Source organism: Lactuca saligna, chromosome 6 (genome assembly GCF_052625555.1).
Source record: "Lactuca saligna cultivar CGN05327 chromosome 6, ASM5262555v1, whole genome shotgun sequence".
Lineage (NCBI taxonomy): Eukaryota > Viridiplantae > Streptophyta > Magnoliopsida > Asterales > Asteraceae > Lactuca > Lactuca saligna.
The window spans coordinates 138,029,275-138,092,500 of record NC_136422.1 but is presented as its reverse complement, the minus strand read 5'-3'; the positions used below and the strand labels follow the sequence as shown (position 1 = coordinate 138,092,500).

The 63,226-nt window shown below is 35.8% G+C and overlaps 5 protein-coding genes across 5 annotated transcripts; 2 read left to right on the top strand and 3 right to left on the bottom strand.

Moving 5' to 3' along the window:
* Positions 1 to 11,119: 11,119 nt before the first annotated feature.
* Positions 11,120 to 14,231, top strand: LOC145002940 (uncharacterized). The gene is made up of 6 exons (XM_078962117.1): positions 11,120 to 11,126; positions 11,197 to 11,304; positions 11,355 to 11,498; positions 11,893 to 12,283; positions 12,365 to 12,728; positions 13,578 to 14,231. The coding sequence occupies exons 1-6, from the start codon at positions 11,120 to 11,122 to the stop codon at positions 14,229 to 14,231; spliced, it is 1,668 nt and encodes a 555-aa protein (XP_078818243.1).
* A 1,218-nt stretch (positions 14,232 to 15,449) lies between these two features.
* Positions 15,450 to 18,147, top strand: LOC145001640 (GDSL esterase/lipase At1g71250-like). The gene is made up of 5 exons (XM_078960997.1): positions 15,450 to 15,894; positions 16,313 to 16,440; positions 16,556 to 16,795; positions 17,338 to 17,593; positions 17,670 to 18,147. Exons 1-5 carry the CDS (start codon positions 15,498 to 15,500, stop codon positions 17,906 to 17,908), a joined length of 1,260 nt encoding a protein of 419 aa, XP_078817123.1. The 5' UTR covers positions 15,450 to 15,497; the 3' UTR covers positions 17,909 to 18,147.
* Positions 18,016 to 20,021, bottom strand: LOC145001642 (uncharacterized). Its single transcript, XM_078960998.1, has 7 exons — positions 19,890 to 20,021; positions 19,583 to 19,772; positions 19,126 to 19,208; positions 18,950 to 19,036; positions 18,730 to 18,878; positions 18,501 to 18,632; positions 18,016 to 18,418 (listed from the first exon to the last, which is right to left on the bottom strand). Exons 2-7 carry the CDS (start codon positions 19,746 to 19,748, stop codon positions 18,229 to 18,231), a joined length of 807 nt encoding a protein of 268 aa, XP_078817124.1. The 5' UTR covers positions 19,749 to 19,772; positions 19,890 to 20,021; the 3' UTR covers positions 18,016 to 18,228.
* Positions 20,022 to 26,040: 6,019 nt separating this feature from the next.
* On the bottom strand, positions 26,041 to 29,243 carry LOC145003389 (SUN domain-containing protein 5-like). Its single transcript, XM_078962517.1, has 4 exons — positions 28,968 to 29,243; positions 27,308 to 28,479; positions 26,992 to 27,077; positions 26,041 to 26,391 (listed from the first exon to the last, which is right to left on the bottom strand). Exons 1-4 carry the CDS (start codon positions 29,149 to 29,151, stop codon positions 26,157 to 26,159), a joined length of 1,677 nt encoding a protein of 558 aa, XP_078818643.1. The 5' UTR covers positions 29,152 to 29,243; the 3' UTR covers positions 26,041 to 26,156.
* A 2,010-nt stretch (positions 29,244 to 31,253) lies between these two features.
* On the bottom strand, positions 31,254 to 35,849 carry FTSHI1 (FtsH extracellular protease family). Its single transcript, XM_078959407.1, has 12 exons — positions 34,470 to 35,849; positions 34,324 to 34,377; positions 34,171 to 34,236; positions 33,981 to 34,076; positions 33,725 to 33,906; positions 33,427 to 33,622; positions 33,208 to 33,322; positions 32,471 to 32,745; positions 32,247 to 32,330; positions 32,068 to 32,180; positions 31,735 to 31,984; positions 31,254 to 31,657 (listed from the first exon to the last, which is right to left on the bottom strand). Exons 1-12 carry the CDS (start codon positions 35,685 to 35,687, stop codon positions 31,481 to 31,483), a joined length of 2,826 nt encoding a protein of 941 aa, XP_078815533.1. The 5' UTR covers positions 35,688 to 35,849; the 3' UTR covers positions 31,254 to 31,480.
* Positions 35,850 to 63,226: the final 27,377 nt, after the last annotated feature.

Genomic DNA, 63,226 nt, shown 5'->3' with positions numbered 1-63,226 from the left:
TTTTTTTGATGCCTTCATGGCTCAGACAGGATTTATGTGTTAAGTGTTATTGGCTACGGCCTGACGTAGTATGCAGTATATGAGTTTATGATCATGTGTGTTATGCTAGTTGATATGTGTTTATGCTATGCTATGTTATGCCCAGTTAGTTTCCGGACTTCGGTCCGATGCAGGGGACAAGGTCCCAGTCAGTTCCGGACTTCGGTTCGATGCAGTTGGTTCCGGACTTCGGTCTGATGCAGGGGACAAGGTCCCAGTCAGTTTCGGACTTCGGTCCGATGCAGTTTTTGGGCTTCGACCCGATGCAGTGGGCAAGGCCCAGTACGTGCTTATATGCTATTGTATGGTATGTGGTAGTTTAGGGGAGCTCACTAAGCTTCGTGCTTACAGTTTTAGTTTTGGTTTCAGGTACTTCCGCAAGTAAAGGGAACAGCTCGGGATGATGGCATCACACACACCACAGCTTCAGTCTTTATCCTGAGAGTTTGTTTTGATGCATAGTTTGATTTGATACAGTTGTTTCACAACATTTTATTATGAGTTGAGATATTTGACATATGGTTTTTATGATATGACGATCAGTATACGATTTTTATTACTATTTAAACAAAAAAAATTTGGGTCGTATTTTGGGATGTTACAATATATATATATATATATATATATATATATATATATATATATATATATATATATATATATATATATAGAGAGAGAGAGAGAGAGAGAGGGGGGAGAGTTCAATTGATAAAAAAAGGTTGAGAATGGGGAATCATTCTTAGTCAATCATTTATTTTTGTTGCAAAAGCTTCCAACGTACCGGCGGAAATATATATATATATATATATATATATATATATATATATATATATATATATATAGAGAGAGAGAGAGAGAGAGAGAGGAGAGGAGAGTTCAATTGAGAAAAAAAAAGTTGAGAATGGGGTAATCATTCTCAGTCAATCATTTTCCCGTAAAAGCCTCCAACGTACCGGCAGAAATGAGAAAGGAATGCATATGTGTTTTCCAACAATACATGTTTCCTTAAAGTATGCTATTTATTACCTTAATATGTACAAAAACATAGCTTTTTTTATTTTTTTTATTTTTTAAGGAATTATTTTTATCAAAAAATAATTTTAAATATATCAAAATTCATAATTTTTTATTCTCTATAAATTGACATCTATATTGATATCGCTTTAAGATAAAATAAAAATTTTATTTTTTTTATAGTTTCAGCTTTCGTTATTCATAAGTGAATAAAAACGAATCAATTTTTTTACTATAGTACATCGTTATTCACTTATGAATAAAAAGTATGATTAATTTTTTTTTTACAGTTTAGTAACATTCATATATGAATGGGTAAATTACACCATTCGTCCCTCGTGCATGTACCAAAAAGCACGTTTAGTCTATATTTTCAAAACTTAACTCGGACCGTCCCTAGATTTGTTTTTTCTTGCATGTTTAGTCCCTATTGACATAAAATGATTATTTTGCCCTTAATAATTTGTTTTTTAATTTAACTGAATTTATTTATCATTTTATATTAATAACAAAAAAGAAAACAAAAAAATATGATGTCCAAATCCATCCACCCCTCCTTTCCCTTTCCCAGTATTTATCCCTTTTTTTCACCCATTCATCTTCCTTTCAAACTCATCTTCCTCTCTAATGATTGACACCCCTGAAGCTATTCTGACGAGATCATGAAACCATACACCCTCAATGCACGGTGTAGAAAAAAAAACAACAACAGAGAGAGAAAGAAGCTAATGGTGGTTCAAATATGTGTTTCAGATGGGAGTTTCATATCCGACGGAGCTGGTGGTGTTTAGGGTGATTTCCGGTAAAAAAAATCCTCCCTCTTTCTCCTCTAAACCCACTGATTAGAGAGAGAAATAAGTTTAGGGAAACAAAATCGATGAGAGGAAGAGGAATAGGAGATCAAGGAGATAGGTTTTCTAGAACTGAAATAAAATCCTCCATGTGTCGCCTCCAATCCACCACCGTCCTCCCCCGCAAGCCACTGACGTTGTAAGTAATGGATTTGAACTTCGTGGATCTGCACTCCATCGATATGCACTCCAGAGATCGTCTCTTCGAACTCTTTTAGGTGTTGGCGCAGGAGACGTTTGATTTAGAGATGAAGAAGGAGATAGAAGGGGTTAACGAAGTTTGGTCAAAGGTGGAGGGGGATGACGACGTCTGGTCAGAGAAGAACATTGTCTTCCCTATTTTGATTTTGCCCTAATTTTAGCCTGTTTGCATAATAATTGGTTTGTTAATATTTTTTGGGTTTTCTGGTAGTGATGATTGAGCGATGACAGGTGGTTTTCAAAGGGGGTGGGGTGAGCTGAGAGCAGATTTATGGTGGTGGTTGTCTATGTTTCCGGTGGTGGTTGTGCAGGTTTTCGATGGTGTTGCAGGCGTCTGATGAGCGTAGTGGTTTAGTGTTCTTCAAAATAGGTGGACCCACAACTTTAATTAAATTTTTTTTAATAATTAAAAATAATCAAAAATATTAAAAACAAATGAAAAAGAAATTACAAAGGGCATTTTGATCATTTCAAGTCTCACAGGGGATGAAACATGTAGATTTAAACTAACGAAGGATGAAGCATGCACCTTTCTACGATATAAGGGACAGTCCGAGTTAATTTTTAAAAATAGGAACTAAACGTACTTTTCGGCACATGCACGAGGGACGAATGGTGTAATTTACCCTATATGAATATAGCATATAATAAACATAGTATATTCATATTTTAATATTAGACGATGCATTCACTTGTGAATATTACATAGTATATTCACTTGTGAATGTTTGATGATATATGCACTTATGAATATTAGATGATATTTTCATATATGAATATTATATAGTATTACATGGTATATCACATGAGAATATTACATACTATATTCACTTGTGAATATTAGATCTTATATTCACTTATGAATAATAGTTGGTATATTCATATGTGAATATTGCACAGTATATTCATATATGAATATTACAAGGTGTTTTCAGAAATATATATAATTTTTATATGTTATTCACATATGAATAACATACAGACTTGCATATTTGTTTTGTGTTTTAATAATCACATGTTGATTCATGTGAGAAAACATATTCATATGTGAATATAACGTGGTAATTTAGTTTATGCATTTCATCAAATAATTGGAGTGCATACAAGTTAACTTTTTTAAAAATGTGATAAATATGATACTTTGACTATTTAAATCTTACAAATAGTAGATTGGTAGAGAAATATATGAAAATTTTCAAACACAAAATGATTTGATCTTTTCTAACCTTAATTTCGATGTTTTATTTGATGATCGATGTTGAATGAATGATACAAATTGAATTTTTTGTTGATTATCGATGATGTTGTTCTAATGATGCTGGGAGTATAATTAATCGTAGATGTTGAAGATATATTCGTATTCAGGCAGAATTGAAGGTTGAATTGCAAGAGCAAAAAACGAATTTTTGTTGTCAACACGTGTTATTGACGAATATCGATGATTGATTAACATAGGATCACGTTGATCGATGATTTAATTGAACAAATCTGGATGATTGTTAAAGGTTGGAAGAGAAATTTGGATGATAAACGATCAATTAGAATAAATTTCAACTGTTATCTAATTCTCTACACTTACGTATTTATGATTGAAGACTATTATATCATATTTACAAGTTCGTCACTGTGTCTTTTATGTTTAGAGACTAATTAAATGAGTGGCTAAAACAAAAAACCCTAAAAATCATAAAAATACATAAAAAAAATACTTAGAGATCACAAATCTTTCTTTTTTTAATTTATATTCTTTAAAACCACACCTTTTTATATAAATTTGCTAAAAAAAATTTGAAAAGAAAACCAAATAATAAAAAAGATAAATAAAAAAAAAATGATTTTTAAAATTTTTTTTCAGTGAATTTATAAAAAAAAAGCTACGGTTTTTAAGAATATAAAGTAAAAAAAATATGCTCTCTAAATATTTTTTTATGCGTTTTTATGATTTTTACGGTTTTTTAAGGATTTTTTGTTTTCCATATAACTCTTCCATATATATATATATATATATATATATATATATATATATATATATATATATATATATATATATATATATATATATATATAGATTTCATTTATTTATTTAAAAATTATGTTTACTTTTACAATATTGTTACATGTCTAGGAATAGCAAAACATTAAAAAATAAATATATAAATAAAACCAAGGTCTGAATGTTCGCTTATTTTCCACAACGCATCGTTACTATTTTTCTATTATTTTGTTTTCTCCTTTAAAGTTGTTCTCTAAAGGATGAAGCATTTGGTCATTGCAACTCGATGCAACCCTTAGTCTAATCTTTTTCTACTTGACTCAATAGGCCATAGTTCTTAATTTTATATTCCTTAGTATCCATAAATTTGTCTAGTTAATATCATTTGTGTTAAAAGTATTATAATATTAGCAAACTTATCATGTGTGTAATTAATAGTATTGCAGGGTATATTATGTTAAGTTATTATTTTTATAGGGGTTGTATCTATGTTATTGTATATGCAGATGGTTTAAACACGCAGGTTATAAGTCCGAATCGGATCCATGGGCCATCCGTGGGCTGTATCTTGCCCCATGTATTTAACGTTCATCGGAAGGTTATTAGGTCATAACTCAAGATATTTCTCTGTGTGATATTCTCGCTTGTTTGTTCTCTTGTTCTTCAGAAAAGGGTTTTCATATTTGGGTTTTTGTAAAACACGATTGTGTGTAGTTTTGATTCCTTGTATCATATGAGAGTTTGTGTGTGATTGTAGTGAGGACTTTCATTTGTATTTGTATGATGAAAACCAACTTTTCATAGTGAATGAAATGTTGATGTTGGGAATGAGTTGTGTTCTTAAGTTCGTATTATGAGTTTATACTTTCGTTATGTAACGACCCAATTTTCACGCCCAAAATTTTCATTTAAAATAAGTGGTTTGTAAAATATTTATAGTAAAACATCATCCGATCATATCATTTCATAAAACATCTTTCGTATCTGAAAACCCAAAACATGAAAATAATAATAATGTCAGAGTACAATCCCAGAACATCTTATAATGCGGAAATCCAATGTGTGTGTGTATGATGTGTCGCTACCGCGCCAGCTCCTTCCCTTTCGTTGAAGAGGTACCTGAAACCAAAACTGAAAACTGTAAGCACGAACCCCATCGTACCACATACCATACAATCATATCACATACATACTGCCAGACATTTATGGGGTGCCCGACCTACCCGGTACGGTCATTCTGGGGTGCTGACCTACCCGTGCGGCCATTCTAGGGTGCTGACTACCCTTCGGTCCTAATAACCGAACCTCGGAGACTATTTCACCCCTACTACTACTATCGCATATAACATAACATAAACATATTATCAGACATATCCGGGGTGCCTAAGCTACCCTTCGGTCCTAACAACCGAACTCGGGGACTGGTCCCCTCCTACTACCTCTATCTCATATAACATAACAAGCCAGCATGCAAACATATCATCTCATACTGTCAGACGTACCTGGGGTGTCTGACTACCCTTCGGTCCTAACAACCGAACTCTACTACTATCACATACAACATATCATGCTAGCATATAACGTATCAGGTAGTATCAAACATAGATGATATCACAAAGACAATCATCTATCATACGTCTCCTACTAGTGGGCCGACATTGTGGCCTTAGACCCACCGCTACTGGAAGGTAACTCACCTCGAAAAGTAGCTGTTGAAAGTCTGCTTGCTAAGCGCCTGACTGCTGAATCGGTAACCCTCTGGCTATAAATCATAAACATAGATTAGCCACTCATAAACACCCTTAGGTCAGATGACTGACCCACCCCTAGTCCAAGGTCAACTCCTTGGTCAAAGTCAACTTCCAGTTGACTAGACTCGTCGAGTCATGGCACCGACTCACCGAGTCCTTCTCCTACTAACCCGGCCCTACTCTACAAGTCCCTCAACCCACTCTGTAACAGCCCGGAATTTCCAGGTATTTATTTTGGGTTATTTTTGGAAATTGTGAGTGGACTCGGTGAGTTGGAGCTCAAACTCGCCAAGTAGGATCGCAGTATTGGGCACGGATTCGTGTCCGGACTCGGCGAGTCCACGTTGTGTGGTGAAACCCTAATTTTCGGGGTTTAAGACCTATTTAAAGGGCCTTATGGCCGTCATTTGTGCTCACCCAACCCTTAGAGAGAAACCCTTGAGTGCTTGAACGTTTTGAGAGAGAAAGGAAGCATTTCTTGACCTTGTGTGTGTTATTTAGCAAAGAAGGAGGAGGTTCTAGACAAGAGGAAGCAAAGGAGGTTGCTATAGTGTGGATTTGAAGCTTAGATCATCGATCTAGAGGTATGATTTCGGATCATCTTTTGTTTTGTGAAGTATAATGGGATTTAGGGTTTCTTATGGACATTATTGGGTTGATTTGATGCCAAATAGTTCCCTTCTTGTGTTGAGGCTCTGGATCTGGATCCATAGAGGTCCAGAGAGCCTCACTCATCAAGCTTTATGTATAGCAATGGAGTTTATGACCTTGAGTTGTAGTATTTGAGACAAAAGCATCATATATGGTCATATAGATATTGTATGTGCATCAAGACAGTGACTTTACGTGCTAAATAAGCTTGGAAGGACTGGATCTATGGGTTAATAGAATGGATCTGACCTTATGAGCAAGTTTGACTCATTGCATGGCACGGACTCGCCGAGTCCGAAGAACAGACTCTGCGAGTAGTATGAATATTGCCCCGACCACACAGCGAGTGGTCTTGCCGAGTTGGGGAGGGTTGACTCAGTGAGTCAGGGGGAGTCAGAGTGGACAGGTGGACTGAATCAAGCTGGACTCGCCGAGTTGTTCTTGAGACTCGGCGAGTTGAGTCGTGGTGGCCCCACAACTCATGCCAGGTGGAACTCGTCGAGTTAGGAGAATACTCGACGTGTCAAGGGAGGATTCCAGGGAAATCAGTGTATACGCTCAGACTCGCCGAGTCGCTATAGTGCACTCGCCGAGTCCGGTCAAAGTTGACCGTTGACCGTTGACCAGCGTTGACCTAAGTTGACTTGTTAAAGAGTAGTCAACCTTAGTTGGGAAAGTGTTAATTAGATATGTATTGTGCTATAGGAGGACTATAGCTCGGGAGATCGAGCACTAGTGATTTCAGGATTTACGACTTACCGAGACACGCGAGGTGAGTCTTCTCACTATACTTTTCCTTGAGTAGGTAACCAGAGTTATGTGATTAAGTATTTGTATGCTATGTATGTTATGTGTTGTACTGCATTATTTCTATGTGATTTATGATGTGCATGTTTACAGAGTTAGAACCTGAGGGTTCACAGAGTTTGGGTGCACGGACCCACAGAGTTATAGCCTCGAGTGGCTAATATGTGTTATATGTGGTATTTTGGGGAACTCACTAAGCTTTGTGCTTACATTGTTTGATGTTAATTGTTTCAGGTACTAGTGACGATCGCGGGAAGGCGACGGCTTGATCAGTACACACGCATGGGAGTTATGATTTTGAGATCTTGGGATTTTGTATTTACTTGAATTGGATAATTAAATATGGTTGTTTTCTGAATATTAAATAAATTATGTTTTATAAAAATTTGAAAAATTTGTTTTGAAATTTACGGTGTTACACACTCACTAAGTCACCCTTAACTCACTACTTGGGACGATAGAACCGGATCACGACCGACTCGCCGATTCCAAGAACAACTCGTCGAGTCCATATGAGCAGATCTCCTACACGCTTCCAAATCCTCACCAAAGCATCCTTTATGAGGATTTGGGTTTCTGGGACTATTGCTACAAGTTAAATTGTTAATTCCGCGTGCAGATACGAAGGGTTGGACCTTCAACACCTAAACCCCTCTTACTTAGTAATAGTTCATCTGACTCGCCGAGATTGAAGAACGACTCGTCGAGTACCAGGCAATCTTCATAGGACTCGCCGAGTTGTTCATCCAACTCGCTGAGTCTAAGGCCATCTTCAAAGAACTAATCGAGTTCCATTTTGGGACTCACCGAGTCCCTTGACCCATTTCCCATATAGACCAAATCTGAGACATGCAACGCTTCAAAACCATAGATCTATGTTCCTAGGGCATGCTTATCACATAAAGTTGCAAACTTTACGTGCATGCATGGCCCTACAAGCTCCAAAAGGCAAATCCAAGCTCTTTATGAGGTCATACACTCAATGGGGACCTCAATCACTTCAACCACATAAACTTTATGCTTCTAATACATCCATAAGGTCTAGATCTGAAGTCCTTTCGGATCATTAAGAACAAACACATGGAGTTTGGTGTTTTAAGGCTTGAAAACCACCAATTATGGACAAAAACGGTATCCAATGAACTAGTGATCAACGTAGGGACTTTTCTACCTGAATGGAAGCCTCTTGCAGGGTAGATGTCGGATCTACTTCTCCTCCTTGCACTCTTCCACCTCCTTCTTCTTCTCTTAAGCTTCAACTTCCTTCACAAGGACAAAATCACTAATAAGGACACAAAGGGGCTAGGGTTTCATTTTACAGCTCTTCTGGAAGTGTTAGGGGCAAGGAGGCCGAGTTAGAGTGCTTAAATAGGGTGCTTTTTGCCCAAACAGAGCCTACTTGCCGAGTCCGGGAACCGACTCGTCGAGTTCGCGGCTCAGACCCCACGTCTCATCCCGCTCCTACTCGGCGAGTTGGTCCTTCAACTCGCCGAGTCCAAGGAAAATTGCATGAAATAAAAATTATTAATTACAAGGAATACGTATCGGGAACCAGGTGCTACATGTTACATGGTATTAGAGCCACCGTGTGGCTTCAGTTGTTTTTTTTATCAATGATCTATTGAAGGTTTCGTACAGGTCAGTTCTTGATTCATTCTTTATCGATTTGTTAGATCGTTTTTTGTTTGTTTTTTAAACTGATCTCGTTAGATCTTCTGCAATTTGATTATTTAGATCTATTTTTTCTTAAGAAACTAGTTACTGCGAGTTTTTTTTTTGATCTTGCAGTTTTGGTGGAAAATCTTTCGATCCTGAAGGATTTGTGGTTTGCTCTTGGTGTAAGCATTCCATCGTCTGGTCTGCTCACTTAATCCCATTTTAGGGTCAAAGTAACTCTGTCAGGGAATGGCTCAGGTTTGAAATAACTCTATTAGGGAACAACCATAAGGGAGGTGAGCGGTCATTTCAGGTTTACGAAAAACTTCTTTGGACCTCTATCAGAGTTTCTTGTTCCCTTCTCCACTATTTCTTAGTTTAGTTGTGGGAGATCCTGGTGCTTTGTGTACACCAGTTACATATTTGTGTGCCTTGCTTGTTGCATGAAGTCTCTGGTTCAATATTGGTTCTTGTTGATTGATTTCTTGACTCTATATTTGTTGTCTTGGACCCCAACAAATGTGGTGACAATCTGGACGTCAATATAGTGTTGGATTGTTTTGTTTTGCTTGTTTGATATTGTGGTTTATTGTTTATTCCTGTTTCTATGGCTGATTCTATGGCTCTAAAAAGCGCGCTATGACACACCTCAAGGCGTGTCATGGCGTGAGGCATGATGTAGCCGTTACGAAAACGTCCAATGCGGGTTTGTTAAGTGTGGCGTCCAAATAACGTGTCAAGGCGTGCCTTATCGTGTTATGGTGCGAGTTATATATATATATATATATATATATATATATATATATATATATATATATATATATATATATATATATATATATATATATATTGTTCTTTTTTTGTCAAACCTAAAATAATTGTGTTTTTGTTAACCTTTTTAGATTAAATATTAATATAACACTTCTAAAAACTTCATATATTTGATAAAATTCAATAATTATATAATTTATCTTTTTTAATGTACATAAAATAGTCACGCCTTTAAAAATGTCATGGCTCGCCAAGGATTGCAATGGCTTAACTTTGACCTTGCCGTCAAGCCACGCCTTACGTTATTTAGAACATTGGCTAATTCTAATGATCCTCCAGAAGGAAGTGGAAAGGATGATGCAATTAATTTTGATGATCATCTCTACGTCCATCCTTCTGATAATGCTCCTACAACAATTATTATTGTTAAACTAACTAGTAATGAAAAATTTCATATATGGAGGAGTTCTATGTCTTGGGCCCTTAAAGCTAGAAACAAATTAGGATTTGTTGATGGTACTTTTAAACAGAAGTCTTTTGAGATTAACAAAGTGTCTAAATGGTAAAGGGCTAATGTTGTAGTCAGTTACTAGTTGTTATCTTCCATTAGTGACTCTATATATGCTAGTCATGCATATTCTGATAATGAAATTTGGAACAATTTGTTTGAAACTTACAATAAAACAGATGGGTCAATTGTTTCTAATGTACTTCAACAAATTAATTCTTTAAAACAAAGTGGTATTTCGGTTTCAGATTACTTTAATAAACTAGATGCTTTATGGAAAGAGTTTGATGGTTTAACCAGTCTCACAGAGTATACTTATGAGGCTGCTGTTAAACTTAATGATCATGCTAAATTGATGAAACTCATGCAATTTCTTAGTGGTCTGGATAAGTCATATAATCAGGTTAAAAGTCATATACTTCTTATGGATCCTCTTCTTAATGTGAAAACTGATTTTTCTATAATATCTCGTGAAGAATCACTTCAAAGAAATGGGTCTCTGTCTAATGACTCTCAAACCATTTCCAAGAGTCATCCTAGTGCTTTTAACAGTAAATTCAACAATAGATTTTCTTCTGGTAATATTGGTAATAAAAGCAAAGGTCAAGTTGTACAGTATAAGAATTGTGGTTTAAAAGGGCATTGTATTGAAAAGTGTTATAAAATAATTGGTTATCCCAAAGATTTTAAACCCGGGAATGAAATAAATCAGAACAATCAAATTAAAAACTTCAATGCAAACTCATCTATTGTTCCCTCTGGATCATCTGAATCTGGAGAATCTGATTTTCATCAACTTACTAAGGATTAGTATGTCAAGTTTCTTAATCTGATTGGTGAAAAACAATGCAATGAAGAAGCATCTGTCAGTGCTAATATGGCGGGTACTTGTTTGTTTAATGCTTTTAATTCAACCTTTAATTGTTGATTCATGAGATAATTAACATATGACAGCTTCTGAATCTCTTTTATATGATACTGTGGATGTATCCAAACTTAATCTTCTTGTTAGTCATCCTAATGGAACTTGTGCTAAAATTGAAAAAAATTGGAAATTCGAATGTTTCTAGTTCCTTAACTTTTTTTGATGTTTTTGTTGTTCCTGAATTCAGTGTTAATTTATTTTCTGTTCACAAAGTTTGTAAAGATAGTAAGTGTGAAGTTGTGTTTAATGAACATACTTGTAAAATTCAGGATTTACAATCAAAGGAAATGGTGGGTTGGGGGTCTCTATAATGTAGATAGTGTACCTTCAGGTAATTCTTTTAGTGTTAACTCTGTTGTGTGTTATGTTTCTAAGTTAACATGGAATAGTAGGCTTGGTCATCCATCTGATCAAGCCTTGAATTCTTTAAAACCAAAGCTTAAATTTGGCAATGAGTCTTTACCACCTTGTAAAGTTTGCCATAAGGCCAAACAAACAAGGAATACTTTTACATTTAGTCAACATCAGACTTCGTGCTTAAGTGAACCAATTCATCTAGATATGTAGGGTCCTTATAGAGTGATCACTTCAGAAGGATTTAGGTTTTTTCTTACTATAGTGGATGATTTCACTAAGGCAACTTGGTTTTATTTATTCAAGTCTAAAAGTGAAGTTTTACGTGTGTTATTGCATTTTTTTTAATATTTTGTTTAATCAATTTGAAGTTAAAATTAAAAAGGTGAGGTCTGATAATGGCACTGAGTTCTTAAATCATAACATGAAGTCTTTTTTCATAAATAAAGGTGTTATTCATCAGACTTCATGTGTCCATACACCTCAACAAAATAGGGTTGTTGAGAGAAAACATAGACATATCTTGAATGTTGCAAGGTCCTTGATGTTTCAGCATGGGTTGTCTTTAAGGTTTTGGGGTGATGCTATTTTAACTTCAGTTTTCCTAATCAATAGAACGCCTACTTCATTTTTAAATGGAGCTTCACCTTATGAACTTGTGTATAAGTCTTTTCCTAATTTTGATAAACTTCGTGTTTTTGGGTGTATATGCTTTGCAACAAAACTGAATAATTTGGATAAATTTTCTGAACGTGTAGAAAAGTGTGTTTTACTTGGATATTCTTCTGAACAAAAGGGTTATAAAGTCTTATGTCCTTATTTAAATCTTGTTTTTGTTTACAGGGATGTGAAATTTTATGAGTCAGTGTTTCCTTTCAAGCTTAAGTCTTCTTTTGGAGATAAATCTAGTTTATTAACAAACCCAAGTGATCCATTTTCATTTGATGAGCCAGTAGTTTCTAGTTCTCTTCAAGAAAACATTAGTATAGATGATTTAGGAGTAATCCCTCAATCTGATGGTGCTGGAGTAGTCCACAATCAAGTCGAGACTCCTTCTAGTGAGGTTAGCAACCAGAGTAACGAGGCACATGTGCCTCAGATTGATCTGGATGTTCCTGTTTCATCTATTGTTGCTGAGGATAGTAATGTAGAACCAAATAATCCTTCTAATGATCACTTGTTAGGAGTCACTCGATCTGGTAGGAATGTATGTTTACCAACTAGATTTAATGATTTTGTTGTACAAAGTTCTCATAAATATGGTTTAGAAATTTCTGTGAATTATTCTTTTCTAACTAATGAAAATAGATGCTTTATATCTAACCTTAATAAACCTCTGAACCTAAAACTTATTTAGAAGCTTCTTCCGATCCTAGTTGGATCAAAGCTATGAATGAAGAAATGGAAGCATTATACAGAAATCATACTTGGGATATAGTTGATCTTCCTAAAGATAGAAAACCTATTGTTTGTCGTTGGATTTATAAGATTAAATATAAATCAAAAGTTGAGGTTCAGAGATATAAGTATTGACTAGTTGCTAAAGGGTATAGTAAAAAAGAATGTATAGATTATGAGGAGACTTTCTCTCCAGTTGCTTAGATTGTTACAATCAGAATTGTTATTTCTATTGTTAATAAGTCTTGGCCACTTTACCAACTTGATATTAATAATGCTTTTTTGTACGGTGATTTAATTAAAGATATTTATATGACTTCACCTCAAGGATATCATACTAAAAATGATAATATGGTATGTAAACTTATAAAATCTTTATATGGTTTAAACTGGCTCTACAAAAATTGAATGAAAAATTATGCTCTTCCTTGTCTGTTTTTGGTTTGGTTCAAAGTGTAAGTGATTATTCTTTGTTTGTTAGATCCAAAAATAACACTATTGTTATTTTGTTGGCTTATGTAGATGATATAATCTTGACTGGAAATTGCAATATAGAAATTGAAAATGTCAAATTATTTCTTAAGTCTTAGTTTAGAATAAAAGATTTAGGATTGTTAAAATATTTTTTGGGAATTGAAGTTTTACCTGTAACTAACAGTGTGTATTTAAATCAGAGAAAATATTGTTTGAACTTTTACATGAGTTTGGAATGTTGGGGTGTAAACCTGTTAAAACACCATTGGCGGTAAATTTTGTTTTTTGTAAAGATTATGATGATAATTCAGAATATGTTAGTAATATAACTGAGTTTCAAAAACTTATAGGAAAATTGATTTATCTTACTATGACTACACCAGATATAAGATATGCAGTTCAGGTTTTAAGTAAGTTTATGCATAAACCAAGAAAGTCACATCTAAATGTTGCTTTTAGACTGCTAAGATACTTAAAAGAGTGTCCTGGGAGAGGTATTGTGTTGTCTAAATCAAGTTCGTTTGATATTGTTGGTTATGTGGATGCTGATTGGGCTAAATGCTTATTAACCAGAAGGTTTGTATCAGGTTATTTGGTATATTTAGGCATTTCAGTTGTTTCTTGGAAAAGTAAGAAACAAAGAACTGTATCCAGGTCTTCAACTGAATCTGAATATCGTGCTTTGGGTTCTGTTACATGTGAGGTGTTGTGGATTTTAAAAGTTATGAATGATCTTGGTTTTAAAAGTTTAACTCCTGTTAAACTGTTTTGTGATAATGAATATGCCATAAAGTTAACTTTAAATCCAGTTTTTCATAAGAAAACAAAAGCATTTTGAAATAGATGTTCACTTCATTAGAGAAAAAAATTGAAAATGGAATTTTAAAAATTGTTAAGAGTGATTCATCTAATCAAAATACAAATATTTTAACTAGTTCTTTAACATTTTTGCAACATGATTTTTTGTCAAAAAGACTTGGTCTTTCAAATATGTTTGCAGCAAAGTAATGCGGTATTGTCTCAAATGATAAGTTTGAGAGGGGGTGTTAAAAGTATTATAATATTAGCAAACTTATCATTTGTGTAATTAAAATTATTGCACGGTATATTATGTTAAGTTATTATTTGTATAAGGGTTGTATCTACGTTATTGTATATGTAGATGGAATAAACATGTGCAAGTTATAAGTCTGAACCGGATCCATGGGTTATCCATGGGCTGTATCTTGCCCCAGGTATTTAATGTTCATCGGAGGGTCATTAGGTCATAACTCAAGATATTTCTTTGTGTGATATATTCTCTCGTTTGTTCTCTTGTTCTTCAGAAGAGGGTTTTCATATTAGGGTTTCTATAAAACACGATTGTGTGTAGTTTTGATTCCTTGTATCATATGAGAGTTTGAGTGTGATTGTAGTGAGGATTTTTGTTTGTATTCGTATGATGAAAACCAACTGTTTCATAGTGAATAAAATGCTGATGTTGGAAATGAGTTGTGTTCTTGAGTTCGTATTCTGAGTTTATACTTTGTTACATTTTGTTTTCTTATATATTAATAAATATTTAATAGTCTTAAAAAACAAATTACATAACGACAATATCTAAGTCAATACTCCAAAATATTGTCCCTTAAAAAACCATGTAATGGTTTTAGCTTTCAGAGTTCATAAATATATTAACAATCTGCCATTAAATGGAAGCTTACACGTTTTTTTTTACAACTGCAGATTTTCTAAACCAAACACGAAAGAACTTGAAAATATAGAGACCATTCGTATAATTTTGAATAACTGATTTAACGGAAATCTGTTAAAAAGTAATTTAATAGGTAGGTGCATTGTACATTTAATAATTTATTCCGTTAAAAAAAAATAGTGATCAAATCGAGCCATAGATATAAGTTTAATGGAGTATAGTGTTCCCTTTGGGAAAACTTGTAGCCAATATTTAATTGGGCCTTATATCAGAACCCATTACAAGAGGGCAGTAGTCCAAATATTGGCCCGTATTTCAATTTTCTTCGCATATTGCCGTTAACTGTTAAGTTCAACTCTCTGGACGACTGTACCCCGCCATTTTTGTCTGTCACGAAGCTCGCATTCATCAATGGAGTCTTCCTCCTCTTTTCGATTCATACCCCTCTTGATTCTTACCCACACTATGTTTTTCAATTTCAAACCAGTTGGAGTTGTCCATGTTCCCCAAGATCTTTATACTAGACCAGGAAATAGCTCTGATCTTTATACCAGATCAAGAAATAGTTCGATTTCTCCTCCTCCTCCACCACCACCACCGTCTCCATTTCTTCCCCCTCCGCCACCTCCACTGCCTCCTTCACCCGTTCCGGCGCTGTTCGTTATTGGTGACTCCTCTGTTGATTGTGGGACCAATAATTTTCTTGGAACATTTGCACGAGCAGATCGTCTTCCTTATGGACGTGACTTTGATACCCATCAACCCACCGGACGATTCTCCAACGGAAGAATCCCTGTCGATTATCTTGGTAATTAACTACTTTTTACTTAAATTTCATGTTAGCTGAGAATACGGTTGTTATTTGTTTCCATTTTGTTTTGCGTTTTGATGCTCTTATTATTCATTCAAGTTTTCTGTAACAGTAGACGAATCTGATTCATGTTTATCATAGCACGATCGTTGATTTTCTTGGATTATTTGTTTGGGAAAAAAATTGCGATTCCTGAATGTTTATACTTTTTCCTATCTCGGGTTTCAAGCTCTTAGAATTTTAAAAGATAATTGCAGATCAGGTGTTCGATGAAAAGCTTCACTGATTTACTTTCTTGAATAATCTTGTTTTTCTTCCCTATTGTGTCACATATATCAATTCACATCAAACAAAATTTATCATGTTTCTTGAAACTTTCTTGATCAAATACTATTTTTCTCATCTTCCCAAACAGCATTACATCTAGGCCTCCCATTTGTCCCAAGCTTCTTAGGTCAAAGTGGTTCTGTTAATGACATGAAACGCGGGTTGAATTATGCATCTGCTGGTGCTGGAATCATCTTCTCCAGTGGATCAGAACTGGTAAAAGTTTTGATCAATTTATGTATTCCAAGTTCCAATTTTTATAAATTTTCTGTCTTTTTGCTGTTTTGTTTTATACATAGATTCAAGAAAAATACTGTTTTATGATTTACAGGGTCAACACATATCTTTCACTCAGCAAATTCAACAGGTTATGGATACCTTCCAACGGTTCATACTAACAATGGGTGAGGCTGCAGCATCAAGTCTCATCACAAACTCCATTTTTTACATTTCAATCGGGACTAATGATTACATACATTACTATTTGCCCAATGTATCCGATGTACAATCCAAATACGTCTCATGGAAATTTACACAGTTTTTAGCCCAATCAATGAAACAAGAGATAAAGGTTACAACAACCCTCCATTCCATTTCTTACACAGAACAAAACAGGTTGTACTACATCTGATATGCGTTGGAGCAGGATCAAGACTAATGGCAATGACACAAAAATTATAACTTTTTGCCCACCCAAAAAAGGTGGAACAAGATGAGACATGGAATCGCTCTTGATCTCTCATTTGTACAAAAGACGTAAATACCCTTCTCAAATCATTAAAAATAGTTCACAAAGCTTGTGTAGCCCAGTCCTGTGTAAAAAATGCAGCCTTGGGCTGCATTTGTTATTTAGGATGGGACTGGGTAAGTTTTCTTTGAGATTATTTTCAATGATGAGGATGAGGAGGGTATTTATATCTTTTGTACTTATGAGAGATCAAGAGTGAATCCATATCCCATCTTATTCCACCTTTTTTGGGTGGGACAAAAAGTTATAATTTGTGTGTTATTGACATCAGTCTTGATCCCAGTCCAATGCGTGTCAGACGCAGTACAGTCTGTTTTGTTTCTGTTAAAGCTTCATGGTGATTAATGTTGTAGTTTGCGGTGTAGAATTTGTACAATGCGAAAGTGAGGCGAGTGGTGGTGATGGGACTAGCTCCAATCGGGTGTGCCCCATACTACCTATGGCAATACAACAGCACAAACGGGGAATGTGTGAAGGAGATAAACAACATGATAATGGAATTCAACTTTGTTCTAAGATACACAGTGGGAGAGCTTCGTAAAGAACTCAACAATTCCAATATCATCTTCTGCGACGCATATCTTGGTTCCATGGACATCATGAAGAATTTTGACCAATACGGTATAACAATTTTGACTCCAAAACTATTCGGAAATCAAAGATCTAAAAATCTAAATCTTGATAATTTTTGTTTTAGGGTTTAGCGTTATGAATTCTGCATGCTGTGGTTTAGGGCGATATAATGGTTGGATCATGTGTATATCACCTGGAATGGCTTGTGAGAATGCTTCAGATCATCTATGGTGGGATCAATTTCACCCCACATCTGCTGTGAATGAGATTTTAGCAGAGAATGTGTGGTCTGGATTGCATACGAAGATGTGTTATCCAATGAACATGATGGATATGGTAGCTCAAAGGGTTTTCACCCATTGACAAATACAGGAAATTGTGTAGGTGTTGTATGAAAATTCGATAATGTACATAGATTACATATCTCTAGAAATTAGTTTCATCAAGTGTAAATTTGGTTAGCATTGATATGAAAAAAGAAAAGTCAAAATCAATCTCAGAATTGTCAAACTCAAACACACCCCACAATATGCAAATTTACGTCTTTAGAATATTAACATCTCCTAAACAACAATTTCCAAAAAAGAAAATAAAAAAAGAAAGGGAAACATCTCTTCAAATTCCGATTCCGTTGCTATTTATCTAATTCCGTTGTGAGAAATGGAATGGAATTGAGTGAAAGATCAAGGCTTAACACGTTCCCTAATGAAGAGCTCCAAGGGTTGAATCTCACCAGTTAATGCAGAAGCCTCAGCAACAGTGACTTTGTTTACACATTGAGAGAATGAAAAGGGTTCCCCTGGGATTCCGAGTGTGAATTCATTAGATATATCCGCATCTGATACAGCTTTTCTTGATGTCCGAAGCTTATCACTGCAAAAGTCATTCAAGAATGTGAGTAAATTACTATTTTACCCTTTTCATTTACAACACAGACAAAACAAGTGTAAGATACATTTCTTTCTCCAGTTGTTTTCGGATGAACTCTTTTGTATGTGCAGTGACTTTATCCACCTTGTTGCAAAGGATAAGAAGTGGAATTTTCCTCTTGACAACACTCGATTTTGTTAAAATGTCATAGAGATACCTTTTTGCAAACAAAAATCAATATATGTTAAGATTAATATCCATAAAAAAACACATATGGGATTAAGTTATAAATCATAATTAAAAAAATAAATTACTCTGAAACAGCACGACAATTGGGCAAGAATTCCACTGCATCCACAACAAATACTAAGCCAGCTGCTCGAGGGACATATTCGTCCAATTTAGGGCGCAAACGTGAGTGGCCAGGAACATCAACAAGGTGAACTGCCTTAACCTTGCCTTTCTGAAAAACAACATATTACGAATTTGCCCTCGTTTAGGTTTGTTAAAGAGTAAAGAAAGTAGTTTGTTTACCTTGGAGGTTTCGGAATTGAGGACAAAAAGACCCTCATTGGGTTCCATTGATGTGACAGTGCCTTGATGAGAAGATCCATCACGAAGCTGTATCAAGATTTTGTTTTGTTAAAAAATAAAAGTTGTTGGCATCAATATGATTTGAATAAAATGTATCTTTGTGATTATTTATTTACCTGGTAAAAAAGAACAGTTTTCCCAGCTCCACTAAGCCCAGTGAGTACAATGGTGTTGGATATTGTATGCTTGAAAAGGCGTACTGCAAAGAGAATCAAGAAATGAGGTATATTTTATAAGGAATAACACTGTAGATGTGCAAAGAACTACTACATTATGTTAAAATTGAAATATCAATCATTGAAAAAGACTAGTTATAAGATTTTGTGTCTAATAACCTTTAAATACCTCAAACTTGCATGAATGAAGGAGAGATAAAGTGTAGATTTCCTAATGCTAAAGCTAATAAACATCATCAAGCACTTAAACGAACATGTGTAAAAACATTCAACAGTTTAATAGTAAAAACTAAGCAAAATATACTACAGGTGTTCGTATTTTGGAATAAGTATATCCAGACTAGAAAATTACTAGCAACGAAAACAATATGATGGAAGGAGAGAGTAGTGAAATTACTTAAGTAGATTAGAAAGGTAGTGATGAACACGGCTCCGACTGCAATATAGATCTGAATTGGAGGGATCTCACGAGCAAATTCTTCAACGCGACGAACATATTCCTCCCCTTGACGTAAAAATGGTTGCAATTGAGCTTTTACAAGCTCTAATCTGTCCACATCCATCACTACTTTACGCACAACAGCAAACTGATCCAAATTTTCAAAAATGATCAGCTAATCAAAACAAAATTGAAATTAACCTAGCATTACAAACAAAAATCCTATTTTGTAACGACGATTAAGAGATAGAGTAAAGAATCGTACCTTTAATTGACTAATCGAGTGCTCCGCCCAGACTCCAAACCCTAGGATTTTGACTGAAGCGTTCTTTTTGGCATTTTTTAACGGGTTTACTAATAATATAATTTTGATCGTCAAACAGATATCACTCTTTGAGTTTTTCTCGCTTGGAGCCCCTAAGGTTTTTTGAAATGTTATATTAAACCTTCAATATTCGTCTTTAGTTTGACTAAATTAGAGCCGGCAAAAATCGATCCAACCCACAAATTCAACCCAAACCCAACCCAAAATTAGCAGGTTGGGTTGAAATTTTCAACCCATTTAGGTTAAATGGGTCAACCCGTTAAACTCATTTAATTAAATAGGTTGGGTTGGGTAAAAGTTACCAACTCGTTTTCGATCCACCAACCTATTTAATATATATATATATATATATATATATATATATATATATATATATATATATATATATATATATATATATATATATATATACATAGAGAGAGAGAGAGAGACAAGATCAAATAAGAAGGAAATTTTTGGTAGGAAGGTAAGAAATTTTTTTTCTACATATTTTTTTCGCGAACAAACAAAATGAATCATTAGATGATTCATTTGTAAGATGATTCACAAGAAAAAATTGTCAAAAAAACATCACGATGATTCATTTATATAATAATTTTGTTGTTATTCACTCTTCAAAATCACTTCGAATTTACATATCTTTAACGTTATTTGAAAATTTTCTTATGTTTTTATTATACTTTGAAAGTTTATTTAAATTTGGAACTAATTTAAGTGGTGTAATCTTTAGTTATTTTATTTACTTTTTTATTTTAAATGGGTTTACCCATTTATATAATAAGTTGGATTAGGAATTACATAAACGGGTCAACCCGATGAAAACCCATTAATCTGAAAGGTTTTGTTGGGTTGAAAATATTCATTCATTTAAATAAAAAAATTGGGTTGGGTTGAAATATTCAACCAAATTAGTAAATAGATTGAACTTAAACCCAACCAAAATCGACCCATTACCAACTCTAGACTAAACTAGTAAAGTTATTCAAACTTAAAAATTTCACTGTTGTAATTTTAATGTTTGTTAAAAGTTAAAACTAAAAAGAAAATAGTTTATTTTAGTTTATGAACTAAGTTTTTTACTTTTTTATAAACTATTTTGAGATAGTTTTTTACAAATATTCCAAATATATATATATATATATATATATATATATATATATATATATATATATATATATATATATATATATATATATATATATATATATATATTTCACTAATGTCATTTTATTTTGCAATATAACTTATAAGCTACTTTTTACCGAACACTATTAATTAATAAACTAGTTTATCAGCTATCAACTAACTTTTTAACTAGTTTGTCAAATATAGCCTTAAATTTGTTCAAGTTAAGCTTTATCATGTTTGAATTGAAGCCGGAACAAATGTGTTTAAGCGTGAAATTGCACATGTGGAGAATATGTTAACGCGGCCTTAAATAAAAGTTAAAAACTAAAAAAAATATTGATTAGAGAATAGTGATTCTTTGTGGCGACATAGTGATGACTTAATTCCTATAATGTTTTTCCTTTGATTCCGATGCCACAATTGATGATGGTGTTAGAAGTTAAAGATAATCAGAAAGAATGGGAGTGGGAATGGAAGAGTAAGAATCGACAGAAAGCTTTATCAAACATTGGAAGGGTTAGTAATCATGATCATGGAGGAATGAAAACCACGACACTAACTCGAAATTGTTAGAAAAGTTATCCTCTACCTTGTACATTACAAACATTCCTCTAAATATGGAATCTTGTGAATTATGGGTGTTGTGTGGGAAGGTGGGCCTTATGGCAAATCTATACATAGCCTAAAAAATGTCAAAGTTAGGAAAGCACTTTGGTTTTGTATGTTTTTAAAGGTAGAAGATGACAATTTTCTTATTTAAAAGTTGTCTGCATTATAAGTTGGAACTTGGATATCATCACATCTTTTAACTATTGGTAATATTTTACCGTGAGGTTAAAAATTATGCTTCAAAGGATGATAGATCAGTTAATAGTTGGTTGAGAAGAATGTAACAATGAGTTACAAGTGTAATCTAAAAAAGATGTATGCAAATGTGATCTTGTGCGGTAAAACATTTCATCCAAAACATATTGTTTGATTATTTTTTATGAAAATTTTATATAGGACATTATTTTATTTTATTTTATTATGGGAAGTGCATGCACAACTATTTTTTACCATACACTACAATTTATGTTTTATAAAGTTATACAATACAACATTTATAACACAAACTGTTGTGTATGGAGAAAATTTGTTATATACGAATCAACTTTCTTTTTTTATAGATCATTGAGTTTCATAAAAGCGTATGATACCAGTTAAAACACTCTTGATGACAAGTTGGCGTGTTCTTAATATAATTGAACTGCGATCGATGTTATTATAGCATATTATTAATCGACAACAATCCCATTGTTGTACTTGTGTGTAAGGAGAATAAATTAGCAACACTGATATGGATCATGATTAGAATTCGAAATCCACCGAGGCAATAGAATATTCAACGAATTTATGTCCTCATGCAAAAACAACAACTACCTTTAATTCTAAATAGGATGAGAATGAGATCATATAGGTAGACAGATTGAAATACAAATGAAGAAGAGGATGCCTCAAGGGAGTTTAGCCACCTTCAAAACCGAACTTGTGAGTTGTTTGAGCTTTTTGCCCCTTATGACCCCTAGCCTACTACCTACAGTCTTTCCCCTTACCCGACCCGATACCATCGCCCTTTCTTGTTAGCTGTTTTGTAGCACATTTGTTGTCCGTCGGATCATTCAACTTCAACAAGCTGTAAGCTCGAATGGTATCAAACCTAGATTAATAATTAACGAGTTTTGTGAAATAGAGTACAAATATGAATTGGGTTGTGCAATACCTTTGTGATGGGAAATGTGAGGTGGGTTTGGTATAAACTAATGCATTTCTAATGGAGTTTGATAATAAAGATGGGAGTTTCCTTCTCAACATTTCAGCAAATACATATATTTGCATTATTCGTCAATTTGTTCCCCAGTTTTTCCTCTCAAGTGTTTTGCATAAATAAACGAATACAACCTGACTTATGGGCTTGAACACAAGTTAATGGGATCATATCTTTCAAAACTAGTGTTATACCTGCCCATTGGTCGGGTTGACAGATTTTATAAAAAATGGATAGATTTTATTTTTTACCAAATGAATGTAGTTTCTTGTAACACCCTGTTTCGGTTCATTTCATAATTCGGGGTCGTGACCTGAAGATCAAGTATCATAGGGCTTCAGGTTTTGGTAACGAGAGGTTTAGACCCATTTGGATGTGGGTAATGTATATTGTGTGATCCAGTAATTCGATTTATGTGTTGGAGTCAAATGGTGAAATGGGAAGTAGTGTTTCAGAATTCTTTTATGAATTTTGGATTTTAGTTCGATGTGTTTTAAGTCAAAAGTAATTAGATAGGGTTGTAGAGATCCTCAATATATTTCCATGGACATAAAGATCGTCGAAATCGGAGTTGAAACAAAGAAGTTATGACCGTTTGATGTTTGGGTGGTTTTGGGCCAAGCTGAGTACGTTGGGCGTATAAGGAGGTGTACGTTGGGCGTACTAAGGGGATCCTGAGTACCCTGGGCGTACCAAAGTACGCTGGGTGTACGCAATCAGCATATGCGGAGGTGAGATAAACACCCGAACAAGTGATCCTACTCTAGAGTCACAACCAAATAAGGAACATTCAAGGAAGCCTAGATCAAGAGTCCTCAGTCTATCGTATATAACTATATATAATCCCTATGACATCCTTTTACTAAATGATAACCCAAACAAGTGGGACGTTATTGGTACCTTTGACCCCACGGGTATAATAAGGAAAACTCACATGAATTGAAGAACTATGAAACACTACGATACGAACCCTTTTCAGCACTGCTTGCACCCATGAATCCGCTAATCACCAAAACCACGTAAAATCTTAATCAACAGCACAAAACCCTTAAGTTTGAACCAATGTCAAACTTGATCAAAAAGTCAACAGTCAACGCCAGGTCGTGGTCCTCCTTGGCCATGCCGTGGCAAATGTTAAAACAAGGCAGTCGCGATTTTTGACTTCGCCTTACCATGGCTATCCTCGTCACGCCGTGGCCACTGGAAAATCACCAATTTCTTAATAAGAGCTTAATCCCTTCAGATCTAGGCTCATACTTCCAGATCTATGTCTCCACACCAACTTAATGGATAAAGTTTCCAACTTTATCCATTAGGACCTCACCATAGGACAAGATCTTAAACCCTAAGTCCATTAAGTCCTAAATGTCACCAAAACTTAAACATGAGGCTAACAACACTCAAGCTAAGACCTTTTTCCCACTAGCTTAGAAGTTCATGACCAAATGAGCACCACATCAAACCCTAGAGCTCCTCAAACTCCAAAAGCACTCAAGAATGGGACTAAATCATCCAAAATGAGGTCAAACATCAAACATGAAACATAAATGTCAAGATATTAACTTTATACCTCCAATAACTCAGAAATGTTAAGAAGATCTTGGATCCATGCTTGCTCATTGCTTCCTTGAACCAAAATGAACCAACTTCTTCTTCAAGTTTCACCAAATGAAGCAAACAACCTCAATATATAGTTACCAAGCTCATTTCCATGGAAGAGAGGCTATAGTTTCGAGACGAATTAATGGAGGCTGAATAAGATGACCTATAATGGTGGGTTAATATGCTTAAATATGGATGAAACCCTAAAATACGTGGGCTTGGGCCTGAATAGGAGCCACGACGTGGTCATCTATTTCTACAGCGTGGTGACCCTAAAAACATGCGTTCAAAAAATATCACACCACGTCGTGGGCATCCAAGCCCCATATCGTGGCCGAGGGTCTACTCCAAAAATCCTTATTTGATTCCTTAAGTCTTGGCTCACCTTCTTTGTTCTTTGGAAAACAAGATGTTACAAGATGATAAATGAAAATGATGATAAGATGTCATGACTTCTATAGTACAATAAGAGATGAAAACGATGATAGGATATCACGACTTCAATAATAATATTGTACTAACGATGTAGTCATCTAGGAGAGTATAGATGGTAACTACAGACTATTCTAAACATTCCAGTGGAACACAGGCAGGTTCGCAACCTATAGTTGATGAACTATGTGTTCATATGATGTGCTTTATTCCTTACTAACATGTATTGTGGAGGAGTCCCTGAAGCAGTATTGTCTACTCAATGTTCACAACGAACCGTATGATAAATCCTTAGAGATGAATATTTAAGGAAAATGGGGATAGGTGTATGGTTTGAATGTTTCATGTGAAATAAATAATTAAACAAATTAATTATATTATTATGGGTTGAAAAATTTATGTACTCATCAGACTTCCCAACATGACCCACTCAATTTCTTTGTATCACAGGTAACAGTAAAAAGGTACATGGATAGTGATGTCCGGACCGTAGAAATAGGGATGTCACACACATAGTAGGGGGAAGAGGGGAGGATGGGTGGGTGGGTATGGGAGAGGGAGAGATTGTATATAAAAAAAGTCATAAAATCCATTTAAATGGATAAATGGTAACATTTTTTTAACTTCAATGATCAATTATGTCATTAATCCTAAATGTAACTTATAAAACCTTTACATGGGCAAATCAAACAATAATCGAGACTTCAAGGTTTAATTTAACGTGAGGAGATCTTTAGTGGCTAAATCGAGCCAAAATTATGTCTTTCGTGGTCATTTAAGTCAAAACTCCCATTAAATATTAAACTATGTTTCTCCATGATATCAAGGAACCCAGAAAAATGCAAGGTACAAGTGTCATAACACGATAAATTATTTTGTTTTTGGTTTGGTTGGATGCATGTTTTTGGGGATATAAGCTTTAGATTACAATAAATATATATTATGTAAATCTATGAATCATTACTAATTTTTTGCTTCAAGTTAATTTACAAGTTATTAGATTAGTTTGTTACTTTAACTGATATGCTAATTTGTTGTTTAAACTTGGGATGATACAAATTTAGTAGACCTTAGAACTACTTTTTTCTTAAAATAAGAGAAACAAAACCCAAAAAAAAAAGCTACAAAAATCAAATCTTTATATATAAAAAAAATCATCTCTGAAACAATTTTGAACTGCAAAAATGGCTAATGCTAAAGATTAATGTACAATGGCCTGAGATTATCAATAAAAATTCTCAACAAAAAGTCAAAGTAACAATTGTTGTAATAACACAAGTCAAAACCAGAAATTTCCATCCCCAATTTGCCTTGCGTGTTTTTCGGTTATGTAAGTCACTTGAGGAGTTTGAGAACCGGTCTGAAAGAATCTTTAATGTGACAACGATAGTGAAAGAAACACTTGCAGACAACAAAGCATGTTCGGTTTTATCCAAGCTTTCTTCATCACTTAAAACCTTCTCAAGTTCTTGCCTATCAAAAAAGTGGGCAAAATTTTGCACCATTTAGCACAATCCTTTACTCTCGTTACCAGTATGGTAATGTACTTTATTTTTTACCCATAATAGTAATGTACTTATATTGTTAAAGAATGTAAATATGTTTCTATTATGGTAAAATAAATGTACGTATACTACTATTATGCTAAGGGGAGTGGGTGGTAAAAACACTCGGCATTTACTTGGCATGCCATGTAAGCACCACCCCTCAAAGGTGGCATGGCAAAATGGCAAACTCAAATGGTATGTTAGTGTCGATGAAAAAGAAAAGAGATAATGTGCATGTGAGTGTGTTTATTTCTTTTTTTTTTCTTTATTTACCAAGTTGACACGCCCCTTAAAAATATCATGTCATTTATGTTGTGTGGCGAAAATGATATGACAAAGATTTTATAGTTTCAAAGATGATGTGGGCATGACATGCTTCATTCCCTCTAGCCTTATGGATTAACAATAAAAAGGGTAAAACAAGCTGTTATTTCTTGCAAATTACCGAAGATGCAAGGCCCATTTTTGAAGGGTTTAAAAAGTCAAGCTTAAAATTGAATTTTAAAATTTTAATGATGTTCATTACCTAAGCATGATGTTTTCTTTGACTACCAATTCCAAAAGGAATGACACGGAAGCCTTCCATGATTCCAAATCCGCAATTTCTTTTTCCTGAAATCGTTAACCATGGTCCGTAAATCACAAAGATTTGATAACCAGTTTAACGTAGATCAGTTTCAGTTGATTTTTTCGGTTGGTCTTTAAAGACCAACTAAAACTAAACCCGTGTTAAATTAACACGTTCAAGAAGATAACCAACTGAAACTGAACTACACTGTCTTAAGTGGGATGTACCCGAGACAGTTTAATTTGATCTACAGTTAGTTAGAGAAACAACTAACTAGAATTTCCTTCCATGGAAAAAGATTCTCAATTTCCGATCTTGTTTCCTCCACAAGCCCTGAATATTTCGCGATTTCTTTCTCAAGCTGCGGAACAACATCACCATGTCTCATGTTCACCCCATTAATCTCCTCCTCCAGCAACAAAAAATTATTCTCCAACAATCGAACTTTTTGCATCAAAATCTTGAGAACCGCATCACCATGAATCCGCCCATTACCTTTAGCCACAGTTTCAGGAACTTTCAGTCCATCATCAACCCCTTCGATAATATTCTTCAGTTCACCATCGGTTTTCAGATTAGGGTTTGATAACTTTCTCTCTGTCGATTCCGGTGACGCCATGATCAGATCTTCAAGCATTTTTTCAATCGCATCGACTCCAAATGCTTGAAAAACACTAAGCGTGCAGTAAAATTCCGACCCGTAATGAGTAATCAATCGCAACATTACATATCTCGCCCATTTGGGTTCAGGTAATTTAAAGTATTGTTTATGTTTCACGTTTTCCGCCTTAAAAGTTCCGAGCTCATACCACGATTCGGCCGGAAAAACCAAACTTCCCGCCAATTCAAATTTCTTAAAATTCGAAGAATGGTGTTCAAAATTCGCGATCGTAATTGCGTCAATTAAAGTCTCCTCTGCAAGCTCGATGACGACGAATTTCTCAGGAACAGAACACGGGTTTCTCAAATACATATCGTGATCTTCCCCCAAAATGTTGCTTGCACCTTTCGCTTCCTTATCGTGCGCCACCACCTTCGCGCCTTTTGACGCCGCCGCGTAGTTGTATTTCGTTCCATCGGGCTCCAGCCGGTGGGTGATGTTGGTCAAACCGCTTGGTGCACCGGTGACCTCTTTCAAATCACGATATGTTAGATGGGTTCGGCTTGATTTGACCTCTTCTTGTCTGTTTTCGAGATAAAGGTCTTGAATTTGTCGTTCGCAGACGAATGAGGAATAACCTAAAACTTTCCAGAATACTTCGTCTGCTGAAGTTGTTTCTTCAAGAGGGTTACCATCGGTTTCTTCCTCGTAAGACGATGAATCGTTATGAACCCTAGAGATATTGAACTCTAAAAGAACCCTATCTGTATGATTTCGACCTTGATCTTCGAGGTATGGATATGAGCTCAAGTTGGTGAAGTTCTTGCTAAAAACACCTACATTCCCTGCAAAAATGAAGAACATAAAAGGATTATTTAATGGGGTATCACAGATTCTCAAAATATTACATGAACAGACCTTAAAGATTGTAACTTTATGCAAGAATTTAACAATGGAAGTTCATAGAATCAAGAAACAAATTATGGGTAACTCGAAAACCGCATATATTTTTATAAAATATTACATGAACGTCCAACCACCCTAAAGATCATCCTCATAGATGCATCAATTCATGCAAGGTACCTCAAATTCATACGATACAAGGTACCTCAAATTCATGAAATTAAATAAATAGAATGATGGTTTCCAAAAGGGTATGAGAAATTCTCATAATATTACATAAACAAGCCCTAAAAATCATAACTTTATGCAAAGATTTAACAATAGGGATTCACAAAGCCAAGAAATAATAAATGGGTATGTAACATAATTCGAAAATAACAAATATTTTCTTATCAAAATCGATAATTTATTGGAACTGCCTGTGAGATACCTCCATTGCCGTGATTGAGGCCAAATGTAGAGAATGAAATCATAAAAGGGAGCCAAAATGTGATGAACAAAGGCAACGAGAGCTTTAAAAAACTATCTTTTTCATCTTTTTTGTTGAACAATTTGAGGTTATTAGGGTGAAATTTGACATCTGTAGATGGATCTTGGATGATGGGTTTCTTCATCTCTCATCAAAGTTGAAGATTTACGTAAGAGTGGACAGGAGAAGTTTACTCTGTTTTTCGATTCTAAAAGTAAAAGCACCCCCAAATCCTAATCATACCCCACCCCTCGGAAATATTGGCTCTGTCTAGACATGCACGATCGGTTTTGAACCCGATATCAGTTCTTGACCCGACTCGGGAAAAAAAACTCGGTCTTTTAAGGCCCGCTTGAGTTAGTGGTATACAATATGAATATAATAAGCACTATAATTCACGTATGTTAATCCGAATAAGGCAAACTGTTTATTGCAATTTAAATCGCAATAATCAAATAATCAATTTCATAATACATATCCATAAGATATTAAGAAATGTAAAGATAAACAATTCTAACCATTATACTTTCAACTCCAACTCAATAGCATACTACATGTTCAAATACAAGTATGCAACACAAATGGAAGATAGGTAATTACTAGTATTATTTTGAGGTGGATGTACTTTTTTTTTTTTTTTTTTTTTTTTTTTTTTTTTTTTTTTTTTGAAATCTCCAAAAAAATCTTAAAATTTTAGTTTAATTTATGAAAAAATCCCGAACTAATTTTTGTTTACAGAAAAGCACATAATACCGACTAAAACTTCGAAAAAACCCGTTTTTGCCGGTTCCGTAGATTTAACCGGTATTCTGTCATTTTTCGTTAATTTGCTCAAAATATTACAACTTTTTTGAAAATTACCCGATAACCAAAATATTGAGACTTTTTTGAAAATTACTATAGAATTAATGGATATTATTATTAACAAATCATTTATAAACACAATTTGTTTATTATAAACAAAGGAAATGCATTTTTTATTATTATTAACAAATGAATGGTCGATTATGTATTTCTCTACTGTTTGTTGACTATTTCAAAGTCTCTATGTTCTTCCTATATATCGTTGTAGGTGTCATAGTGAGAAGTTCTCTGTTAGGCGTGACCAATACAAGAGTTGATAATATTTATTAATACAAAATCAATAAGTATCTACTTGCTATTAAGCATGATGTTATATGATCACGTTATTAGAAAATATCATTACACGAACATATATATCTTTCATTATGTTTTTTAACCTAATTACTACCTAACCTCCAAACATTACCTAGTAACAACCATAAAATTACACACATCTAGTGAGAGTGAAAAGTAAACTTTGAATGACAATTTAAATAGATAATAACCCTTCAATTGTTTCCATATAAATTCTCATTCACGGTTAACTTTTTATATTTTATAGATGTGTGTTAGCTGATGGTTGTTAACATGCAAGGTATAAATGTTTGTTTGTAATTAGGTTAAACAACATAAAAGAAACACCAACATTAAAGGAATGTTAACTAAGTTCATCACACCATCATACTCACAATAATGCATAGGAAGAACGTAGAGAGTTTGAGTGGTCAGAAAGCAATAGAGTACTTAGACCACCAATTTATTCGTAGAAATTAGCAACAAATATATTTCCTTTTTTATAATAAAAATATTTTTTTATGCTTGTAAATGATTTGTTAATAATAATATCCATTAATTTCATTGTAATTTTCAAAAAATTCCAAATATTTTGGTTATTATGTAATTTTTGGAAAAATCCCAAAATTTTAGACAAACTAACGAAAAATTATATAATACCGGCAAAATTTATGAAACTGGATGAAAAAGGTTTTTTCAAAGTTTTAACCGTTATTTTGTGCTTTTTTGTAAATAAAATTTACTTTGAGACTTTTTCATAACTAAAATTTTAAGATTTTTCTGAAAATTTCCTTTTTGTTTTCAACCCTTCCATTTTAGCTATTCTTTAATTTCCACCTCTTCCATCCCATAATACATGAAAGAGAGGTTCAATATCCTCCTAAATATTCACATTTATCCTCTTATTATTTACTAGATTATGACATGTATCAAAATCCAAAATGTTATAAGAAAAGAGAAGCGGTGCCTTACACATGTTACTAAATAGGTACTTCTTAAACTTCAACAAACATTATTATTCTTTGAATAACTAATTAGCAACTACAAGTTAATACTCATTTGGTCATTAACAACAACAAGTATCTTAGAACCAACATTCAAACAACAATCTAAACAAAAAGTAAAATCTGGGAAAATCTTGTGCATTTTAGAACCAACATACAAAAACAATCATTCTAACGATTCCTCCAAGATTTCAACAAAACCTTCTATACAACAACAATCTAAACCCAGAAATCCTCTCTCCCATAAAAAAATAAAAAATAAACTTTGTTGCTACAAACTTGAAGAAAAATATGAATGCAATTTTTGTATTGGGGATCCATGAACACGTGTAATCATTGACTCAAGATGCTATACTCCATTTCAAGATCTTCTCCTTTCTTTTGTTTAAAGAAGGAAAGGCTCCCTGGATCACCTTCCTCAAGTAACCGACTTGTTGGAGTATTTGGCGGGTATTCATCAAGAATTAACTCAATTTCATCCCCAGTCATATCCATTTGACAAAGAAGAACCTGAAACAATTCAACTAACAACAATCAAGTCCCTTGTTGGGCCTCAAAGTCAAAGTCAACGTCAAAGTCAAAATTACCTTTATGGTTTTGAGTAAAGCAGTATGGTGGCGCCTGAGTAAAGCAACGGTTTTTCCATACATGTTGGACATCAAATCTTCTGTTCTTTTTGCAATTTCATCATCCATTTTGAAGTTAATTGATGGCTCAATCAGATCATAATGTTCATATAAAGATTCTTCAAAGTCTAGACGTGGGCCCACAAATTTAGGCTCCCTTCTCCATGGAGGTGGCTCCCCATGTATAACCATCGGGTTCTCCATGTTCCATCTGAGAAAAAGCAAACATGTCAAAAGTCTAAAATACCCTTTAAATCTATCCGACCCAATAAAAGGGCAAACACGTAAATTTACATTGTGATGATTTTCCGGGCGAGCCACGTTGCATCTGCAAGGTACTCTACCGATGCCTTTGATGTATCCCTTCCAAAAATCACCTCCTCAGCAGCTCTCCCACCAAGTAAGACCTGTTCATGTAATCATGTAAGCATTAGTAGGGGCAAAATGGTAATTTTACATTGTGATAATTTTACCTGAAGTCTGTGAAGCAACTGTGGTCGACGTTCGAATAAATACTTTTCATCATCGAGTCGATTGAATACAACTTGTGATAGTGTCTGCATTCATTATCATTTAGTATCAATCAAGAAAAAAAAAAAAAAAAAAAAAAATCATTACTTCAATAAAAAAAATAAAAAAAATAAAAATAGAAATAGAAAGTGAAAGTAGGTTGCTATTTCTTGAACTTATTTTTTACCTGGCCACGAGGATGAATTGAGATGCGATCACAGGGCTCAACATTTGCATTCTCAAATCTCCTTAAAAGATGGGAAGTCAAAGCGGTCCCCACTTCAGTTGTGGCTCGACGGCGTTGACCTTGTTGACCCAAATCTAATGCAACTCGTTTGGGGCCCACGGTCAAACGGTCAACAGCTTCACCAACATCTGACTGAAGGATTGACTCATGTTTGTTTCTCACAGCTACAAGAGCAGCCTCTTGGAGGAGCTGAGCCAATCTTGCACCACTCCATCCTGCAAGGGTAATTTTGTAATTTACTTTTTTTTCAGATAAAAACAAAAGATTAAATCAAATATATAATTGAACCATTAAACACACAAATCTTTCTTTTTATTATCATTTCTTGAAACATGAAAATCAAATGTCCTCATACTAAAACTCATGGACATCACATTATACAATTATTTTCAACTCAAATTTTCAGTGAATTACGAAAATGGTCCCTGTGCTTTCAGATTTATACCATGTTTAGTGCAAGATTGGAACTTTTTTCAATTTTGGTCCTTATTTCAAGGTTTCATATCGATTTTGGTCCTTATTTCTAAGTTGTAGTGACCAAAACTGATATGAAAACTTGAAACAACGACTGAAACTGAAAAATGTTTCAAATTTTGGACTCAACATGGTAAAAAAGAAAGAACAAGGTTCATTTGTGTAACTTACTAAAAAGGAGGAGAGATCAAGAAAGCACATACCAGGGAGATTTTGGGCAAAAACAGATAAATCAACAGATTCTGACAACTTCACTTTGCGTGCATGCACTTGCAATATTTCCAATCGCCCTTTTGCATTAGGAGGACGAATTCTTATCTAAAAAAAGAAACAATATTTTCATAAAAACATGTCCTAAGTTGCAACATGGAGTATTTTCAAGAGGGTATTTATGTAATTATGTGAAAGAGAAAAGATCCAACCTTTCGATCAAATCTACCAGGCCTCAAAAGTGCAGGATCTAACAAATCCTTACGATTTGTAGCACCCAAAAAAATAACACCTTTTCCTGTATCAAATCCATCCAATTCTATCAACAATTGGTTCAATGTAGTTTCCCTTTCTTGTGTAGCAGCATTGTATAGATCATCTGTTTTGTCACTAAATATCCCTTGACGCCTGATTATTGCAAAAAGAAAATGTCAATCTACCGAATCTTTTTCTATAATAAATAAATAAATAGAAAAAACACAATAAGGACATGAATGAATAGTTGAATACCTTGTAGCTAATGCATCAATTTCATCAATAAATATAACAGATGGTCTGTTGACTTTTGCCCTTTTGAATAAATCCCTAATTCGAGCAGATCCAACACCAACTAACACTTCAACAAATTCTGATCCAGCCATTTGGTAAAATGGGACACCAGCTTCTCCAGCTATAGCTTTAGCCACAAGGGTCTGAATGACATTTAACATAAAGTTAATTAATCCTGTTTCTCATAAAGAGGATGAAATAGCTTATAATAACCTACCTTGCCACATCCTGGAGGACCCTCTAGTAGTACACCATGAGGTGGTTTTATCCCCATCTTGTCAAATAGTTCTGGATTCTTCAAGTATTTGACTAGCTAAAAAGTCAAACATTTTATGAGGGATAATCTAACAAATAGAACTAATTTCAGGATCGTTTGTAACTTTTAGAAGAAAAAGAAAGATTTTTACCTCTTGGAGCTCTTCGACTGCTATTTCAATACCTGCCACATCGCTAAATGTAACACCAGTTGAACCCTAAACAAATGGTTAAAAGAGAATAAGAAATGAATGACACGCATATATCAAGAATTTGATCTTTGAAATAATGTGAGTAAAACTAACATCAACTCGAGCTTGTGGTTTAGACTGTGAAAATTCAATTCCTTGCCATATGTCCTGCAAATTTGTTTTCAAGAAAACGAATTTCAAGATTATGAAGCATATGCATACACTGTAGAAAAAAGGGTATCTTAGATCCTTAATCTTACCCATTTTCTGAAATTCTTGGGCCTTCTGGAAAGAGTGAAACGAACAAGAACAACCATTAATAAACCTACCAACAATATGGGTCTAGCTATTGAAAAGGCAGATGAAAAAACCCCAAGTCGATACATTTCATTCAACTTTGAGGAAATCCCGCCATAGAAGAACATGTCTAACATCGCATCACCCACTCTTTCCAAAACACCACCAACAACTTCTATAGGAACGCTAAGCAGTGATTTTGCCATGGGCCATATGACATATGTGGTCCCTACATAAACGAAACCGGTTGCTGCGAATACAGCTGAAGCTAAAAAGCCACCAACAACAACCGCAGCTGCAGCAATTGCAGCTGTCGCTGCACCAAGTTCCACCATCACCCTGCTGGATATTGATGAGGCGACTGGATTTGGATACTGTGGGAGCTTTCCCACCCATGTCATCGTTTGTGTCTCTATCTCATATTTGGGTCCATTATACTTATTTAGAACAGTTTGTACTTGAATATCATCAAGCTTTATCGACCACTTAGTCCTCTGCAAATTCTTGTCTCCCGGAATCTCTTTCAGCTCCACGATAAGATCCTTTTGTCCATAAGAAACATCACCTTTATCTTTGAAAGTCAAAAACTTTATCGTATCGGTCTCTATATACTTCTGGAGATTGTCAAAGCTAATTTTTGGCAACAACTCGAACTCCCTATCGAATTCGGCTTCTTCAGATAATTCCTCTACGAATATCTGTTCGGGAACATAAAGTTTCCCCTTTGATTTCCTCAGAATATCATTCAAATACACATCCTGTGAATAATCCACCCTATCTCCGCTTTTGTTGTTGCTCAACCATTTCGAATTTAGACTCTTGAGAATCTCCGAAGCACTATTACTACCATGACTCTTCTTCCCCAAATTCTCTTTCTCCTTCAGTGTATACAATTTATCACCAATTTTATATCTGGGCTCTATCTGACAAGGATTTTCCTTCAGAACCCTAGTTACAAAATCATCCTGTGGTGCACTATTATCATTATTCTGACCCGAATCGGATTTTCGAAAGAATGCATGGGGAAAATGTAGTCTTTTTCTCCTGATTTCAATACGTTTCAAATCATTTCGAAGGGGGGTTTTGATAGGGAGTGAGGTATGGAGGGTAATGCTGGATTGGGAAGAAAAAGCCCCAGGTAATACAAATTTATCAGGTATCCCAATTTGTGTGGGAATCATATTGTGTGATGAACTAGGGGTTATGGAATTTCAGGGTTTTAGAGAGGCTGACATGAGAGAAATTGCATCGTGTGCGAGATGAATTCCATGGAGGATTAACGGATTGTGAAGAGACCGACTTCGAGCTCTTTGTTCTGCAACAAATTGGAAAGCATAGGTTTATCCGGATCCGAATAATTAAACGGGTCAATTAAAAAAAAAAAAAAAAAAGATCAAAAACCATAAATTCGACAACCTAACTTTGTATATCTTTTACAACTTTGATGAAATATTTTTCATATATAAAGCTTTTTAAAACATTCAGACATCTAACGGATATAGAGGCTCGGAAAAATTTATATTTGAATGAAAACATGTTCTTTGGAATATATTGAATGAAAACATGTTCTTTGGAATGGATGTGTTTGAATAATAAAAATGGCAAATTTACCTTTTTATTGTAGAAAATAAACCCTTATATTGCAAAATCAAATAATTGAAGCAATAAATCCTTATATTGCAAATCCGAAACAAATATGGGATATTTTTTCTTATATAAGATCAATCAACATCCTGTGGTGCTAAAACTTCATTGTTTGTATGAGAATTTTGGGTTATTTACGATGAAGATGGTTAGCTACTTCCATACTTCCGGTGGCAAAGGGAAGTAGAGTTAAATGTAGTATATGTCAAGGAAAATGACTTGTAAATGTAATAAAGTATTAGACTTGTAAAAAAATACTATTGAACTTATTTTTGTACATACATCACCAATCAACTATAACTTTTGTACATATATGACCATTAAACTTCACATTTGTTCAAAAAATACCATTATATTACGGGTAATAATAGATCATCAGCCACGTAGCATATCACGTGGCATGCCATGTGGCTGCTGACGTGGATTTTACTGTTCATTATGTATACATTATACCAGTAAACTATTTTTTGTACACATTATACCATTAAACTTTTTTTGTACACATTTTACCATTAAACTTTTTTTTGTACACATTTTACCATTAATGTTATATAATTTATTGAAAAAAATATCATTTCAAAAAAAATACAAATTATTACATAAAAGTAGGTTTCCCATATGGATTTTACTGATTTTCTAAATTTTAATAAACTTATTATTATAAATCATTTTTCTATCGGTAAACAACGACATAATTTCAATGGACTTTTTTAATCATCAACCATAATCAAGAAGGGGGGGGGGGGGGTATAATAAGGTAACATGTACAAAATGTTTCATGACTTTATAAGTGTGCCTCAAACGTAGTTTCCTAAGAAAATGACTTATAAGAATATGTTTATTAGACATTAGCTAAAATAATGAACAATTAAGTATTTCTTCGCCGCTCCAGATAGAAGTCTCAAGTTCAAACCTTGTGGGTTTCAATCATTGTATGATCAACTAAATTCACAATGTAGTTTTAAAAGAAAGTCCTTAGTATCATTGTAAAAAACAAACCCTTTCCCCCAAACCATACAAAATCAGGGAGTCACAATAGGTGATGAAAAACCCATTTTATGTAAAATATGTATTTTTTGAAATAATATTTTTTGAATAAATTATATAAGATTAATGGTAAAATGTGTACAAAAAGTTTAATGGTAAAAAAAAAAAAAAAAAAAAAAAAAAACTTTAATGGTATAATATGTAAAAAAAATAGTTTCTTGGGTTCTTCATCTGAACACACACACACACATTGATCTGAAGACGAAACGACGGAGGACAAAACCCAGAATCAAAATCAGCTTCTCTACCTCATCTCTCCGACGATAGTCTTCATTCGTGAGCTCATATCTTCGATCTCCTCCTCAGACAAGAAGGGATCTACGCCAGTGAAGGCTGAAAACCTTCTTCAGATATGTCGATCTGAAACCCTTCCTCCTCTTCATACCTAGTCATCTATATTTCTTTCATCTTTTTATTCCTGTAAACAACAATGGAAGCATAAATCCAATTACACAGAAGATGACATGATTTACTATGGATAAAACCTAGACCACCATACACCCCTCCCCCTTTATGTCTTCTTGCATTCCACTGATCACCTCCCACTTCTAGTACAACTACCTGAGGCAACGAAAAAAACCCGATTCACATAATCCATATTCATTCCAATAATAAATAGATTTATGTAATTCACTCTGTATGAGGGAAAATGCTTTGAAGTTCGAAAAGGGTTGTTCTTAATAGGGGAAAATCGAAGATGGAGATGGGACTGCAACATCAGAGAGGGGAGTAAGGGAAGAGAGGGTCGTTTACCTCGATTTAGACCTGCAAGATGAGAAAGATACAAGAGGAATATATAGATTATGGTAGTGTGGGAGTGGGGTTAAACCCCTCTACGATCGTCCCTTTCTTGAATTTCTACGAGAAAGCCTTCACAAAGAAGCATCCAATACCTCCCTCATCTCTGAAATCGTCTCTAGATTAAAATCAATTTCCAGATGAAGACGGAGGATGAACACCCAAGAACCGATTTTCATAAATTTAGAACACGCACACACAATCTTAAATTGATTTCCAAAAACATAAGCACACACGATTTCAGTTTTTTATTCGAATATAGGAATCTGATTCTTAAGTTACCCTTGAAAAAAAATGCACATATGATTTCCACTGAGTTATGATTTAGAAAAACCCAATTAAAAATGAGATTGGAAAGATACCCAGATGATATATTTTCTTCAAAAGGAAAGAGAGAGAGAGATTTGGCTTTTTTAATTTTTAAAATTTTTTCTTTTAATCAGAAAATTATTTAAATAAATAAATAGCTACAAATGAAAAAAGCAAGGGCAAAGCTGTCTTTATAAAAAGTTCAAAGCAAATTGGACCAAACTCACAACAAAATGAAATTTTTTGACCTTTGGTGCTAGTCCAAACTTTTTTGGACCAAAGTACCATTTGTGCAGTTTTGTCTTTCTATATTGAATAATGATAATTTCTTGATGAAATATCATTATTTTTTGTTAAAATATCTTCTTTTTTTTTGTTAAAATATGATTATTTCAGTTTATAAAATTAGTTTATTTTAATTTTTTAATATCTGCAACAGCATGCAGATGTTAAAAAAACAAACACGCTTCTTATTACAGTTTGCAGTCGTTTGGTCTACCTCTTCTACTGCAGAGGGTTGTAGAGGTGATCTGTAGACTTCATGAATTTTTGCTTTAAAAACAAACAACACCTTAGTAGTATTTACTCTAAGATTCATGTATACATCAAACTTATATTTATCACTTAACAACTAAATCGAGCTCTTTTATAACATTAAACATTTGAAATCTTATTTTATCACCTAGATATGACATATGTTTCTTATGCCATTAAAATCATAATATAAATGGTTTTAGGTCTAATGGGTCAACATAGTAAAAGTTATGGCATTTTTAGTTTTGACATAGTACACGTGTCGTTCCTCGTTTTATGATTTTGTCCAATTAATTTTATCATACATACTTATAAAGCTAGCATTTTTTCTTGAATCTCATGCATTTGAAACCCCCATTCTTTTTTCCTTTCACCATATTCATTTGAAACTCCCATGATTTTTCAATTCCTTTATAATAATAGTTATAATTTGGTAATTAGGTTAAATAAATATCAAATCTAAAGTGTATTCATATATAAACTAAATTTCAATATTAAAATAATATCTTTAATTCTACTTATAAAATTATGTTTTTTTTTTAACTTTTAACATATTATACTTAATTTATTAGTTTTAATATATTGTTGGATGTAAACCATTATCATTTTAAAGGTATAATTTTTGAACAATTTGCATAAAATACTTAAATTATTAATTAAAATATAATATTATAGGCTCAACTTAAATATAAATTTTATTTAACTTAAACAACCCAAAGATTATTTTATAAATAGTTAAAAGTGATAAATTGTAGTGTCTTTCTAATAATGATTGTAAGTTGGTTAATAAGGTTAAATAAATATCAAACCTAAAGTGTAATCATAAATAAACTAAACTTCAACTATATAGGTGTTTCTGCGCATTACAATGTCAACTCAAATATAAATTTCAGTTCCATTTAAAAAAATTAAAGAATATTTTGTAAATAGTTAAAAGTGATAAATTGTAGTGATAAAAGAAAAAACTAAATTGTAATATCAATTTAACTAAAATATTTCTTAAATATATTTTTATAATTGTTAAAAGTTTCCAAATAAGTAGCTTAAAATAACTTACAATAACAATAGTTAAAAACAAATCTATATAAATTATTATATTGTTTAGCTTTAAAATAAGAAAACAATGTTTGATGTTTTAAATAGTTATAATGATAGAAATCAAAACATTAAACAAATAAATTTTAAAAAATTAATTAACAATAAAAACAACTATAAATAATATCAAATCATATATTATATTTAATTTTATTTATGTGTAGCTCGCGGGTAGAAGTCATTCAAACGATTGAGATTACGAAGGTATAATAAATGTATATATTATCATACAGTTCAAAATAATCAATATATTATATCAATTTAGCATATACAAATTATTATATCAAATTTAACAACACCGTTATTGTTATATTTAAAAAATCATATATTTGTAAAGACTTCAACTATATAGGTGTTTCTGTGCAACGCGTGGGCATTCGTCTAGTTTTATTATAATTTGATAATTTTGGCCTAACAGTTCATTAAACATCCCAAATTACCTTTAAATGATAAGATAAGATATATCAACATTTTCTTCCTTAAATTTTATTAGCTTAAAATATCTCAATTTAATCTGAACTTAAATGATTAATTAGAATGTATGACAAGTGTGGAATCTATAAAATAATAATTCATATTTGCACTTATATGATTTAAAAACAATAGTAATAGTGTTGAATAAGGTTTAGTTCTAATCAAAAAGTAACTATATACATGTTTTGATTAAATGCATAAAATTTAAGTAAGGGGTGTTAAAAATAGGTAAGTTCAACTAAAACTATCATTATTATGCAAATAGATTAGGGACTTACCTTCAAATTATTTCGCCTATATTATATTGTTAACTAACGTTGCATATAAATTTTCAGTAGTACATAACACATAAGTATGCAAACTGCACAAGCAAACAACAAATTTGCTAGTTGTACGAACACTTGAAACATAAATAAGTTGTAAAAATATGTCTTAGGACATGATATGGTAAAAACTTACGGTGAAAACGGCAAACTAAAATCATCAAAGTTAAGTATTCTAGGGACATGTAAATACTCGCATTAGCTTGTTATAGATGTCAAACTTCACTTTTAGGTGTTGTTTGTCTTTTGAAAAAAAAAAAAAAAAACATATTCAGACCTCTTATTGTAACATTCGGATTTTCAGGGTTATTATTGTGTAGTTTAATATTTTGATTAAAGGAGAGACTCGACGAGTTGAGGATCCAACTTGTCGAGTCGAGACGGGTTTTTCATGCGGATTTAATGAGTGGACTCGACGAGTCAGAGGAGGGACTCGCCGAGTAGGTGCTGGGCAGAGAAACCCTAATTTCTCGGGTTTGGGACCTATTTAAAGGTCCTTATGACCTTCATTTGCGGCCACTACACCCTGAGGAACCCTAGAGAACAGAGAGAGAGCTTGTGGTGCAAGAGGAGGGCAAATTCATCACATTTTGGTGTGTTCTAGCAAGGGGAAGGATGGATTTCGTGTTAGGCTGTTTTGTGGGACTCAAATCTTCCATCATTTCGTTCAGAGCTGCTGTAAGAGGTAAGGATTCATGCTCATCTTCGTTTGTGTGATAGATTTCATGAATCTAGGGGTTATTCTCTTCTTTTGGTAAGAGATCTAGAGTATGTGGTGTCCCCTTTGTGTGTATATGTCACACCCCAAAACCAAGAACCGCGGAAACGTTCTGGGGCGGAGGACGTCATGTAAATTATCACAACACAGTAAATGTAAATAAGCAAACAACTTCATCCATTGCATTAAATATAAATAATTTTAATACAAGCGTGTTCTGTACAGTTTTTAGACACCAAAAATATAATGTGAATCAAAATAATATGATGAGTCTTGAATGCGCTCCATCTTCTCAAAAGCTGGCATCGGTACCTGTCTACTGATGACCTGAGAATACAAGTTATTTTGAAAGAGTTTATCAGCATTAAGTTGGTGAGTTCATAAGTGTTTTAGTGTCGGTGTTTGTTATTAAAAACGCTTGAACCTGTCGCAAGTATAAGTTATAACATGTATGTAAGTGTTTGTAAAAGTTCGAATCTCTCAGAAAAACCTATATTTTCTATTAAAGTAGCCTTCTACCAAGGCTTAACTGTTTTGTATGCTCGTTTGATGTAAAAGTGTGTAATTTCCCAAGTGTAACTATCTTTTAACAAAATATAGTTTGTACATTAAAGTTTAAGTGAGGTTATCACTAAAAATGTAATGGGTAAATCATTGTAGTAGTGTAGTTTTGTATTATAGGAACTACTGCTGTACTAACTACCTTAAACCGGATTTATATTAAGGTATAATGTGATAATTGCACCATACTATCGACTGATAACAACGACATAAAGAACGGTCGTAATAACGGAATGACGTTTGGCACCAGCAGACCTGCAGGTCCGGCTGTAGCTAGCAGCAAGGTGTAGGATAGTCAATCCAGTATAGATCTATACGCAAACTCAACGCTCTCCCTCCAATAGAATTCTGGCTACAACTCGGGCCATGACATGTAAGGCATGCTCCGATACAGTGGATCACAATTGTTAACGTATTCTTGTATATGAAATGAATTGTTCTAGTATAGTTGTATATGTTCTTTCTCTAGTATAGTTGTATATGTTCTCTGTCTAGTATAGTTGTATATGTTCTCTTTCTAGTATAGTTGTATATGTTCTCTTTCTAGTATAGACTCATGAATGAACTGACTCATTGATCTAGCAGTTGTAATAGTATGATCCTGTGTTACCCCGATGGTAACTTACTAATGGTGTGTCTAGTACGTATGAATATGGAAGTACTTTTATGTCTATATATGTATATTTGATATATAATTAATATGGAAACGACCTTCGGATGGTCACCCGAAATTCCACCAGACCACATCCAAATCGAGGAAAAGGAAATAGGGCAGGTGGCTTTCCTAAGCCCTTTAAACATTATTTATACATCTATACCTATATGGGCATGCAATTTATAAGTAGTAAAACAAAGTTTAAGTAAAAGCATTTGATAAGTAAAAGAGTTTGTAAAACATTTTTAAGTAAAACAGTTTGAACAGTGATAAAATCATTGGTTTCCTAGTTATTAATCACATGTGATTAATGCAATCACATGTGATTGAAGCAATAACTATAAGTATTTAACTTGTATTCCCCCCCTAAAGTATTTAAACATTTAAAATCATTTCAAAGGTTGATTTAAGGGGTATGAACTCACTAGGAAGTTTGAAGATAGCGAGATGGAAAACCGGGCAGAGTTTCGTCTTGGGAAACGGATTTTTTTCTCGGGATTCTCGGGAATCTCGGGAGTAAAATCGACTCTTGGGACTTGAGTAAAAATGACCAGGGCTTCGGGTTTGAACGGGCACGGAAAACGAGGCAAAACGCAAGGGAAATGTGAAGAAATGAGCAAGTTTTTCGGAAACCCTCGCATCCCTTTTATAGGGGTGCTGAACCGCCTCGGTACGCGGAGCGTACGGGCGTACGCAGCGCGTACCCGTGCGTCATCGCTTACGTACTTCAGACGGGACGGGTCGGATGGGGCGGGTCGGATGGGACGGGTCGGTAGCTTCACATAGGGCGACGTGGACGATCCGAGGCCCTTGATTCGAGTACGCGGGGCGTACGAGGGTACGCGGCGCGTACTTCGGCCCTAGGTGCTGACTCCTTCGGATAATACCAAGTTTTTAATAAAAATTATATATAAATTATTTATCAAACTTCAAAAATTCATATCTCCTTCATACGAACTCCGTTTTCGACGTTCTTTATATCCCCGCGAATGTGAGACTACGATCTACAACTTTCATTTAGATTCCGTTGGCAAATTCCGAAATTATTTTTATTATTTATTTATTAAAATGATGTGATTAAGGAATTTCTTTAAAAATTTATAACTTCTTTATCTGACGTCGGTTTTTGCCAGACTTTTTACCGCTGAACAACCATTGTCGAGACCTTCGATTCTCGTTTAGGTCATTCCGGCCAAAAGTCGCTCGATCTCTGATTCGAGTTTTCAGTTGACTGTTCCTAAGCCGAATTTGGAAAAATCTTAACTTCAGTATACGAAGCCGGGTTTGGGCATTCTTTTTACGTACGATCCCGGTTTAATGATGCAAAACGTAGTAGGTAGTTAAATAGAAACTTTTTGGACATTTTATTATCAACGTTTATTTTGATTAACTCAAAAATGTTTACAATACTTGACCTATTAGGCCATTACAAAGAGTTGAAATATCGGGTTGTCACAGTATATCTTCAGATCTGGACCTTGAGAGGTCCAGAGAGTCCCTATTCCCCAACTTTATGTAGTCTTTTATGAGTTTGGAGCTTAGGTGATCATTTTAAGGGTTATTTCTTCACCTATGGCTAATCGTGGGTTGCATGAACGTAAAGTTTGAATCTTTACGTGACTTTAGAGTGCTATAAGGTTAGATCTACTAGTTGGTAAAGCGGATCTGGCCTCAGAAGGTCGAATGAGCATAATCATGGAGGAAACTCGCCAAGTCCATGGAGAGACTCAACAAGTCGAGTCGGGGTTGCCCTGCGATTCATACCATGAGTAACTCGTCGAGCTAGGGGTTGGCTCGACGTGTCAGGAGAGGCTAGAAGGAGGATTCAGTGGACACGTGTGGACTCACCGAGTCGCCCATGTGCACTCAAAGAGTCGGGTCAACGTTTTACCGTTGACTTTTGTTGACTTTAGGGTTTTGGTCAAGACTAGCATAAGAGAGTTCAGGGAAGGGTAGAATGGTCATCTACCCAATCTTTAGAGCTGAGAAAATGAGAGAGTATTGATTGGGGATGTTATTTGAATAATAAGAGGAGGCCAGGTCGGGACGTTGAGCACGAGAGTTCATCCGACTTCGTTTGAGGTGAGTCTTCTCACTATACTTTACCTTGAGTGGTAATTAGAGTTATGTGACAGAGTTATGGTATGTTATTTATGTGTTGTGTTGCACTACATTATTTCTATGTGATTTATGTCGTGTATATATCAGAGTATATCAGAGTTAGAACCGGAAGGTTCACAGAGCTAGGACCAGAGGGTCCACAGAGTTAGGGCCCAAGGGCCCACAGAGTTATAGCCTCGAGTGGCTAGTATGTGTTATGTGTGGTATTTTGGGGAACTCACTAAGATTCATGCTTACAGTGTTTTGTGCTTTGTGTTTCAGGTTTTCTCAGGATCTCGGGACGGCACCGGCTCGATTGTACACACCAGAGCAAGAGTTATGTTTTAAGAGGATCCTGGATTACTATTTATTTGATTATGGAGTTATGTTTTTGTAATTTAAACAAAAAATGAGATTTTTACAAAAAGTGTTTTAAGATCAAAGCGAATTTAAATAAAATTTTAGTTTTGAAAATTTTCGGTGTTACACTTATTGTTGTGCGGCGCAACACACGCACAACACTTTTCATCTTGTAGTTGTTTATGAGTAAAAAACATTTGTGCGTGTTATGTTTGGCACATCACTTGTATTGTCTCTTCCAACCTTTTTTTTCTCGTTGAAATCTTGATTATATGTTATTGAAATCTTATTTCACTTTTTTTTTTCGTTGTCTTTTTGTTTATTATTGTTGATTTTTTTCCATTTTTTCTATATGACTAAACTGCATAAATGGTCCCTATGGTTAGCTGAAAATTGCCACTTTGATCCAAAAAGATTTGGACTAGCACCAGAGGTCCAAGATTTTCAATTTTCAGCGAATTTGGTCCAAAAATTTTGAAACATTTTATAATGACGGATTTGCCTTATTTTATTTTGCAATTTTATTTTATTATAGTGATTAAGAAACAATTAAAATAAAAGAAAAATAAATCTCTCTCTCTCTCTCTCTCTCTCTCTCTCCCGTCAAACCAAAACCAGATCTATTTCTTCTCTCGACATTTCTCCCTAAACACTTAACGAAGGGGAAATAGAGGGCAGATCGAATAAGGGAGAAAGAAGAAAACAAAATCAGAAGACGAAATCGGATTGAGTTCGTGGGTTCTTGGGTTCTTCATCTGAACACACATACATTGATCCGAAGACGAAACGATGGAGGACAAAACCCTGAATCAAAATCAGCTTCTCTACCTCATCTCTCCGATGATAGTCTTCTTTCGTGAGCTCATATCTTCGATCACCTCCTCAGACAATAAGGGATCTGCGCCAGTGAAGGCTAGAAACCTTCTTCAGATATGTCGATCTGAAACCCCTCCTCCTCTTCATATCTAGTCATCTAACTTTCTTTCATCTTTTTATTCCTGTAAACAACAATTGAAGCATAAATCCAATTGCACAGACGATGAGATGATTTACTATGGCTAAAACCTAGACCACCATACACCTTTCCCCCTTGATGTCTTCTTGCATTCCACTGATCACCTCCCACTTCTAGTACAACTACCTGAGGAAACAAAAAAAAACCTGATTCACATAATCCATATTCATTCCAATACTAAATAGATTTATGTAATTCACTCTGTATGAGGGAAAATGCTTTAAAGTTCGAAAATGGTTGTTCATGATAGGGGAAAATCGAAGATGGAGATGGGATTGCGACATCAGAGATGGGAGTAAGGGAAAAGATGGTCGTTTACCTCGACTTGGACCTGCAAGATGAGAGAGATACGAGAGGAATAGATAGATTATGGTAGTGTGGGAGTGGGGTTAAACCCCTCTACGATTGTCCCTTTCTTGAATTTCCGCGAGCAAGCCTTCACAAATAAGCGTCCAGTACCTCCCTCATCTCTGAAATCGTCTCTAGATCAAAATCGATTTCCATATGAAGATAAGGGATGAACACCCAAGAACCGATTTCCATAAATTTAGAACACGCACACACACTCTTAAATTGATTTCCAAAAACACAAACATACACGATTTTAGTTTTTGATTCGAATATAGGAATCTGATTCTTAAGTTACCGCTGAAAAAAAACTCACATATGATTTCCATTGAGTTATGATTTAGAAAAACCCAATTGAAAATGAGATTGGAAAGATACTCAGATGATATATTTTCTTCAAAAGGAGAGAGAGAGAGAGAGATTTGGCTTTTTTAATTTTAAATTTTTTTTCTTTTAATCAGAAAATTATTTAAATAAATAAATAACTACAAAAAGGAAAAAGCAAGGGCAAATTTGTCTTTATAAAAAAGTTCAAAGCAAATTGGACCAAACTCACAACAAAATGAAAAGTTTGGACCTTTGGTGCTAGTCCAAACCTTTTTGGACCAAAGTGATAATTTCCAGCTAACCATAGGGACCATTTGTGCAGTTTTGTCTTTCTATATTGAATAATGATAATTTCTTGATGAAATATCATTATTTTTGTTAAAATATATTTTTTTGTTGAAATATGATTATTTTAGTTTATAAAATCAGTTTATTTTAATTTTTTAATATCTGCAGCAGCATGCAGATGTTAAAAAAACAAACACGCTTCTTATTGCAGTCTGCAATCGTTTGGTCTACCTCTTCTAGTACAGAGGGTTGTAGAGGTGGTCTGTAGACTTCATGAATTTTTGCTTTAAAAACAAACAACACCTTAGTAGTATTTACACTAAGATTCATGTATACATCAAACTTATATTTATCACTTAACAACTAAATCGAGCTCTTTTATAACATTAAACATTTGAAATCTTATTTTATCATGTGACATCCCTAAAATCTCGGCCAGAAAACACCGATTTCATTTATGCTTTTTAAAATAATTTCAGAGTAAATCCTTTTGATTTAAAAGATTTGCGGAATTTTTTCCCAAAAAACAAAATATGATAAGATAATATTTATCAAAACATTTCATCCAGAGATGCATTTTCATTATATAATCAAAACTCGGGATGTCATGTTCCGATACAGACCATAAAGCATAAACGATAACATTACAAGTCATTCAACAAATATATACATATACAGACTTGTAAACAAAACAACTTGATGATTCATCCATCTTATTCCCTTGCGCCACTTCCTGTAATACAAATAAACTGAGTGGGTCAGACTTAGGAGCCTGGTGAGCATATAGGGTTTTCAACCCACAATAAATAATTATATTTAATTTCACCAACCAACAATAACCCGATTACCCATTCCCGTTATCCTCACTTTATGTCCCTAAAACAACATCTATCTCAAGGGACGTAATCTAGGATTTTCATCGGGGCGGACATTACTGCTAAGGGGTTTCCTCAACAATAGATATCCTAAAGGCAACCATGAGGGGGATAGAGTACACCGGTGAACACATCGTTCACAACACCTACAGGTTATGAACCTGCTAGCGTTCCACTGAACTGTCTAGAAAGAATCCGTGGTCGTCATCCATACTCCGCTAGATGACTAGGTCAACATCCACAACATCGAGGCCTCTCATCTGTTTATCACACATCAACTATCTACCCAACATATTAGTAGATATATATATATATATATATATATATATATATATATATATATTTATACATAGTTTAAAACCTGTATAGCATGTTCAATCAATACATATTCCACATAACAAATGAGGCACACAAACATAACACGTATTTCATAGAGAATAAATCAGATCTATGAGATAGAAAAAAGTGAATATACATTCACACATATAACAACAAAATATACACATAACACGTATTTTATATAATATATTTCATAATTATGCGTTAGAAGAAAGTAACTACACACTCACTTGATCAAAAGATGATCGGACAACGCTACTACTTGTAGAAGTAGTATTCTTCGGTAGATCTGGAAGATCTTCACAAAAACCGGGCTCCTCGCGGGCAGAGCTTTGGCTCGGGAATTGCACTTCTCGGGATCTTCGGGGCTTCGGAACTTGCTTCGGGGCTCGGGATTGATACCGAGGCTTCGGGATACTTCTGGCACGCAAAACGATTCAAAATGGGAGAGAGATAAGAGAATTTGGAAAAAGAATTAGGTTGCCATCGCATGCCCTTTTATAGGAGGTTGAGGCCTCGCATTACGATGGGCATAATGCTCTACGCGTGGCGTACGCCTCATAAATCGTCATCGCTTACGTCATCGGAGCTCTTGAGTCCGAGGCGGTGCATGCATCGGGGTACTCTGGGTGTACAGCCCTACGCTGAGTGTAACCCGGATAAGTCAGGTGACTCCCCTTCGGATAATGTCGGATTTAATAATTAAATTTATATTTTAATTATTTAATAAAATTTATATTTTAATTATTTAATAAAATTCAAAAATTCATATCTTCTTCATACAAACTTCATTTTCGACGTTCTTTATATCCACGCGTAGGTGAGACTACGCTCTACAACTTTCATTTAGACTCCGTCGGCTAGTTTTGAATTTATTTTTATTATATTATTTTAGTAGGTCGGGACAGGAAAAATCCGTTATAAATTCATAACTTCTTCATCCGACGTCCGTTTTCACCTATCTTTTCATCGTTTCACTACAATTAACGAGATCTTCGATTCTCATTTAGATTGTTTCGGCTAAAAACCGTTCGATCTCAAATCGAGTATTCGTGCTGCATACTGCTAAGTCGAAACTTCAAAAAATCATAATTTCCTCATACGACGTCCGATTTGGGCGTTCTTTTTATGCACGCTCTCGGTTTAACGAACTCTACGACTTTCGTTTAGATCACTAAGGTTAAATATCTCTCTAACGTAAATTTCACGTTTTACGTCGTTTAACGGTGTCGGTTCTGTCGCGAAACTTCGACAGGTCATAACTTCTTTGTTATAACTCGGATTTCGGCATTCTTTATATATTCGGAAACCTAATTTCAACTACTACAACATTATGTAAAAATATCGGGTTTATTTTACACTTAAACCTTGACGCTTATTTTATTCTTAATTAAATCAAATCATATAATTAAACAATTAAGCACAAAACACATAATACTCAAATAATACATCTTTATTATTTCAAAACGGGTTACAAAAGTTAACCTAGATTATTATATCAACATTAATGACAATCCCAGAAACACAGACGTTACATATCACCTAGATATGACATATGTTTCTTATGCCATTAAAATCATAATATAAATGGTTTTAGGTCTAATGGATCAACATAGCAAAAGTTATGGAATTTTGGTTTTGACATAATACATGTGTCGTTGTCCAATTAATTTTATTTTATTATAATTTGATGATTTTGGCCCAACACTTTATTAAACATCCCAAATTACCTTTAAATGATAAGATAAGATATATCAACATTTTCTTCCCTAAAATTTATTAGCATATAATATCTCAATTTAATCTGAACTTAAATGATTAATTAGAATGTACGACAAGTGTGGAAGCCATAAAATAATAATTCATATTTGCCCTTATATGATTTAAAAACAATAGTAGTAATGTCGAATAAGGTTTAGTTTTAATCGAAAAGTAACTTCATACATGTTTTTATTAAATGCATAAAATTTAAATAAGGGGTGTTAAAATGGGTAAGTTCAACTAAAACTATCATTATTATGCAAATAGAATTAATACTAGAAACAAGAGTGAGAACAAATTGGTTGAGAGTTCCATTCACCTAATTTTACAAACTACAAATTAATTATGAACTTAAATGATTTTTAATTTATCTAACTCTTGATGCTAAGGTTAGTGATTTTTTGTTCTTTTAGTGGATGGATATTTTCTTGGTGTCGAAAAATTAGAGGTGGAGCACAGGTTGATCAAATTAACAATCTTCTTGATGTTTTAAGTTCGGTGTCGGTGGGTTCTCAAAGGGATAAGTGGGTTTGGTCTTTTGATACTTCAGATCAATTTTATGTTAGATTTACTAGGAGGGTTATTGATGTTCACCATTTTCCTCAAGGTGGAATGCCTACTCGATGGAATAGAATCGTCTCGATCAAGATTAATGTTTTTATGTGGTGTGTGTTGTTGGATCGCCTTCCGGTCAGATCAAAGTTGGAAGAAAGAGGGTTAGACTTGGATTCGACTCGTTGTCCTATTTGTCGGGGCAATTTAGAGATTATTTCTTATATTTTGTTCCAGTGCTCTTTAGTGGTTCAAGTTTGGAATTGGGTGGCTAATTGGTTAGCTTTAGATCTTTCGACGTTTTCCTCGGCGGTGAATATGGTATAGTGGATTGACTCAAGATCGGTTGTAACATCCCGATGATGAGGTATATTCAATTTTAACCCTATTTATGAAAAAATATTGCATTTTGACAATTAGGCTTGTAAAAGTTTGCAAGAATGGCCCATAGTGGCATTTTGGTGATTTTTGGCCAAAGGCCTGGTACGTTGGGCATACATTGTGTACGCTGAGTGTACTAGGGCGGACCTTTGTACGTTAAGTGTACACTGTGTATGTAGGGCGTACATAAAGAAACCTCAAACCCTAATTTTTAGGGTTTGGTCCACATATAAGCATCATTATCACCTCATTTCTCGTTCCCTTTTTAGCCTCAATCTAAGAAAACATCTCTCTAGCTAACCCTAAGTGAGAAAAGAGTGCATTTTGAGCTTATCTTTGTGTTTTGTGGTATTCTTGAAGAATAAAAAGGTAGTGGGAAGACCTTGGATCTTGGAAACAACTTGGATATGAGATTATCTCCTTGCTAATAACCTCCTGGAGGTAAAAAGCTCATAACTTCACCATCTTATCTTGTAAATCTAGCCATTTCTTCATTTAGGGCATTTTTGGTCCCAACTATGATGATTCTTAAGCATGGCATGCTCCTAGTCGAAGAAGTTGTCCTTTCAGACCTAATGAGGGGTATTGAGTCATAAAATGTGGTCTTGATGCTTAGTTTTCCCCATGCGTGCTCTAGAAGGTCTTAAGGTGTTAAGATGTTAGGATTTTGTGTATTAAGCACTTAATGGACATGCAAAGTCATAAAGTTGGAAACTTTATGACTCTTGGTGGTATTGTGGCCTTGGATCTGAAATTTGGACGTGAGAGCTTAATGCATTAAGCTCTTATCGCGGAAAGGAGATTCTTAATGTACATCGTGCGTACCCCAGCGTACTCTGCGTGTACGTGGTCAATCTCCCAACTCCGGTTAAAGCAGGAGACATCCAACGTAGGAGTTGAGTACGCCCCGCGTACTCAGCTGAGTGGACCAAGTTGACTCCTTGAACCGTTGATAGGGCTGTAAACGAACCAAATGAACACGAACAAGGTCTTGTTCGTGTTCGTTCGTTTAAGTTAGCCGAACAACAAACGAACACGAATGGATAAACGAACGAGATTTTCTTGTTCATGTTCGTTCGTTTAACAAATTACTTTGTTCATGTTCGTTCATTTATGTTCGTGAACATGCTAAACGAACATAAACGAACAAACATAAACGAACAAAAATAATAAAACACAATCGAACATATATGAACATAAACAAACATATATTATAGCAATATAATAAAAAATAATTGAATATAGATGAATATAAATAAACTTAAATGAACGAACATAAACGAACGTAAATGAACATCATAAACGAACGTTCACGAACATAAATGAACGAACGAGACCATTGTTCATGTTCGTTCATTTAACTAAACGAACGATAATTTTTGTTCATGTTCGTTCATTTATTAAATAAACGAACATAAACGAACTTCCCGCCGAACAGTTCACGAACGGTTCGCCGAACGTTCAGTTCGTTTACAGCCCTACCCGTTGACTTTGACTTTAACTTTGACCATGGTTGACCAAGTTTGATTTAAGGGTACTGTGGGTTATTAGAGCTCTAGTTGAGCCTTGGTCTCTATCTGTTGAATAGGTGACCCATAGAGTTGGTATTCAGAGCAGTGTATTGTTCAACTATTCATCAGATTGTGATGTAAGTTTTCCTCACTATACTCGTGGGTTGAAGGCACCAATCCCGACCCACTAGACCTGTATCCTGGTATATAGGATGTTGCTATATGTTAGGGATTTGTTGATCTATCTACTAGTCTATTAACTGGTTATATTATTATATGTTGTTAGATATATGTTATTTGTTATGTACATGTCGACATAGCATGGTGGGGTTAAGATTGTATGACTTTATGTTGTAAGTCAACAGACTCAAGTATTCTAACTGAAAGTTTATGGGCCAGGGCATTCCAATCGAAAAGATTGTAGATCAGGGGTAATCCAACCATGAGGTTGTAGACCCGTTATGTATTAGGCATTCCAACTGAAAGGTTGCAGGCCAGGGCATTCCAACCGAAAGGTTGTGGGCCAGGGGTAATCCAACCAGGAGGTTGTCGACCTATTATCAGTGTGTGGTGGTACTTTAGGGGAACTCACTAAGTTTTGACTTACAGTTTTTAGTTTATGGTTTTAGGTACTTTAGAGGATCGTGGAAAGGCGAAGGCGTGATCGTACACAACTTCTTGTTTTGGTCACTAGATCTTGGGAAAACTGAAAATTGAAATAATACTTTTAAAACAATGATGATGAATGGTTGATTTTAGAAAAAATTTAAATTATTGCAATTTTTAGTGTTACAAGTTGGTATCAGAGCCTTGGTTTGATAGATTTGGACGAGCATTCGTGTGAATCCAGACTCAAACTAGGAAACCGAAAAAGTTTTCAAACTGTTTTTTGTTAAAAAAAAGTTTTCAAAAGTAAACAAGGAAGGATGTGATGTGTACGATCAGCCGGAGCAAGAAAGTATAGCCCAAATTACCCAGACTGTTTTTTGTTGGTATGTTTATGATATAATCGCATGCTAGTGATAGGATATGGATCTTCAGAAATTGCATGATAGATATGTCTGATGATTGATGCCTGATAGCCTAGGGTTTCCTTCTTGTATGTAATTGACATCATTACTGTAGTGGCTTGGTGTATGCATCATAGTTGTACATAATTAAGATTCTATAGCATGATAATGTTTGGATTAGCCTTATTTCATGTTCTTGTTTGATGAAGGGCTTAGGGTAGAATTAGGTATTTGACTGTCTATAGGATCCAATGTTATGTATGATTAGCATACACGCGTGTTGTCGGGTTGGTGGAAGTTTTGTGGATGAGTAATGTAGGGTTAGACGGCCAGTTGAGGAATGTTTAGCCTTTTCTCTAGGAAATGAGAATATGATGTATGTGTATGCTAGTGTGTGCTGTTAGGTTTGTTTTGATGATCCTCTAAGACAAATACGAGTAGGTGTGGAAGGTAGTATGGTCCTATACTACCAGAAGCATAGGACTTGAACGCGTAGCAGGGAAGTCACAACCCCAAGGGTTTTGTTATTTGAAATAGCTCCTATGGTATGAACTGCGTTTTATCTTATAGTTTCTAGTTTATTTCAATATGGTGTTCACGAGGGGATCCAGATCAGAAGCAGGAGTGAGTAGCCAGGATAGGCCAGTGCTGACTGAGGACCAGGTTAGGGAGATGATTCATGTTGAGGTTTTTTCTATTGTCCAGGGGCAAATACTGGAGTTGTTTGTGTCTATCAACACCGCCATGATAGAGTTCTTTGATAACTAATACATTGCACTTATTGAGGCTGTTGTTGCTGCTACTGTGGTCATCATTGTTGTGGGGATTGGAGCAGGAAGAGCATTTCAGTACCGGGACTTCAATAATATGAAGCCCCCGGTGTTTGATAGGGTTCAAGATATGATCATTGATATGAGGTGGTTTTCAGATGTTAAGGGATGTTTCTTTACTTGCTCCTGCCCAGCTAACCAAAAGGTCAACTGCACTCAAAACCTTCTTCGGTATGGAGCGAAGGATTGGTGGAGATTGGTGACTAGCTCGTAATCTCCGGAGTAGAGGGTTGCCATGTCTTGGGAGCAGTTCTCTGAGATGTTCCACCCGAGAGCGGGAGAGGTTGGCTTAGTAATATTTAGATCTGAGACAGGGGATCGAGTCGGTGATGGAGATCACCAAGATGTTTACAGAGAGAGCTATGTTTTGTCCTGAGTTTACTACTTTTGAGCAAGCTCAGATGACTCGGTACTTAAGCATGCTCAAGACGGACAACCACTAGTGTGACATCCCCCAATTTCTCTGCCAGAAAAGACCGATTTAGTTTATGACTTTTAAATAAAATCAGAGTAATCTCTCCGATAAAAATATGTGGAATTTGTCCCAAAACAAAATATGATAAAAATCTATCAAAACATTTCTTAAAGAAATGCAATTTTCATTTCATTACAAAACTCGGATGTTCACATCGATACTGACCAAAAGCATAAACAGTATATTATAGACCTTACAACAAATATTTACAGTTAATGGCCTATAATCCAAAAATCCCTCTTCACCATTCTATGCTCTGGGTCCATTACCTGTAATATAAAAAGTTTAGTAGGTCAGGCTTGGGGGCCTGGTGAGCATATAGGGTTTTCAACCCACAATAAATAAATTTATTAATTTCATTAACCGATAATAAACTTATTTATTTCATCAACCAACAATAACCCTGATTACCCATTCCCGTTAACCTCAATTTACGTCCCTAAACACCTATCACAAGGGACCTAGCCTAAGGATAATCATAGGGTTGGACACTACTGTTAAGGGGATTCCTCAGCCATACATATCCTTAAGGTAACCATGAGGAGGATGGAGTACACCATCGAACATATAGTTCACCAACACCTACAAGTTGTGAGTCTGCTAGCGTTCCACTGGACTGTATAGAAAGGGTCGTGGTCGTCATCTATACTCTGCTAGACGACGACAATAACAACAACAACATTGAGACCTCTCATCGTTTTATCACACATCAACTATTTCATCTACTCATGTTCTACCCAACATATTTGTAGATAAAAATACATATACAATTTAAAACATGTATAAAACATTCATTCAACACCCATCTCAAATAAACAAACAATATATATATACACATATCGTGTATTTTATAGAAAATACTTCATATCTATGTGTAAGATGAAAATGACCACTCACTCACCTTAGTAGCGTCACTGGATAGAATTTAACTAGACACTGTCAGCAGTTAGCGATCGTCGGCTCGGGAAAATAGCTCGAATTCAGCAATACGGAAGAGAGGTTGTGTTTTTGTGTAAACCAAAACAAGAGAGCCGACCCTCTATTTATAGGTTGAAAATTCGACTTTCACATCGTGAGCCATACAAGCTCATGTCATCAACCCACTCCTGATAAGCTCACAGGCTTTCCACGTGTGTTCTAGGCTTGAGAGGTGTCGATGGACTACCTGACGCCGTGAACCATACTTGCTCACGTCGTGAGCTTGGTTAGGTCTCGAAGTTTGTGCTCCAAACTTCAAAATTTCATATCTTTCGCGTACAGGATCCGTTTTTGACGTTCTTTATATCCACGCGTATGTGAAATTATACTCTACAACTTTCGTTTATACTCCGTTGGCTAATTTTGACTTCATTTTTTTATGTTATATTTTAACAGGACGAGACAAAAAAAGTCCGTTAAAATTCATAACTTCTTCATCCGAGGTCCGTTTTCGGTTGTATTTTTACCGTTGAACTACAATCGACAAGATCTTTGATTCTCGTTTAGGTTGTGTCGGCTAAAAATAGGTCGATCTATAATTCTAGTTTCGGACTGCATACTGCTATACCAAATCTTAGAAAATTAATAACTTCTTTATACAAAGTCAGATTTAGACATTCTTTTTATGTACGCTCTCGGTTTAATGTATACTACGAATTTCATTTAGATCGATTAGGCTAAAAAGCACTTCATTATAAACTCACTTTTTACGTCACACAGCGTCATGCCGGTTCTGTCGCGAAACTTCGATAGGTTATAACTTCTTCGTTATAACTCGGATTTCGGTATTCTTTATATCTTCGGAATCATTTTTTCAACCACTACTACTTTCTTCATAGATACCGGCTTTATCAAATATTTATTTTCGACGCTTATTTTTTTATCCTTAATTTATTAAATCATAATAGTTAAGTATAAAACACATAATACTCAAATAATATATCTTTAATATTTCAAAATAAGTTACAAAGGTTGACATAAACTATTACATCATCATTAATGCCTAGCCTAGAAACAAAGGAGTTACAACTATTTTGTGTCTACTCAACGTTATGGTACACTTGTGAAGCTACAGGAGGCCGCGAGGAGACGGGAGATTAAAATGAAGCTCCTGGTGAGAGAGCGGAGGCAGACTCCGATTCAGACACATCCTGTTGCGAAACGGTTCAAGCCCACTGATTCGAGGTCTTGTGGGCAGAGGGGACGTTGTTGTGGTAAGTGAGATAAGGTTCATGAGAGTATTTGTCGATCTTCATTTGGTTGCCACAAATATGGCAAGGAAGGGCATTATGCCAAGGACTGCCATCAACAAGCTCTAATATCGAACATCATGATTTGCTATCATTATGACCAGGTGGACCATGTGAAGGCCCAGTGACCATTGCTTACTGCTAGACTGGTACAGGCTCCAACATCGGCTACTATGAGGATTACTGATGGAAGCCAAGGTAGGGCGGAGCCCCCGAGGGTTCGAGGTCTCGCTTTTCAGATCATGGTAGAGGAGGTCAGGGCAGTGCCAAACATCATTAATGGTATGTTTCTATTTATCATTATGTCGATTATTTTATGGTATGCTTGTGTTATGTTTCTAATAGGTACATTCTTAGTGAATTCCTTGTCTGCTATAATATTATTCAACTCAGGCGTGAGTCGCTCCTTTGTGTCTCGGTCTTTTAGTAGGGATTTTCATATGACCCTTAGTGAGTTGGAGTGTCTGTTGTGGGTTTCTATCGCTAGCAAACATGGGATATTTGTATCCAGAGTGTATCAGGGTTGTGTCATGGAGATTTTCGGGGTACCTTATTCGATTGATTTGCTTCCTATTCCCATGGGGGATGTATGCATGATAGAGGGGATGCATTGGCTGAGCAAGTTTGGTGCTATGATTGACTGCGAGGGTCAACGAGTAGTAGTTCGAACCCTAAGTGGGAGAGAATTGCTCATCTATGGAGAGGGTACCAGGGTTGGATCAAGGTTTTGTTCGGTGGCCAGGTCTTGGCAATATATTCAACACGGGTGTGTGGGTTATCCTACCAATGTGGTTGATACTCAGGTTAGGGAGAAAGCCTCGATTTCAGATGTGTTATTTATTAGGGAGTTTGCAGATGTGTTTCCGGAAGAGTTGCCCGGTGTGCCTCCCAAGAGGCAGGTTGAGTTGGTGGGGCCCCAATTTCCAAGGCACCGTACTGACCACTTGAGCTGTTTCAGGAGTGATCGCAGGAGGGAAACCTGAAAGGTCACAAGGAAAGGAAACTGTTAGCCGCTCTCCAAGAGGAGGTCCTGGAAAAACGCTCCGTCGATCAAGTCAGTGGGATGAATGAATGTGAGGGTTAAGGATCAGGGAAGAATAGATTACCCATCAAGGCAGGATGGTCATCCTTTTATACTAAGGATCCTCCTTGATCCATACAAGGGACAAGGACTGCGATCCCGACAAGATTTGTCGTCCTTATTGGTGGATCGTGTTCCTCATAGTGTCAGAGCAAACGATTGGTCCAGGCGATATTGCTATGGATGTTCTCCTTGTCGCTTGGAGCCGTTATCCTTGTACCATAGCAAAGGACAACCTTTGGTGAGGGTGGGACTCTTGCGCGGTCACCTCGCTGGAGTTCCTGGTGGTCAGGGTGGCTGATCCAGGCTCGGTCGAGCCTCACTCGGAATTGCTAATCGGGGGCTCTCTTATTTCTGTCCCGCTCTGAGGGGCGTATCATTAAGTCCCCCAGTCCAGTAATCATAGCATACGCTAGCTAGCTATGATGTTCTATACTTAACTACCAATATACGTGTCATGCTCTCGTTTGGTCGTTGCTTCATATTCGGTGATGTGACCGCTCGACGTGCACGGTGGTTACGTTAAAAGTGTAAGAGGTTATTGTAAATCCTGCTTTTTTCCCTTTATAATTTGTGAGCAGATTTTCCCTAGTTTCTACTTTCTTCTTTAGTTTCCTCCCCCCCCCCCCCCATTTTTTTCCCTTTATCTCCTTTGTGGCTTCTTCCATAGTTCCCTGAGTTTGATCCCCAATTCTTCCGAATTCACCACTTTTCAGGATGCTTATGGCCTTACCCCGCCCGACGAAGTGGAGTTTCCGGCTGTTGGAGCTGTGATCACTTCACCTCCGCCTGGGAAGGTAGGTGTTTATCAAAAAACTTTGAACGTCGGCCTCCATCTTCCACTAACCGATTTCTAAAAGGAAATACTTTGGCACAATGGATGCAGTGTTCAGATGTTAACCCATGGTGTTTTTCACAAGATAGTAGCTTTTGAGATGATATGTCGGGCTAATGGCATCGTCTCTGACTACTTCGTCTTAAAGTTCTTTTTCCGGTTTGCTGCTACCAATGACAACTACACTTTTTCTACTCGACGGGGCGGTCATAATCTTGTCCTTGACAGTAAACCACCAAAGAATTGGCAGGATAAGTGATTATGGGTCAACCGGGAACTGCTTAGCTGGGAATACCATCGGGCGAATGCTTTGTCGGATGTTACTCCCAAGTTGTTTCCTCATAACCAGGCGACTGCCGATTTCTTGCGTACTCTTCAATTGGATATTGATGCAATGTTGGAGGTGTTACTTTCCGGGGTTGGAATGAGTCTTAGCTGGCGTGCCCGGGTGGGGAGATGCTCATTTTCTACAATGTCTCTAATGGCGAGTTGTTCTTGCTTATCCTCTTCTCCCCCCCCCCCCTTATTTTTTTACTGGGGTAGGGGATGTATTATGCTTGCTCTTTCTGCTTCCTCGTTTTATTATTTTATTTTATCCATCTTTGTTTTATAGGTAAAAAATGCTCTATTTCCATGTACTTAGTTTTGAGAAAACAGTATCAGGGGAAGTTGGAGCACCGGGTGGTACCTTTGTATGAGACTCTACCTCCGCCTCATCGCTTGAGTGTCTCTGCTGTGGCACCTCCACAGCCAGTGGGGTGCTCTACTACGTCGGGGAGCCAGCATGTTCCTGATGTTGCCTTGTCTCCTATCGTGATACCTCACTCACCAAGAGAGCCGTTGACCGATTATGTAGTGGATAGTAAGGATGGGATCATTGCTAGCGTCCGTCGAGCTACAGAGAAACAGAAGGCTGCTCAGGCGATGAGTGGGCCAGCCTCTGGGGGCAGTTTTGGTCAAATTTGCCGACATGTGGTGAAACGTCGCGAGCTTATGCGTCTACTATCTTCTGCGTCTCTGCACCATGGAGATGTTTTGGTGATACCCGACGATGACGTTCAACAATCTGAGGGTGTCGAGGGGTCATCTCAACATCCCGTTGTTCCTGTTCTGATTGCTTTGAGTCCTGGTGTTTGTCCTCAGTCTTAAGAAGATAGTGTTGAGTGATTGCTCCGCGAGTCTTCTGATGCAAAGGTTCTTCATGGTGCACCTGCGTTTGTTTCGGGGTGGAATCTTCGCACAGAGTCTCGTCTCTCCATCCATTCTGCTGCCTTGGAATTTACTCATCATGACCTTCCTTCTGCTATTGTCGAGGATATGGATTCTATGAACAACGCCGCCCTTGCTCATAACCTTGCTTATGCTGCCACGCAGACCATGCCTTACTTGGCTACTGGATCTCGGCGTGTTCAATGCTTTAGCGATTTGGAGCCTGCGTATTCTGTCTTGGCAGCAAGTGAGGCAAGTCTGAAGGGCGTGTTGGCGGAACTTGGCGCTACCGTTCATAGATTGGATCAGCAGAATAAGTCATTGGTGTCGAAGAAGCTGGTGTTGGAGGATGTTCGAAGTGCTTTGGAGGCTCGAGTGGAGTCTCTGATATAAACGAATGAGGATCTGATGATATAGAATGAGAGCCTGGAACATGACCTCATCGACCATGAGCGTAAGTTGGAAGCGTTAAGGGATGATCGCAGTTGGCTGCTTCAAGTTGGTCTTGTGTGTGTGATGGATAGGCTTTGAAATCCTGAATTTACCGGGGGTATCATCTGTATTCGCCACTCTTCGTTTGTTGCAGGTGAAGAGTCAGGCTGGGCAAGTTTTAAAGTGCAAGTTGATGTTGGGACTTATGACCTTTCTGCTAGTGATTCATGTTTAAGCCACTCATCGCTCTAGATGATACCCTTCTGGCTTTTACGACTATGGATTTTGCAAGTTTACTTGGGTTGGGCCAACTGAATATGGACGCAGTGAAAATGTTGTGTGTGTTTGATGAAGGTGTGGATGTTGTGGGAGATGTGGGGGAAGTCTTGTTGAAGGGAACATTACTGGTGCAGGTAATGGAACTGGTGCAGGTGGTGCCAATGATGGTGTCTGAAGTTGCTCAGAGCTGCACTTTGGGGTGTGAAAAGATTTGATGAAGCTTTGTTTTGTTTTGTTTTCGAACAATTTGTGTCCTATAAGGCCTTTTATCGTGGTATGTTGATGGTATTTTGCTTGCATGAATCGATGGTGGCTTTGTTTGTTTTCGTATTCAAACAATTTGCGGCCTCTAAGGCCTTTTATCGTGTTATGTTGATGATATTTTGCTTACATGAATCGATGGTAGCTTTGTTTGCTGTCGTTTTCTTTTTGGTGCCATGATGTGTTGCTTATTAGGCATGCTTGTTTATTTTGAGCATTTTGTTTGAGATTTTAGGCATGTCAAACCCCCTATGTAGGTTTTTGTTGTTTGTTATGACTCTATTCTAAGATTTGTCATTTTGTTATGTGTGCATGTGGATCCAATAAGTATCCTCTATGTTGTGTTTTTGCTTTACTATACATATTCATTGTGCACAACATATCAAGACTAGTGCATTTTCTTTTATTTATGTAATCCTGATACATGCTAGTTTTCTGCACTATAATTCCCTATCAGACAGTTCTGAGCGTTCGCCTGTTGGTCTCGGTGATCAATCCGGCCAAGGGATATTTCATTACCTTCTCTTCTGTGTAGGGGATTGTGGGATTTGCTCAAAAGTGGAATCTCCTTAAGTTCCTTGCATTCCACGTTCTTGGTATTTGTCTTTCCTCGGGTGTTTCCAAAGAGTATGACCCATTACGGTGTACTTCCACCACCTTGCAAGGTCCTTCCCACGTCTGGCTCAGCTTTCTATAGGGTTGCATGTGGCTGAGCTTGTTCTTCCGTCGGATGTAATCCCCGACCCTAAAGGCCTTGTCCTTGACTCGTTGGTTATAGTATCTCTCTACTATTTTTTTGTAATTGGCATGGCGCATGCTCAAGCATTCTCTTCGTTTTTCCAAAAGGTGTAAGTTTTCCCTTAGGTTCTCATTGTTTGCTTTCTCCTGGCAGTATTCTGTTCATATCTATCCTATCACTATTTCCACTAGAAACATTGCCTCAGCTCCATAAGCCAAGCTGAACGGTGTTTCCTTCGTACTGGTCAGTGGCGTGGTTTGATATGACCAGAGGACTTTTGGTAGCTCATTTACCCAATTTCCTTTTTCTTTGCCCGACCACTTTTTGATTCCATGTACCAGCATCCTATTAGACACCTTTGTTTGTCCATTGGCTTGGGGGTGCGCTACGAACGTGAATCTTTGCTCTATTCCTCTTTTGACACACCAATTTTTGAAGGGGTTCTCGGCGAACTTCAGCCCGTTGTCACTGACCAAGACTTTGGGTGTCCAAAACCTTGTTATAATGTTTTTCCACATGAAGTTAATCATTTTTTTCCCAGTAATGCATGCCAATGGTTTGGCTTCTATCCATTTCGTGAAATAGTCAACCGCCACGACTAGGAACTTCACTTTCCCCGGTGCCTCTGGGAAAGGGCCGACGATGTCGATTCCCCACTGGTAGAAGGGCCACGGACAAACTATACTTGTCAATTTGCTCGGGGGTACTCCTTGCGCCGGCGAGAAATTCTGGCATTCCACAAACGTCCGAGTTAGTTCGATGGCATCCTGATGTATGTCCGACCAATAGAGCCCCATGCATAGTACTTTGCTCATGAGTGCCCTTGCACCCTCGTAGGCTCTGACTGACCCCACGTAGTCTTCTTTTAGAGCCTTTTTCCCTGACTCTCCATCCATGCATTTTAGCCACGGGATCGTGTGGCCTTTTCTATAAAACGCTCCTCCTAGGATTGCATAATGGGGGGCCCGTATCCTCGTTTTCCATGCCTCTCCTTGGTCGTCAAGAAGTATGTCGTGCTGCAAGTAATCTATGATGGGCGTCATCTGGTTAGGCTGTGCCGTAGATAGGGAATTGACTTGGCGCTCATCGATGCTCCTCTCTTTTAGCACCTCCACCACGAACTCCTTAGAGATATGCCCAAAACATGTTGATACGAGCTTGCTAAGGGCATCTTCCCGTCTATTACTTCCCCTTGGGATCTGCTTTATGGTGAAACTCTTGGGCGGGCTTGTGATTCGTTGGACTGCTTTGACATACCTTTCCATCCATTTATCCTTTGCTTCAGACTCTCCAGTGACTTGGTTGACCGCCAGACGTGAGTCGGTC

Coding starts and splice junctions, on each gene's coding strand:
- FTSHI1 (XM_078959407.1), bottom strand. CDS start 35,687: ATGATTCCCACACAAATTGGGATACCTGATAAATTTGTATTACCTGGG. Junction 32,181..32,246: donor AGTTGCTTCACAGACTTCAG/GTAAAATTATCA, acceptor TTACATGAACAG/GTCTTACTTGGTGGGAGAGC. Junction 31,985..32,067: donor GCCCGGAAAATCATCACAAT/GTAAATTTACGT, acceptor GCTTTTTCTCAG/ATGGAACATGGAGAACCCGA.
- LOC145001640 (XM_078960997.1), top strand. CDS start 15,498: ATGGAGTCTTCCTCCTCTTTTCGATTCATACCCCTCTTGATTCTTACC. Junction 16,441..16,555: donor TCTCCAGTGGATCAGAACTG/GTAAAAGTTTTG, acceptor TATGATTTACAG/GGTCAACACATATCTTTCAC. Junction 17,594..17,669: donor GAAGAATTTTGACCAATACG/GTATAACAATTT, acceptor TTTTTGTTTTAG/GGTTTAGCGTTATGAATTCT.
- LOC145001642 (XM_078960998.1), bottom strand. CDS start 19,748: ATGGATGTGGACAGATTAGAGCTTGTAAAAGCTCAATTGCAACCATTT. Junction 19,209..19,582: donor TACCTTTCTAATCTACTTAA/GTAATTTCACTA, acceptor TTCTCTTTGCAG/TACGCCTTTTCAAGCATACA. Junction 18,879..18,949: donor TCAATTCCGAAACCTCCAAG/GTAAACAAACTA, acceptor GTTGTTTTTCAG/AAAGGCAAGGTTAAGGCAGT.
- LOC145003389 (XM_078962517.1), bottom strand. CDS start 29,151: ATGAAGAAACCCATCATCCAAGATCCATCTACAGATGTCAAATTTCAC. Junction 27,078..27,307: donor TTCCATGGAAGGAAATTCTA/GTTAGTTGTTTC, acceptor TAACGATTTCAG/GAAAAAGAAATTGCGGATTT. Junction 26,392..26,991: donor AAAGAAAACATCATGCTTAG/GTAATGAACATC, acceptor CTTTTTTGATAG/GCAAGAACTTGAGAAGGTTT.
- LOC145002940 (XM_078962117.1), top strand. Junction 11,305..11,354: donor AAAAAATTGGAAATTCGAAT/GTTTCTAGTTCC, acceptor TCCTGAATTCAG/TGTTAATTTATTTTCTGTTC. Junction 11,499..11,892: donor TGTAGATAGTGTACCTTCAG/GTAATTCTTTTA, acceptor ATCAATTTGAAG/TTAAAATTAAAAAGGTGAGG.